Source organism: Mobula hypostoma, chromosome 11 (genome assembly GCF_963921235.1).
Source record: "Mobula hypostoma chromosome 11, sMobHyp1.1, whole genome shotgun sequence".
In the NCBI taxonomy this organism is placed as follows: Eukaryota; Metazoa; Chordata; class Chondrichthyes; order Myliobatiformes; family Myliobatidae; genus Mobula; species Mobula hypostoma.
The window spans coordinates 52,614,323-52,673,726 of NC_086107.1; the positions used below are offsets into that span (position 1 = coordinate 52,614,323).

Below are 59,404 nucleotides of genomic sequence, written 5' to 3' on the forward strand. Positions count from 1 at the left end.
AAAAAAAAGTCTCAAGTCCCGATAGCCCCATCATCTCATGCAGACGGAAGCACCGCAAACTTGCTGATGCATTGGAAGCACCCGTCCGAAAACTTCGAGCTTCCGACCAGCCCTCCAACACCGAGCACCGAGCACCATCTCTGCCGAGCACTTCGACCCTGCCCCGGCCGCCAAGCAACAAGCAAAGCCGAGGGCTGGAGGCCTTCCCCTCTGGAGATTCTGGATCACACAGAAGCAGCGGCAGCAAAACAGGCATTTCAGAACTTTCACCAGATGTTCCTCCATGCTCTCACGTCTGTCTCCATCAAATCAGGATTGTGCACGGCACCCTACTTGACAGATTACAGATATCATTCACCGGAGTGGCCGCGTAAACTGCGTCGCGCCGCCATCTTCTCCTCCTCCTCCATTAAGAGCAAACTTAATCTCATATTTCTTCTAACAGACAACACAAGTGACAATGCAGCATTCTGTTCTACACTGCACCTAGCTGTGCATTCCTGAAAGAAAGCTACAACGTGATTTTCTGATCAAGTACAAATTGTAGGAGTGGAGAATGTTGACAAGAATTATGCAGAGTTACGTTTTATAACATATTGTGTTTTATGGTTCATGTGATTAATATCTAAAATTTGTTTGATTTCCCATCATTATATTTGATTTTCTATCACCCCCACACCACCTTAACAGCATTTTACAGGAGAGTGTCCTGACAAGTTGCATCTCCAGCTGCTATGGGAGTAACAAAGCACCGGACTGTAAGTTATTACAAAGGACTGTGAGAACTGCTGGAGAATCATAGGGATCTCCCTACCATCCATCGGGGACATTTATCAGGATTGCTGCGTGTGCAGAGCCCTCAAGAATAGTCAGGATGAGAAACAGTTTCTTCCCCCAGGCCATTAAGCCTCTGAACTCCCAGCAGCATCATATTCAAAGTGTCACTGCTTAATCTGCTCCGTACCTTACAATATTTAAAATGAATGCACTTTAGTTTGTTATTTATGTGTGATTCATCTGTAGATTTTATCCTTACCTTCATAAGTTATCGTATGTTACAGTATGTGTGCTTTACATCTTGGTTTGGAGAAACATTGTCACGTTTCTATATACATTATATGGTTATATGTTATATATCAAGTTACAATAAACTTGACTTGACTTAATGTGTTTCTTTCCACTATTTCTATATAGACTTTAGTATGCACACATTTAAATTAGTGTGTTTTTGACTAAGTATCTTAATTTTATATTTCCCAGGTTTTTATCCTGAACTAAAGGGTAGTTATGTTAATTATGTTCTCTGCTTGCTATATTCCTATAGATTTTATAATGTCATAAACGGTAATAATAAATAAAATGTTTTAAAATGGTCTCAATTATATCTGCACACCCTGATTAAATTGTTCTCCCTTAACTCTACAGCACAGACAATGGCAGGTCACGTCTCACAAATTTGATAGAGTGTTTGAAGATAGGGCACGGTAAAAAAAAGTCTCAAGTCCCGATAGCCCCATCATCTCATGCAGACGGAAGCACCGCAAACTTGCTGATGCATTGGAAGCACCCGTCCGAAAACTTCGAGCTTCCGACCAGCCCTCCAACACCGAGCACCGAGCACCATCTCTGCCGAGCACTTCGACCCTGCCCCGGCCGCCAAGCAACAAGCAAAGCCGAGGGCTGGAGGCCTTCCCCTCTGGAGATTCTGGATCACACAGAAGCAGCGGCAGCAAAACAGGCATTTCAGAACTTTCACCAGATGTTCCTCCATGCTCTCACGTCTGTCTCCATCAAATCAGGATTGTGCACGGCACCCTACTTGACAGATTACAGATATCATTCACCGGAGTGGCCGCGTAAACTGCGTCGCGCCGCCATCTTCTCCTCCTCCTCCATTAAGAGCAAACTTAATCTGGGTATAAGAATGATTGAAGGGACAACTCAAGGTATAACTAAATATGGGAAGGATAGCGTAGGAGACAGAACGTTCGAGAGAAAGGGGCAGGTGTCAATATAAGGAACTGATGTTGTATCCAGGCTAGCTTTGGAGAATGTTGACAAGAATTATGCAGAGTTACGTTTTATAACATATTGTGTTTTATGGTTCATGTGATTAATAGTATATTAACATGTGATCGAAACTATTCTAAAGCTGTCTTAACTCCCATAATTGTAAGAGTTCCTGTGGACGTAATGATCAACATTATAAATTGTGAAGAATTGTGATTTGAGGGAGGGCAGTGTCCGGACTGGCTCTTTGGGAGATCAGTCTGTAACTTCCCCCATGGCATGCTATGAATAAAGAGTAAAGTTTGAGAAAATATTGCTTGTATTACTGTGTTTGTGGTATCTGCGCTCCTGCATCGGGTCGATCCGCCTTGACAGGCTGATTTAGAAGACAGAGACACTTGGGATCCGCAGTGACTTGATAGACTAGATTGAAAAATTGGCTTGGCTATAGAAAACAGAAGGTAGTGGTGGAGGGGTGTTTTTCTGACTGGAGGTCTGAGACTAGTGGCGTTCTGCAGGGCTGGGAACAGTATTGTGTGTGTTTGGACAAAAATATAGATGGAATTATTTGTAAGTTTGCAGATGGCACAAAAAATTGTTGGAGTTGTGTGATAGCAAAGAAGGTTGTTAAAGAATACAGTAGGCCGGATGTGTGGGGTTGAGTGGGATTTGGGATCAGCCTTGTTGGGATAGTGGAGCAGACTCAATGGGCTAGATAGCATAATTCTGCTCCTATGTCTAATGGTCTTACGTGATATGGATCAATTCGAGATATGGGTGGAGAAATGACAAGTGGAGTTTAATCCAGTCAAATTTGAGGTGTTGCACTTTGGGAGACTAAATATAAGGGGAGAGTATACAGTAAATGGCGAGACCTTTAGGAGCATCGCTGTACAGATGGATCTTGTGGTGCGTCCATATCTCATTAAAGTGGCAACACATGTAGATAGAGCAGTAGAGAAGACATTCAGCAGGCTTGCCTTCACTGGTTCGGTCACTGAATATTGTGATGGATATTCACTATCCAGGGGCTTTTACATTATTGTCAACCGCAGCTTTCTAAACACTAGTAGCTGACACTTCTAAAGACCAAAGTGAAATTAAACTTCCAACCAATATTCTTTGTTTAGCTTAAACACATGGAATTCTTCAGATGTTGGAAATCCAAATCAACACACACAAAATGCTGGAGGGACACAGTAGGTCAGGCGGCATCAATGGAAGTGAATAAACAGTCGATGTTTCGGGCTGAGACTCTTCTTCAGCACTGTAAACGAAGCGAGAAGATGACAGAATAAAAAGGTTGGGGGACAAGAGGGACCTAGTTGTAATCCCACCCAACCTCAGTGGAAAAAGCCTGCTTGCATTTATTTTATCTATACCCCTCATAATTATACCTTATCTATACCACTCTATCAAATCTCCTCTCAATCTTCTACGTTCCAAGGAATAAAATCCTAACCTATTCAATCTTTCCTTGTAACTCAGGTCCTCCAGTCCTGGCAACATCCTTGTAAATTTTCTCTGTACTCTTTCAACCTCATTTACATCTTTCCTGTAGGTAGGTGACCAAACTGCACACAATACTCCAAAATAGGCTAACATCCCATCTTCAGCACTCCTCAATGCCCCACCATTCACTGTGCAAGATTTACCCTGGTTGGTCCTACCAAAGTGCAACACTTCATATTTACCTGCAGTAAATTTCATCTGCCATTTTTTAGCCCATTCTTCCAGCTAGTCCAGATCCTGTTGCAAGTTCTGATAGTCTTTGTCACTGTCCACTACACACCCAACCTTGGTGTTATCCATAAGTTTGCCGATCCAGTTAACCACAGTATAATCCAGATCATTGGTATAGATGGCAGACAACAACGGACCCAACACCAATCCCTGTGCCACAGTCACAGGCCTCCAGTCAGTGAGACAACCATCTACTACCACTCTCTGGTTTCTCCCATAAAGACAATGAGTAATCCAATTTACTACCTAATCTAGAATGCCAAGTGACTGAACCTTCTTGGCCAGCCTCCCATGCGGGACCATGTCAAATGCCTTGCTAAAATCCATGTAGACAACATTCACTGCCTTGCCTTCCCAGTAACTTCCTTGAAAAAGTTTGGTTAGGCACGAATTACCACGCACAAAACCCAGATAACTATCCATAATCAGTCCATGTCTATCCAAATACACATATATACAGTCCTTTAGAATATCTTCCAATAACTTTCCCACTTCTGATGTCAGGCTCACTGGCATATAATTTTCTAGTTTATTTTTAGAGCCTTTCTTAAAAAGTGGATCAACATTAGCTATGCTCCAATCCCCCGGTACCTCTCCTGTCACTAAGGATGATTTGAATATTCCTGCTAGGGCCCCGGCAATTTCTGCCCTTGCCTCCTACAGGGTCCAGGGGAACACCTTGTCAGGCCATGGGGATTTGACCATGCTAGTTTGCCTCAAGACAGCAAACACGTCCTCCTCTGCTGCTTTGCCTCACTTCTACATACTGTGTCTGTCTCCCGAGTAAATGCAGGTGCAAAAAATCCATTTGAGATCTCCTCCATCTCTTTTAGCTCCACGCATAGATTCCCATTCTGATCTTCCGGAGGACCAATGTTGTCCCTTGCAATCCTTTTGCTTGTAACATATCTGTAGAATCCCTTGGGATTCTCCTTCACCTTGTCTGTTAGGGCAACCTCATGCGCTCCTGATTTCTTTCTCAAGAAAGAAATGCAAGTGAAGAGGAAACAAGTGTTCTCTTGCATTTCTTTTACTCCATAAGTACTTCATGTGTTCCTACATGCTATACACCTTTTTTTTTAACCAGAGCCTCAATATCTTTAGAGAACCAAGGTTCCCCAAACCTGTTATCTTTACCTTTTATTCTGAACTTCACTGACCTCAACATTGAACTGATTCCATAACCTATGCATTCACTTTCAAGGACTCAACAACTCATGTTCTCTATTTACCTATTTTTTGAATTTGCAGTTTTTCTTCTTTTGCACATTGGTTATTTGTCAGTATTTGTTTGTGTGTATTTTTATTTTCATTGGCTCTATATATTTCTTTGTTCTGCTGTGAATTTCAACCTCCCCCTTGGTGAAAAGCACTTTCTCAGTTCCTCTCTAGATCTCATACATCAACGCCCTCTGGTCAAAAGCACTTCTACTGAGGGAAAATGTTTATCACTATCTCCCTACATGCCTTTCATAATTTTGTATATTTCAATCAGATGAGTCCCCTCCCCCCTACCTCCCACTCCAGCCTTCTCTGCTCCAAAGCAAACAAAGTTTCCTGACTGTCATCAAAAATTATGCACTCCATCCTGGGCAACCTTCTGGTAAATCTCCTCATCTCCTCCAGTTTGGTCACATTCTTCCTATCATGTGGCAATCAGAAATGGAGAAAGTACTCAGCTGTGTTATTAATGTTTCACAGCATTGTACCATAACCTCTTAAAGTCCATGCTCTTCTATCCTATGTCAGGCTAATGAGAGCAAAAATCCAACTTTCCTTCTGAGCAATGTTATTAACCTGTGCTGCTGCCTTTAGGAATCCTTGGACATGTTCTCCAAGGTACTTCTTTCCCTCAGTACTTCCTAGGAACTTACCAATGCCTTACTTGTCCTCACAGTACTATAACACTTCCGATTTCTTCATCTACCATTTCTCTGACCACCTTACCAAGTAATCAATATCATATTGCACCTTCCCTTCCTCCCTATCAACAACATCACCAATCTTATTGTTCTCTGCAGACTTACTAATTATACCTCTTCTAAATTGTTACTGTTAGTAGCAAACTGCAAGGGTCCCAGCATTCATTTCTACAGCACGACACTGGTCACAGGCTTCCAATTGCTAAAACAACCCTCAACTATCACCATGATCTAAGCCTCCAATATAATCAATAAATGAACATTATAATTATCAACAACAGGAATTCTGCAGATGCTGGAAATTCAAGCAACACACATAAAAGTTGCTGGTGAACGCAGCAGGCCAGGCAGCCCGTCGACTGCACCTCTTCCTAGAGATGCTGCCTGGCCTGCTGCGTTCACGAGCAACTTTTATGTGTGTTATTATAATTATCAATATTGGTGAAATTACTCATCTATTTATCTGCTGCCAATTTATTAATTCCTCTTCCCAAAAAGATTTTAAATGTTGCTCTTGGTAACAAGGTGTATTGGAAACATACAGTGTATTATTATATGATACCAACAACATAAAAAAGTGATGAAGCCCTGAAGAGCAATTACAGGGAGGTTGGAAGGAAACGAAAAAGCAGGACCTCAAGATAGTAAACTCTGGATTGCTGCCTGTGCAACATGCCAGTGAGGGTAAACGTAGAATGATATGGCAGAATGTATAGATGAAGAATTGGTGTGTGTGGGGGGAGGGTTTTAGATTTGTGGATCATTGGGATCTTTTCTGGGGAGGTACGACCTATACAAAAGGGACAGGTTACACCTGAACCTGACAGGGACCAATGTCCTTGCAGGCAGGTTGCTAGAGTGGTTGGGGAGGGTTTAAACTAGTTTGGCAGGGGGATGGGAATCAGAGTGTTAGGTCAGATGATGTGAAGGTAAAGGCATTGTGCAGAGAAACTATGAGGAAGGATAGGCAATTGAAAGGGCATATATGGAGTCAAAATGGGATAGGTTGAAATGAGTTTACTTCAAAACACATTTTAAATATGTGAAGTATTTAGAATAAGGGTGATGAACTCAGGGCATAGAACAGGACATGCAGTAGAATTACAATGCTGTGACCATTACCATGACTTGGCTGTTGCTAGGGCAGGATTAGCTGCTTGAAGTTCTGGGGTTTCAATGTTTCAAAAGGGATAGGGAGTGGAGCTGTCAATTAGGGATAAAATTGTACCTGCAGAAAGGGAGGGGGTCATGTAGGGATTGTCCACTGAGTCAGTGTAGGAGGAACTCAGAAACAAGAAGGAAGCAATAACCTATTTTGTGTATTCTATAGGCCTCCAAAAGCTACAGGGACACTGAGGAACAGATCAGGAGGCAGATTTTGGAAAGATGCAAAAATAGCAGGGTTGTTGTCATGGGTAACTTTAACTTCCCTAATGTAGACTGGCACCTTCTTTGTGCAAAGGTTTAGATGGACTGAATTGGTTTAATGTGTCCAGCAAAGATTCCTTACACAATGTATAGACAAGCCAATTAGAGGAGAGGCCATTCTGAATCAAGTAATAAACAATGAACATGGTCATATGACAGATCTCTCAATGGGTGAACATTTCAAAGACAATGACCACAACTCTCCAACAATTACAATAGCTATGGACAAAGATAAGAGCAGATGGTATGGGAAAATATTTATTTATGGGAGGGCTAATTGCAAGAGTATTAGACAAGAACTTGGGCGTGTAAATTGGCAGCAGATGTTTTCGGGGAAATGCAAAAAGAAATGTGGAGGTTGTTTAGAGAGCACTTGTATGGGGTTCTGGATAAGTTTGTCCCATTGAGACATGGAAAGAAAGGTAGGGTGAAGGAATCATGGTTAACAAGAGAAGTAGAACATTTAGTCAAGAGGAAGAAGGAAGTATACTTAAGGATGAGGCAGTAAAAGCCAGACAAGGTTTTTGAGGTAGCCAGAAAGGAACTTAAGAAGGGATTTATGAGTGCTAGGGGGAACATGAAAAGGCCTTGGCAAGTAGGATTAAGGAAAACCTCAAGGTACTCTACACATACATGAAGAAAATGAGGATGACTAGAATGAGCTTAGGGATATAGGGGGAAATATGTGTCTGCATCAGAAAAGGTAGGAGAGGGCCTAATAGATACTTTGCTTCAGTGTTCACCAGTGAGAGAAATTTGATGAATGTAAAGTCAACGTAGAACAGACTAATGTGCTGGAACATGTCGAAGTTAAGAAAGAAGCAATGCTGGAGACGTGAAAAACATTAGGATAGATAATTTATTGGGGCCCATAACCTTTGATATACCCCAGATTACTACAGGAAACGATAGAGGTTATTGCTGTGGCATTGAAGATGATCTTTGCGTCCTCACTGGATAATGACTAGTACCAGAGGACTGGAAAATGGCAAATGGTTTTCCTTTGTTCAATAAGAATAATAGGGATAATCCTGAGAATTATAAACGAGTAAGTCTTATGTCAGTGCTGAGCAAACTAATGGAGACAGAACTTATAAGCATTTGGGGAAGTATAGTATTATGGATAGTCATCATGGCTTTGTGAGAGGTAATTCATGCCTCATGAGCTTGATTGACATTTGTGAGGAAGTGACAAGATAAATTATTGAAGGTAGAGTGATGGATGTGGTGTATATGGATTTTAGAAAGGCATTTGAGAAGTTTCCCCATGGAAAGCTCATTTAAAAAGTCATGAGGCATGGAAACCTGGTTCGAAATTGGCTATCCCACAGCGGCAGAGGGTGGTAGTAGATGGAGTGTATTCTGCTCGGAGGCTTGCGACCGCTCTGGGACTCCTGACCTTTGTGGTTTTTTATAAATGACTGCGATGAGGAAGTGGAAACATGGGTTAGTAAACTTGCAATTGACTGAAAGGTGTTGGTGCTGTGGATAGTGTAAAAGATTACACTATCCACAGGTTACAATGGGACATTGACAGGACGGAGAGCTAGGCTGAGAAGTGGCAAATGGAGTTCAGTCCAGAAGAGAGTGAAGTAACACAAGGTCAAACTTGAAGGCAGAGTACGAAGTTGTTGACATGATTCTTAACAGTATGGATGAACAAGGAGATCTTGGGGTCCAAGTCCAAAGATCCCTCAAAGACGCTGTACGCTGATAAGGGTGGTTAAAAAGGTGTATGGTGCGTTGCTTTTATTTGTTGGAGAATTAAATTCAGAACCATACAGTAATATTACAGCTCGATGAAACTCTGGTTAGATATACTTAGAATATTGTGTTCAGTCCTGGTCACTTCATTTTAAGAAGGATGAGGAAGCTTTAGAGAGGGTGCAGAGAAGATTTGTCAGGATGCTACCTGAACAAGAATATGTCTTACGTGGAAAGGTTGAGTGAGCTAAGGATTTTCTCTTTTCACTTGGTATAGGTTTATAAGAGGCGTAGAGTGAACAGCCAGCACCTTTTCCCAGGACAGCAAAGGCTAGTGTCAGAGGACATCCTTTTAAGGTCAGTGGAGGACAGTTTAAGGGGGATGTCAGAGGTAGGTTTGTTTACTATGCAGAGAGTGGAAGTGCTTGGAATACACTGCCAGGGTTTGACTTAGAGGCTGGTACATTAGGGACATATAAGATACTCTTAGGTAATTACATTGGTAATTAAAGAAATATGGAGGGTTATGGCCATGGAGGAGGAAATATTTTAATTTATCATGGAGTTGTTTAAAAAGTTGGCATGACATAGTGTGCTAAAGGGAGTGAACTGTATTGTACTGCTCTATGTTCGATGAAATGTGGCATCTGCAACATGTAATGATATATAAGTAGGCAGAGAGACAGGTAGATAAATGAATGGATCTCCAAACAAAACAGAGTAGTGTAAGTCTCAGAACTGCAGATGTTGTGTTTGACAGCTAAGCCTTTGCTAATGTCTCTGTACAAATTTCAGTTGGTTTGCCTGTGTTCATTAACCCTACTTGTTTAATCAATTCTCAATCTTCAGTCAAGTGACAAAAACTTGAATGCATACACTAGTAAATCAATGATTTGAACAATTTAAATAATGATTGCAAAGCAGGGCATGTTTCTCTGTTCTACATAGTTCATTTCAAGCACATACTTTAATGTGCCTCGGCTTTGCACCTCATGCATCTGGTATTCCAAGTGGCAAATTGCTATGGAACCATTCAGTATTGCTAAAGACCAACCACATTAGTAGAAGTCAAAGCTGTTTCTTTTAAGACTCATTAGCACTGCTTATTCCTAAACAAGCAAACATGAAGGGTCTGAGCCTGAAACACTGACAGTTTATTCCCCTCCATTAATGCTGCCTGACTTGCTGAGTTCCTTAAGTATTTTACATAAGAACATGAAAACATAAGGAATAGGAGCAGGAGTAGGGCATCCAGCCCATCGAGCCTGCCCCATCATTCAATAAGATCATGGCTGATCTGTTCGTAAACTCAGCTCCATCTACCTGCCTTTTCCCCATAACCCTTAATTCCCTTACTATGTAAAAACCTATCTAACTGTTTCTTAAATATATTTAGTGAAGAAGCTTCAACTGCATCGCTGGGCAGAGAATTCCACAGATTCACCACTCTCTGGGAAAAACAGTTTCTCCTCATCTCCGTCCTAAATCTTCTCCCCTGAATCTTGAGGCAATGTCCCCTAGTTCTAGTCTCACCTACCAATGGAAACAACTTTCCTACTATCTTATCTATCCCTTTCAACATTTTGTATGTTTCTATAAGATCCCCTCTCATTCTTCTGAACTCCAGAGAGTATAGTCCCAGGTGACTCAATCTCTCCTCATAGGTTAACCCCCTCATCTCTGGAATCAACCTGGTGAACCTCCTCTACACTGCCTCCAAAGCCAGTATATCCTTCCTCAAGTATGGAGACCAGAACTGCACACAGTACTCCAGGTGTGGCCTCACCAGTACCCTGTATAGTTGCAGCATGACCTCCTTGCTCTTCAATTCAATCCCTCTAGCAACGAAGGCCAACATTCCATTTGCCTTCTTAATAACCTGTTGTACCTGTAAGCCAAATTTTTGCAATTCATGCACAAGCACTCCCAAGTCCCTCTGCACAACAGCATGCTGCAATCTTTCACCATTTAAACAATAATCTGCTCTTCTATTATTCCTTCCGAAGTGCATGATCTCGCATTTACCAACGTTGAATTCTATCTGGCAGACCTTGGTCCTCTCACTTAACTTATCTATATCCCTCTGCAGACTCTCCACATCCTCTTGTTTGTGTTGCTCAGGTAATAACATAACTAAGCACTAAATGACTGGGTACAAGTCAATTTTCTTATAATACACATGCTGAAGTCGTAGATGTGAATCATGTTTTCTGAAACTACAAGGAAATTGAGAAAAGATATCTAATGCTTTTATGAGTAACTTCCCCATTACATCGCTGGTTGGTGGCGTAGTGGCATCAGCGGCGGACTTCGAAGCGAAGGCTCTCGAGTTCAAATCCAGCTGGCTCCCTTGCATGTTTTCCATCCGTGCTGGGTTGAGCGTCGAGCTAGCAACTCGGCCTAATAAAAGTAAGAAAGCCTGCTAAAGAAATACCGTCATGACAGTCCACTCGGAGTTAAGGGCTTTCTTTTTCTTCTTCTTCCCCATTACATGGACTGAGGATATTGCTTTGCCTCGACAGGGGGCATCCCTGACCTCAATGACTGATGTTATCCATTTATTTTAATGGACAGATCCTGGACAACTAGGGCTGAAACTACCTACAGCCTCCTCACTCAAGCTGTCTTTTCCTCTTGATGCTGGGTCCATTTGTGTAAGGTTTCCCACTGCATGTGACCCCTGAACATAACATAACTTTATATCTACAATGAGGACCCAGGAGTTGTACTGGTGGATGGGAATAGCAGATATGTATCTTCTGCACCTCATCTGGCAGTTCCTGCCCAGCTAGGATTCCCCATTAGTCCAGATGTGAAAATTACAAATGCGTAGTTTCGGCGAGGTGAAGGTGTGGGTACGAGTGACGTTGGAAGTTCACAGGCAGAAGATACTGCAGCAAGAAGGTAAGTGAGATGTAAGAGCGTGAACAGGGTAGGACATCAGCCATGATCCTCTTGTATGTGTGATGTGATCACACAGATCTTTGTCTTCAAACGATGACTTTAGAAGTTGACCCATCTAGTTATGGCATTATTCACCTCCTGTGCAAATCTTCCGACAACAGACATAGAAAACATGATTTAATATGTGTGAATGAAATGGCTACCATGGTTGAATAATTGGAAGTTTTAAGATGAGTCTGTGATTGTTGGAATCATAGTAAGTGGTTGCATGTTATAGAGCCTGTGCAGACACAATGCATTTGTGGCTCGCAACAGCAACCTTGATTAGCCAAGTGAAAACATTAAACTTCTTTCAGCACTGCAATCTGTGCAGTATCATTCTTGGGTTTGACTCTTCCTTCCATATTCCAGGAAGTGATCTGGGTGACCTCCTGTGCCCCTTGCACAACGGATCTCTTTTGGTTGTCATTTGTTCAAAAAGTCTTTAAGGGTTCACATCATTGTGTTGGAAGTACCCCTCCCGTATGTGTGCAAAGTCCTACGCAGTCATAGTTCTCTGCAGTGACCGAGACACTATGTGCTAACTTCCAGTGATGATTGAGTTAAATGGTCAGCTCTTCTTAAGAATGGGGACTCTGATGTCAGTTAGCAAGATTGATTACAACAGATGCACTGTGCTCATAAAACTAAACACACTTAACCTTCAATAATCGGAGAAGCAATTTGATTTATGAGACAAATATATAGATGCTAATACAGGATGTACCAGTTCAAAAAACAAGTACTAATAGCAGCAGGACCAATAAGCAGGGGTACCTGTCTCATATTATTAAATGTTTCTAGAAGTAGTAGTATACAGACTAGCTCCTTAAATTTTACCAGTTGGTTCATTGCCACTATTTATAACCTATACAAAGATAGGAGTATAATAATAGTAGCCTATTTAGCTCAACCCTATTCTGGTACTTAATAAGACTGTAGCTGAATTGTAACTTAACTCCAGTTACTCATCTTGTCATTATATTTCCACATATACTTCGTTACCACAAGATTTGGATTTAAATTGACTGAGTATAATTTTTCGTTTCTGGAAGAATATTCAGAACAATTTCTGCATGTGAAATTCTTCATTGCTGAAATACTTGGATCCTATTTTCAGACATCCCTACACCGACGCTCTCCCAAATCTAGAAACTCTTGAACAAAAACAGAAAATACTGTAAATACTCACAGGTCAGGCAACATCTGTTGAAAGAGAAACAGACTTTCAGGTCAAAGACCTTTTGTCTGAATGTATACCAATTTCATGTCCCGAAACGTTTACTCTGTTTCTCTTTCCACAGATGTTGCCTGACCTGATGAGGGTGTACAATATTTTTTTGTTTTTATTGCTTGACCTGCTGAGTGTTTTCCAGGATTTTGTTTCAGATTTTCAGCATCTGCATGTTTTTGAACTCCTCTTTGCACACTTCCCATGTGGCATACATTTATGTTTGTCTGCAAAAAGAGTGCCTCCAAGAGGTCCACAACCTTGTCACGGGGGTTTGGAGGCTTGCGTGCCTCAATGACCCGGAGTGCTATGTTGGCTGGAGTCAGGGCCTAGCGTTTTGATTCTTGGTGGGGTCACTCCTGCCAAACAGGTCAAAAGGTGGAAGCCAGACTAAGAGTGGTCCACTGGTCCTCCAGATTCTGGAGTTCAGCTCAGGGCTAACAACCCTGACTGGTCAAATAAAAAAGTGTTACGGAAACAGCAATAAGGATGGAGGACCTTCTTTTCTGCCCTAAGAGCCAGCAGTAAGCAAAAGGAATGGGAGGTTTGGTTTTTTTCCCCTTATTTCTCACTCTACTTTGCACTAATCACCATTTGTAGAGTTTAAAGAAATCCCTAAACATGATCAAAAAAAAATTCTTTCTTCCACTAAATTATGATTCAGACCATGGAGGATGTGAACAAGCCAAATGAGGTTAAAAAATCTTCTTTAATCACAAGATAAAAACATTCAAGGAAGGCCTTTTTACCCATTTCAGTTTGGAAAAAAGGGCACTACTTTAGTGTTTTCTCCCAATTATTCCATTAGGCTACAAGGTGCAAATAACAATTCAGGTATTCATCGTGGCAATTTAAAGCTTGACCCAACCGGCTAGTGAAAAAAAATGAGCATTCATCTATTTTTTCTTCAATAAGCAGCTGAAAAGTGAGCTAAAGTTGAGATTTAAATATAATACAGTGTCAGCTACAGGAAATCACGGCTGCAGAGAAAAGCTACTGTTTCAGGAAATGAAATCCCTGCAGTCCAACTAATAATCTGCAGTTTCTGATTGTCTAAGTACCACAAGACAGCAGCTTGATAGTCCATATGTTTTTTATAGTTCAGAATCAAGAAAAATAAACATTACTTCCATGTGAGATAACAAGGAAACATTTAAATTCACAAACGGCACAATACTGCCTCCTAGTAATTGCAAATGTTATTGCAATTCGCAACTCGGCTTCCAGCATCAAGTGTTCTAAGTTGCATTTTGGGAAATGGGTTTGTGTTTGGACATGTAACGATCACCATCAGATGTAGAGTAGATAGTCTATGATGCCACTCAATGTGGAATGTCATGCAACATCCTACATCCTCTTGACTTTGTTCACTGCAAAGGTAGTTTATCTAGCCAACACATCTGCTTCTCCATGATCGGTTGAGCATCACACAGATGGACACTAAATCCCAAGAATATTCCTTGCACGTTGGCACTCAGACCGCAAGGCATGCACTCCGATATTTCCCTGTAGTATTCCTTCTGAACTTTTAACATAGGCCATCAGAGGCTGTATCATGGTTACTACTAAAGGTTGCTGATGTAATTATTGCCTGTTCACATTGGGAAAAGATGAGCTCCAGGCTCTGCCAGCTTTGAACCAGATGCTCACCAACCCCATTTTATCATTGAGGGCAAGCTTCATGCACACAAAGTTTGATTTTTTAAATCAATCACCTGTAATCTGTCCCATCAATATCCCATCTGGATTCTTTGAGTACCAGTACATGAAAAAACCCTCCAGTGAGGCGATATCAACTCTATCCTTTCCCACCACATTGCTTCTGTACCTGAGTCCAGTGCCTCACCATATCCAGATTTGATACTTTAATTATTAATTACCGTAGCATTGTCAGAGGCCTTTTCCTTGGTGACTATTCCTCTTCCGTGGGAAGTCAAAACATTCAGAAGTGTTTGTCCGTGAGTTAATATGTCAAAAGGATTTTTTGGTTTAGAAACAAGAGTGGAAAAACATAGATAAAAGCAGCTGAAGACTAAGGTCCAATAAAACTTGTGGCCTAAAGAACAAATCGTGGGCGGAAAAGGTGCAGGAGTTCCATCAATTAGCTGAAAGCCATGACATATACTGTCCAGATGGAATAAAATCAGTGATCTGCCATGGTGTCGTAAATAGTGGTACGAACTGAAACAAATCGGGTTTAAACCCCATAATCAGTGCATTGGTCAGGTTCGCTCCTGAAATATCTGTGGATTGTTTAAGTTGGGGATAATTCTTTAATGTCTTTCCATATATTAAGTTAGGGATGACCTTGTAATATCCTAAGAGGATCACAACCTTGTTGTAGGATTTGGAGTCTTGCGTGCCTCAATGACCCGGAGAGCTATGTTGACTGGAGTCAGGGCTTTGTGCTTTGGCTCTTGGTAGGGTCACCCATGCCAAGCAGGTCACAGAGGGTAGAGACCAGAGTAAGAGTGGTCCACCAGTCCTCCAGGTCTGACAGTTCCACTCAGGCCTAACAACCCTGACTTGTCAAAAAAAGATCATTACTGAAACAGCAAAGAAGAATCCTTCTCTGCCTGTGTGCGACAGTATTCCACCCAGGACTTACTTAGCTGACAGCAGTAAAAACTGAGAGGAAGCTACAGGCTGAAGGAAGCCCTGAACACCTCCAAGACCAAGACCAAAATTGGTTTTTAGAATGTACGAACCATGTACAACACTGGCAAGCTAGCACAAATAACTGCAGAAATGCGTCATTACAACCTACATATATCAGGTGTCAGTGAAAGCAGATGGACAGGGTCTGGCAGACTAAAGATGGCAACTGGCAAAACAGGAAGAGGAGACAGTCAGTGTCATGATGGTGTAGCTGTCATTTTGAAGAAAGGCATTGAGAAGTGCTTGCTGGGGTGCAAACCAATCGACAGTTGGCTAATGAGTCAGACTGGAAGGAAAGCAGGTGAACTTGACTGTGATTCAGTGCTATGCCCCCACTAACGATAGTGACGTTGAAGGAAAGGACGTCGTTTATGAACGGCTGCAATCAGAGCTAGAACTAACATCCTGTCATGACATAATGATTGTCGTGGGAGATGTAAACGCCAACTCACACCACGAGGGTCATGGGCACCCAAGGATGTGGAATGATGAATAGCAATAGTGGAAATCTGTGCCATAAACAATCTAGTCATAGATTGAAACTGGCGTCTGGCGAATTTTCAGATCAGATCCCTTCTAAAATTGTCCAGCGTATCCAAAGTTTCTATGCTAATTTCACCTGCACAGTTGGGGACTGCAATTTGAGCTTTTAAGTCAAGCCAGGAGTCAGCTAAGGCTGTGTGATGTCGGCGACATTGTTTAGCCTGGTGAATGACTGGGTTATGAGGCAAACCACAAAAGATAAGCAGGGGGCATTTAGTGGACTCCATTCCCTACCTTAGAAGTCCTTGACCTCGTATTACTATCACATACATAGCAGTACACGCAAGAGAAAACTCTGTGTCTGTGTACCTTTGCTGGACAAGTTGGACTCAGAGTCAATCAGAGAAAGACTAAGACCATAACTCTCAATGTAGGGTCTCCTCTCCCGTCAAGGCAAATGGCATCCACTCACCCAGCACTGGCATTCACCTACCTGGGCAGCATCATTCGACAGGATGGTGGAACCAAGGACGACACCCAGCGCAGACTCAGCAAGGCTGGAAACATCTACAGATCAATGAGTAACATATGGGGATCCACAGCAAGGTGAAGCAGTACCAGAGCTGTGTTCTGTCCACACTCTTGTACAGGTCAGAATGCTGGCACATGACAGAAAGCGACCTTGCCGAGCTGTCGTCAGTCAACACCACGAGCTTCCAGATGACTCTCCGTATTCTCTGGCCAAGAAAGAGCTCCATCCATGCCCTGCTCCTTCAGTATCATCAAGAGGAAATGGCCACAATCATCACGAGGAAGCACTGGGGTTGAATTGGGCTGTGATGAGGAGAGAGGCTGACTTCATCATCAGGACAGCACTTCACTGGACTCCTGAAGGGCGGAGGAAACGCAGGAGACCAAAGATAACTTGGCACCACAGTACGGAGGCAGGAATGAGGGCCCTCAGCCACAACCAGGGCACAATAGAAAACATGGCCAGGGACAGAGATGGAGGACCTTCATTGCTGCCCTCATGCCAGTGGTGTAACGGGCACTGTATAAGTAATTTACAATGTTATGAACCTCCAAGTCCACTGGAGGCTGGAGCCTAAGGTGGTCTTTCCCGAGTTTAAAGGACTGTGTGCATACATGAGTGGAAGAGAGGAAGGTGCTTGTTTTGCAGTTGTTTTGTTGCTGGGCTTTGTGGGCTTGCTAAACTGGTGCCAGAATGTGCAGTAACATTTAGAGGCTTCCCCCATTATACCCTTGGTCGTTAATGCAAATGACACACTTCACTGTATATTTTGATGTACACTTAATAAATAAACTTGAATCTTGAAATCATGAAATAATGCATTTGCATTAGTTAACTTAGGAATACCTTTTTATGTCGTTGTATTGTTTGTTATTGTTATTAATCCAGGGATACACCTGCAAATTCCAAACACCTAGTTCCTGACAAAGGGCCTCAACCTGAAACATAATTGTTTATTCCTCTCCATAGATGGTGCTTGACTTGCTGAGTTCCTCTAGCACTGTGTACACGTTGATCTGGAATTCCAGTATCTGCAGAATTTCTTGTGTTTGTACTTAAATCTGTGATAGTTCTGTAACATCTCTGCACTGGTTAAGATCAAGATACTTCATTAATGGCTTAGCACTTGTCACATTAGGGTTATTAATATACTGTGCATGTATTGGTCAAGGACACTGCTATAATGTGTGCAAAAATGAAGGATATCCTTGGAATGTGCATGCATTGACTAAATTATGGAAATCCCTGTAAATTAGTTAAATTAGGGATACCTCAGCAATGACAGTTAACAATATCCCTCTAATGTGAGGTTGGTGTTATCCCTATAATGTGGGTGAATTGGTTATGTTATGGATAGCCTTGTAATGTGCATGAAGTGGTTAAGTTCAGCAAACTCTCTTGATATAGGAGTCCAGGCAATCCCTATAATATGTGAACAGATTAAGATCGCGATGTCCCTTTAACCTATGAGAACAGGTTAAGTTCAGGATGTATCTGCAATGTGTATGACTAAGTTAAGTTCAGCAAACTTCCTTAATGTATGAGGTTATTAAATTGAGGCAATGCAAACAGGTTACGAATTTCCTTTCAATGTGTGTGGGTAGATTAAGTTCAGGATGTCCTTATAATACGTTTCAATGGGTTAAATCTGTCCGCAGATTGTGTGTGAACAGGTTAAGTACAACAAAACCCTTTCAATGTACAAGTTAGGTTCATGATGTCCTAATAGCATGTGTGGACAAGCTGAGGATGTGTAAACTAATTAAGTTCAAGGTTAACTGTAACGCGTGTGAACAGGTTAAATGGAGGGTGTATCTGTACCGTGAGCGAACAGGTTGTTGAGGATGTTCTGTAAAGTGTGCGAACTGACCAAGTTCAGGATCCACGTACCCGTACAAGCACAGCCATCTCCCGGTCAAAGGGCCTGGCCGTGACGTCACAGCGTTCGTGTTTCTGTGCCACGTGACAGCGAGAACAGCCGGATTTGAGACTCGGGTTTTACGGAAGTGACGACTTTTTCGCATGAAAGCTGAGTTGGAGAAGGTGTTGTGAGGTTTTGCTGCAACTGGTGCGTACAGTTTCAGCAGCTGGGTCTGGTGAGGCTGCGATACCATGGATTTCGGTAGCGTTCTCAGTAGGGCATCCGAGAACAAAGTCGATGCCCAGATCCAGGTAAGTGACAGTCTGGAAACTCTCCTGACATCCCAACACCCTGACATAGGCCTAGGGAGAATTGCATTGCGCTATGTAAACACTCTGACTCCCTGAGTGAGGCCTAGTTGGGATTGCATTATATCCTTTAAACGATGCAGTCCACTGACAAGCCAGGGGAAAGTTGTTTTGCAGCCTTTAAACACTTCATTTCATTGGGAATCGGGGAGAGTTGTATTGCATCTTTAAATGCCCCAGTGAGTGAGAACCCAGGGGGAATCACTGCACCTTTTGACAAATCAGGCACTGACATGATTACATGATTAGAGGGTTTCATTGCACCCTTTAAACTCCATGCACTCTGACTTGGATTCAAGGAGACTGCTTTAATCATTTATCACCTTTAATCTCAGCAGGAAAAATAAGATTGTATCCTGTAAGTCACTGTCACTGGGAATTTCAAGTTCCTGGGTGTCAATATCTCTGAGGATCTAACCTGGACCCAACATATCAATGTACTACAAAGAAGGCATGACCGTGGCTATATTTCATTAGGAATGTGAGGAGATTTAGTATATCACCAATAACATTTGCAAATTTCCGCAGATGTACCATGGTGAGCATTCTAACTGCCTACATCACTGTCTGGTATTGGGAGGCGGGGGTACGACTGTAGAGGATCAAAATAAGCTGCAGAGAGTTGTAAACTTAGTCAGCTAAATCATGGGCACTAGCCTCTGTAGTATGCAGGACACCTTCAAGGAGTGATGTCTCAAAAAGTGATGCATCCATCAATAAGGTCCCCATTCACCCAGGTCGTGCCTTGTTCTCATTGCTACCATCAGGAAGGAGGTACAGAAGACTGAAGGCACACACAATTCAGGAACAGCTTCTTCCCTTCTGCCATCTTTTTTCTGAATGGACACTGAATCCATGAACACTGCCTTACTACTTTTTTATTTCTATTTTTGCACCACTTATTCAAGTTAACTCTTTTATATATTTTTATTGTAATTCGCATTTTTCTGTTACGTATTGCATTGTACTGCTGCTGCAAAAAAACCTAATTTTACGACATATGCCAGTGATACTACACCTGATTCTGATGCTGTGCTCAGGCAAAGGTGAATGTATTGCGTCCCTCGACCACCAAACCTTTCAAAGTAATGTCGGGACTTAAACTACACTCAGTAGTTACCCCAGAACTCATTGTCATGCCAGTTCAAGTTTAACTGAACCCTTTTAAACTGTAGTACCCAGTAAGTGTCTGAAGAACAATTGAACTTGATGTGAAACATTTGATAAAGCAATTATAGTGGTGACAAGTTCTCGTTATTCTGTGGATTTCTAGAATTTGTTTGATAACTATCACCACCCTGATTTTGAATAAATAAAGAAAGTTGAATGCTGTCTAAATAGTAGACCACGAGAAACAGGAGCAGTCCAAAAGCACTAATGGATCCACGTTTAATAAAGGTGTCCTTCCACAGTAATGATAGCGGTGGTGGTAGGGTGATTTAGTGAGTGGAGATGTTGATAAGCCTTACTACTAGGAGGGAAAGTAACTGTTTTTGAGTATGGTGGTCCTAAAATAGTTAAATAATTTTGTGTTTTATTCTTTACCCAGTTCTTTACAATAACCGGAATGTTTTGCTAAAAATCTAACTCTGACCGAAGATAGTTTAAACAATAGTAAAGCTGATGAAGGTTTATAACCATATAACAATTACAGCACGGAAACAGGCCATCTTGTCTCTTCTAGTCCGTGCCGAACTCTTACTCTCACCTAGTCCCACTGACCTGCACTCGGCCCATAACCCTCCATTCCTTCAGTTAATACATATCTGATGAGTAGAGATTGATATGGAGAACATCTTTCAGCCCATCATGTCTCTGCCAGTTGGAAAAGAACCACTTGGCTCCTAGCCCTGCGGGTTGCAACTTTTCAAGCGCTTCTTCAAATACGTAATAAATCTGATCATGGCTTTGCTATCCTCCTCCTTTTTTATTAGTGAGTTTCAGATCCCTTTCACCCTCTGGATGGGGAATAGATAATTCCTCATCTCTCCATTTCATCCTTCTACAACTTACTTTAAGTGCATGGTAGAAGTTAATGATTTAGTTCATGGTAAAGCCCTGATTATAGTAGACCACTAGATTTTGAAAGATCCTTTGTTTTAAGAAGACAACCTCAACCTATCCACTCTTTCCTTGTATCGGAAAATTTACTTTTGGGCAATATTTTGTAAGTTTCCACTGTATCCCCTTTGGTACAATCGTACCTTCCCTCCACTGTGAGACTGGAAGTGTATGCCCAAGCTGTAGTATTAAGTATTGTCTACATTTCTAGATTAACCATATTGCTGCTATATTCTTTGCCTTAACTTGTAAAGGAAACCATCTTGTGTGCCTTTTTACAGAATCAGAATCAGGTTTAATCTCGCTGGCATATGTCATGAAATCTGTTAACTTTGCAGTAGCAATACAATGCAATACATGATAATATAGAAAAAAACTGAATTAGTATATCTGTATATCAAATAGTTCAAGTAAATTAGTAATGCAAAAACAGAAATAAGAATGTAGTGAGGTAATGTTCATGGTTTCAATATCCATTCAGTAATCGTAATCAAATGGCCAAGGGAAAGAAGCTGTTCCTGAATCACTGAGTATGTGTCTTCAGGCTTTTGTAGCTCTTTCCTGATGGTAACAATGAGAAGAGGGCGTGCCCTGGGTGGTTGGATCCTTAATGATTGACGCTGCCTTTTTGAGGCACTGCTCCTTAAAAATATCCTGGATACTACAGAGGCTAGTAGTGCCCATGATGGAACTGACTAATTTTACAACTCTCTGCAGCTTACTACGATTCTGTGCAGTAGCCCCTCCCCCGCATACCTGACAGTGATGCAGCCAGGCAGAATGTTCTCCACTGTATATCTGTAGAAATTTCTGAGTGTTTTTGGTGACATTCCAAATCTCCTCAAACTCCTAATGAAATATACCTCAGGTCTTGCCTTCTTTATAGCTGCATCGATATGTTGGGACCAGGTCTGGTCTTCAGAGATATTAACGCTCAGTAATTTGAAAATTGCTCATTCTCTCCACTTCTGACCCCCCCCCCTCCATAAAGGCTGGTGTGTGTTCTCTCGTCTAACCCTCTCTGAAGTCCACAATCAGCTCTTTGGTCGTACTGACATTGAGTGCCAGGTTGTTGCTGCAACACAGATATTTAACAAAAATAACAAATATTTAAAGGTACCAGTGTAGGTGAATAAGTGGTTAAAAAAGATATAAAAGAATGTAATCTCCCACTATTTCTCCATATCTAAGACTATCCTTTCATTTATTGTGTATTTTCTTAGTTGGAAGGAGCACTTTCACAGTCATAGCACCCTCTATTCCTATTTCTATATTTACTGTCTGGAATTGTTTGTGTAGGGAGAGAGTGGTTTTGGATAGTGAGGACAGAAACTTGAAATGACTTTGATTTTGTACATTTGGCTGCTTGATAGTGTTAATGAGCTGTAGTTAATTATAATAGGACTGGAATTTGCAGCTGATGCTTTGAGCCTGTTGGTGTGTAGCTGTGATGTCTTTGAAAGGAAAGATTAAAAAATAATCACATGTGCAGCACATTTTTCTTTAGTGGTAGATTTTGAACACTAGTTGCACAAATATTCAGTTGTTCTTTTTTGGGGTAGCGCAGGTGGTGACTCCAAGTAGGATCTGACGTAATTTTGAAAGTGACTACAAGGAACCAGTAATTCTGTAACTGTAATATTAAATATGAATTTTGCTGATACTTTCATGGAACAAAAATAGCCATTATATGGGGGCATCTGCCTGTTATGAAGGATGGTCTTTGTTATGCTTGTAGACTATTTGATAAATTTCAAGTAGCATTATTGGTAAGCTAATTCAGCACAGTTTTTCCATTAATTGGCATGGGAATTTTTCGATGAACTACTCAGTAAATATGCTTCCTAAGTCTCATTCATCTATGCAAATTTGGTGTATTAAAATGTATTGGCAAGTAGATTTCTCTTCAAGTTGTATAAATACAACTATGATATGTCTTAAGACAACAAATGTTGCATATATCCTTGCATTTAAACTGTAGTACAATGATATATTTTGGATGAAATATTGAACCAAGCTACTTGACAGCTCCCTTAATGTTTTCTTTGAACAGTGGAAGTGTTTCATCAAAGGCCCCTGACAAATAGTACCCTTCAATATGTGTAGAAAGGACTGTCTGGTCACCACTTCTTGTAAGAGCCGTGTGACTTGACTTCACCCTATCACGGATATTCCCTTTGTTCTATCCATTCCTCCTACCAGCTTCTCTGAAATTAAAAATTGCTGTTAACTCTCTCTTTGAGTTCTGATGAAGAGGCTGCTAATGAAACGTTAACTCTGTTTTTTGTACCACACATGCTGCAGGACCTGCTGAATGTTCCCACTATTTTTTTCATATTTCCAGCATTTGCAATTGTATTGATTTTAATTTGCCATAGGTATAATGTCTGTTGCATAAAGCACGAAATGCTGTTCAGGAATATTCGGACTATAAATCCCATAAGTTTTTTTAAGTGTGCTATATAGACATATCCATTGTGCCAATGTATAAAATATTCATTTTAGTAATACCAATAACTGATATTTAGCTCTTTTTCATTTCTCCACATAACAAAATCATTTGTTCTTCCATATTTCACCATGTATTATAAATGCAGGTTGAGTCAGTTGAAAGGAAGGCAAATGCAATGTTTGCACTCATTTTTAGAGGACTAGAAAACAAAAGCAAGGAAGTAATGCAGAGGCTTTATAAGGCATTGGTCACACCACTCTTGGAGTGTTGTGAGCAGTTTTGGGCCCCTTATCTAAGAAAAGATGTGCTGATATTGGAGAGAGTTTAGAGGGGGTTTACAATAATTATTCTGGGAACAAAAGGGTTAACATCTGAGGAGCGTTTGATGGCTCTGGGTCTTTACTCACTTTTTAGAAGAATGGGGGGGGGAATCTTACTGAAATATATTGGAAGGCCTACTGTAAATAGAATGGATGTGGAGAGCATGTTTCCAATAGTGGGGGAGTCTGGGACCAGAGGGCACAGCCTCAGAATAGAGGGACATCTATTTAGAACAGAGATGACGAAGAATTTCTTTAGCCAGATGGTGGTGAATCTGTGGAATTCATTGCCTCAGAAGGCTGTGCAGCCAACTTACTGAGTATATTTAAAACAGAGGTTGATAGTCCTTGATTTAATTAGGGTGTCAAAGGTTACAGGGAGAAGGCAAGAGAATGGGGTTGAGAGGCATAAAAATAGCCATGATGGAATGGCACAGCAGACTTGATGGGCCAAATGGCTTATTTCTGCTCGTGTCTTATGGTCTTGTCAAACAGAAGACTGGAGTGGATGGCAAGGACAATATAGAAGTTGCTTCCCATGTATGATGCTTTGAACTGGTGTTCGTGTGGTTTTGTGAATTGACTGCTTTATTCGCCTGAAATGCAGCTACATCATTTTAAGTGCAAGTACTGTGTGTGTTCAGTACATTCATGCCTCTATAAAATTTTGTGTTTTCTATCAATAAAATTTTGCTTCTGATGATTCCTTGTTAATTTTGAACATGGGTTCATAGATTGGTTCTAAATTTAGGATCATTTTGCACTACAGACTCCTAATCACTGGAAACTTTTGAGATGTTCTAAATTCACCTCATGCTTTCTGTGGTTGCAGAGGATCTATCTGGTCTCATAATTGCAAGACACACCCAAGTGCTTATGAATGTTGCTTACTGCCACTGGTCTTGTCATTAAATTTTTAAGTCAAGTCACTTTTTATTGTCATTTCGACCATAACTGCTGGTACAGTACACAGTGAAAATGAGACGACGTTTTTCAGGACCATGGTGCTACATGAACAATACAAAAACTACACTGAACTGAAAACAACACAAAACTACACTAGACTACAGAAACACAAGGAAAGAGGAAATCTGCAGATGCTGGAATTTCAAGCAACACACATAAAAGTTGCTGGTGAACGCAGCAAGCCAGGCAGCATCCCTAGGAAGAGGTACCGTCGACGTTTCGGGCCGAGACCTGAGTCCTGACGAAGGGTCTCGGCCCGAAACGGCGACTGTACCTCTTCCGAGAGATGCTGCCTGGCCTCCTGCGTTCACCAGACTACAGACCTACCCAGAACTGCATACAGTGCACAAAACAGTGCAGGCATTGTTGAATGGAGTAATCTATCTAAGCTATTCATCTGCCTTGGATTTGCAATAGATCTATTTCCTTTAACTAGGTACTTGTATTTTACATAGAGAAAGCAAAATAAACTTCTGTATTTTCAGATGGAATCAGTTTAGTGCCAATGAATTCTGAAAACAGCAAAACTGCTGTAACTTACTGTAGATCTTAATGATATTTTGACCTAGATCTTTGTCCCATTTAACATTTCTTAAGAGTTGAAGATAATGAGATCAGAGCTGAACTCAAGGCTAGAATGTACTTTTGTATATTTTGTTCATGGTGAGGAAATAGTTGATACCTGCAGTTTGGTCAGCAAGCCGTAATCCCATAGGCAGCCTGCTGAGCTCAGGAAAATTAAATAAAAATAAAAACCTTCTCAGCTATCAACCAAGATAAACCTGGCAAATTCATTCTGGTGTTATTAGATGCATGGACTCAGCCTAGAACCTCCAACCATAAATGTAAGTATCGTGTTGGTTAGATGGCATTAGGAAAGAGGTATTATTAGATAGCAGATAACATCATCACTAATTACAGATAAAATTGCAAGTTCTACACATCTGCAGGGCACACTAAAGTCGAAAAAAGAACATTATTTCTGTCTGATTGGATCATTCAAAAATGCAAATTTTTTTCATTACAAAGCCAGTTTCTGAAAGCAGGGTCTATTTGTATGACCATATAAATGCACAGATATCTTTTTTAAACTCAGGTGAAATCCCTTGGACAGTATGAAGGATCCTTATTCGGATTTTAAAGTTAGCAACTTAAAATTTCCAAATACTTGCATTAAATCAGTGGTTTTATTCTGAGGTAAGAAGTCAAATATTAACGGCACAATTAAAAATTACCATAAAAGAGAAAGGTGAATCTTTTTGTTGCAAAAAGTGGATATTATAAATTTAAGATAATTTTATAATTTATCTGGAGAGATGGTCTTGAAAAGGGTAGTTTGTTAACTGTTAAAATTCTTCCACTAAGTGCTATTTTCATTATCAGCATTGAATCTGTTCTGAAACTGGACTTCAAAAATGCATATTTTAATTTACCGAACTGCATATTTTGGGATGTGAGAGGAAAACGAAGCATAGTCAGTGTGGTATAACACTGAAATAAGCCCTTCAGCCTTCTATAATCATGCTGTTTGTCCATCTATACCAACCCTGTTTGTGTGAATTAGATCCGTATTGTTCTGTAACCCTCTCACTGGGGCTTGTATACAAACATGGCTTGTTAGCCATGAGAAGACCACCTTTCATAAACGATGTACATCTAGAGTCGGGAGAGAGAGAGGAAAAAAAAACATAAAAGGGTCCATTACAGTTGAACCTGTCTAGATGTGCACATAAACGTTGGAGGTCATTTCAGGAGTAGTCCAGATTGCATTGCTTTACTTGTCTGCAGGACCCATGGCCTGCGTGAAAGCACCTGCCACAGTCTGAATTTCATTTGAGAAGGTCTTCAAGGGAACTGGCTCTCTCGGGAGTATTGGCCCTTTCTCCTTGGAGCCATTCATCTGCACAAAGCACTTCTTGCAATGGGGACCGTCCTTACTGTAGCATTCTGCAGCATCTTCCCTTGTGCTTCACTCCGCAGCTTGTACCAAAAAGGCTCCAAACCAGACTATTGTCCTTCAATAATCTGATCCTGCCCAGCTGTCCCGAATCTTCCACTAGACAGAAAGTTACAACTGGCTGATGCAACATTCCTAAGTTGGGCAACATGGCTCCTTATCTTTAGCTGAAGACAAAACACTCTTACCAGCAGGACACACTGCTTTTTCAGAAAACTGCTAAAACAAAACGCCTCACAGCATAGCAGTAGAAATCTTAACCAGGTCATTACAATTCTATGCCTTGCCTATTTAAGTGTATGAGTAAATATCCCTTAAATATAATGATTGTATTTGACTTTGTCGCTTTCTTAAGCTCTGCCTCTGGATTCGCTCAATTCATTCTCTCACATTGGAGTCAATCTCTGCACTGCTGTTATGCTTTCCAAACCCCTACCAAATTCGTTTAAAAACCACCAACTAATACCCCTCTTTCCACCCCACCACCTTGGATAACTTGAGCAAACTTCCTTGTAAGGAAGCTGATCTCCCTCCAATTTAGTTTCAACCTGAAACTCAAGAGATTCTGCAGTTGCTGGAAATCCAGAGCAGTACGCACAAAATGCTGGAGGAACCCAGCAGGTTAGGAGCCATCCATAGAAAGGGTTAAACCTATCCTTCTCTAGGTTCTACCTAGCTCAGATGTGATCCTAATGATTCAAGTACCCAAAACCCTCTCTCCTGCACCAGTTCTTTAGAAAAAGCGTTTGTCCTAAACTCATATTTCTACCCTCAGTAGTGTGTTTCACAAGATAATCTGGTCCTATGTGTCCTGGTTTTTAAGGTTTTGCTAAACCCTTAAGGCCTCATCCCTTAGTACCAATATGTTCTTCCCCCTTCAGAATGTTCTGTACTTGATCTGTGAGATCTTTGATCATGACACCATTGATTGAGACACCATCCCTCTCAGTTACATGTTTGTTTCCCCCAGTAACAAATCTCCACCATTACTTCTTACCTAGATTTTTCCTTCCTCTGCTATGTATCAGAGACAACCAGTGTGCCATAAATTCAGCAGCTGCTTCTTTCCTGTGAGAGGCCATCCCCACAACACTATCCAGAATAGTATACGTACTTAGTTTGAGGTGCGTGGCCAGAGCAGACTCGTGCAAAACCTGCCTGCATTTATTGCCTTTCCCAGTGGTTACCTATCCTATTTCTTTCTGTACTTGTGCTGTGGAAAAGTTAACCAAATATCCATTTAATATGACATTTCCCAGGTGCTCCTTTGACCATTTGCTGTATGCAGTTGATGGGAGATACTGCTGGCCACATTTCCCACAAGTATGGTGACCAGGAACAGTGGAAACGTTTCTGATCTCCCACATCCTGTAGGAGGAGCATAACCACCACCTTGGCTTCCATGCCCTTTATCCCAAGTCCCTTTTATCAAGAAGAAGGCGGGGTGGGGGGACCAACGTGATCACAAGAGGAACATGCAAACTCTACACTGCAGGCCAGGATTGAACCTGGGTCATTGGAGCTGCACGGGGGCAGCTCTAGTGTTTCCTTACTGCTTAGTTTGCAATCTAGTTCCATAATTCAAGGTTAGTGTCATTTAATACCACTTTATATTTCCCTTTTGTATGCTTTCTCAGGTGTAGCATGGCCTATTACTCAGCAAACCAATCAGAATCCATGTGGATGGCATGCTTGATTTCTGTTCACCAACTACGTTCACTAACTTGTATGCAGACGATGTCCAACAAAGATGATTTGGTTAAGCATGTCACAACTAGTTGTGAGTTGTATGGGATTATTTATCAACAGTAAGCCTTTTAGTACAAACCTGCTGCACAAAGTACAAATGTTTGATGAGAGCTCCTTATTCTAGGGACATCCTGCATGTAAGAACATGAGAACATAAGAAATAGGAGCAGGAGTAGGCCATCCGGCCCATCGAGCCTGCCCCGCTATTCAATAAAATCATGTCTGATCTGTCCGTAAGCTCGGCTCCCTCTACACCCTGTCCTCGTTATATGCGTCTTCAGACTATGGGGATCCACAGTTATGCGAGGAGCCTATTTCTACCAACATCTTGTTATATGCGTCCAAAACTCTCAGTTATGCGAGGAGCACTGCCTTTCCGCTAATACGAGTCACGTGCGCACGCGTCACAGTCTCACTGTTGGGATGAGAAGCACCGCTTTCCTGCCAATACAAGTCAGGTGCGCGCGCCTCACAATTTCACTCCCGCCACTCTCGCATTGGTTTTGGCAAGGTGTGGATGTGCGATCTTAAACTTTTGTTGGTTTTACCTACGATGCAGTGATTTTTGTGCTTGAAATATTTAATTATGCCTCCTAAGCGTCCGATGTCATGTCCTGGGCCATCAGCCGAGCGGCAGAGAACCGCTTTAACTCTTGAAAAAAGTTGGAAATTATAAACAGCGCGGCATCAGCTGAAGGTAACACAGCTTTGGGACGCTGCTGCCAGGAACAGAGTCTTGCCTCTAAAGTTTTTTTGTTGCTTGACAATGCGCCAGCCCATCCTAAACATTTGGACAGCATTCATCCTAACATAACAGTGCATTTCCTGCCGCCTAACACAACATCGCTGATTCAACCACTCGACCGGTGTGATCCACATTCAAGGCATACGTATTTTTTTTTACGGCGAACTATCTCTCAGATGCTGCAAGCAACAGACGATTTTGAAAATCCCGGGAGTTTACCAATGGTGAGGGAATGATGGAAGTCGGAACACTTGGCACAAATGGCGATAGACATGAACCCAAGTTTAGAACGGAGTCAGCATTTCAGTCGTTCCCTGCCGTCAATCCTTCTTCCCTACAAGCAAATTTATGCTGAAAAACAAAATGCTGCCAAGCAAACAACCCTCACCACTTTATGCAAATCACTGTAATCTTCTGCTGCTGGCAGTTCAAAGAGTTCTGTGAGTCTTCCTTCACCCTTTGCTGTGCTTGATATTACGCTGACGACCACAACCATCCACCTTATCCATGTAAAGCTGCCTGACACCACAACCACCACTCATCTCCCAGAGCGAACACACCTGCCACTGTTGGTGAGTACTGTACACCAGAGGATGTTAACTTTCTATGATTTATTACATTGAATATTAACTTAATTTGATTAAATATAATACAAATGTTGTCTTGTACTGCTTTTGTGTACTATCGGTATAAAATGTGAATAAGTTACAGATAAAACGTATTTAGGAAGCCCTCTGGAACGCATCCCTATTTTCTCCATTTAAATAATTATTCACATTATGCAATTTCACATTATGCATCAACTTCAAGGAACATATCCCTCGTATATAACGAGGATAGGGTGTACCTGTCTTTTCCCCCATAACCCTTATTTCCCTTAATATGTAAAAACCTATCCAACTGTTTTTTAAAAATATTTTAGTGAGGAAGCCTCAACTGCTTCCCTGGGCAGAAAATTTCACAGATTCACCACTCTCTGGGAAAAACAATTTCTCCTTATCTCCGTCCTAAATCTTCTCCCCTGAATCTTGAGGCATTGTTCCCTAGTTCTCATCTCACTTACCAATGGAAACAACTTTCCTACTTGTATCTGATTTATCCCTTTCAAAATTTTGTATGTTTCTTTAAGATCCCCTCTCATTCTTCTGGAGTTAACAATCTTGATTCATTGTCTTCAATTGTGGAAGTTTTCAGCATGGTAGTGTGATTGGGGGCTGATGGGCAAATTGTATTATAATCAGCTCATCTTTATGAAAGACAAACTGAGCCAATCACAGGCTGAGATCTTTGAAGGGGCTGAAGTAGTTGTTTCGGTTTCTAGATTTAGCCTGACTAAGGCTCTAATTACAAACCTCCTTGGTTGTCATGGTGACAATACTGCCATCTAATTATAGTTCAATTTTCTAGATTTTATGCATTACACATTGAGTATGATGTGTTTATTATCTCCAGTTACAGGCAGAAAGAGTGTACTGGGGCACTTTGTGCTTAGAGTAATGTAAGTAGTTTTGTTTTAAGCCGATTTCCTAGAGGTAATAATGTCAATGCTGGTTTATAAAGTATATGATTCACAGATAAAGGAAAACCTGAGTTTTCTTGTGCTTTGCACATTTGCCTATTTATCTTTGTTACTGAAAATCTTCAATTTCTTTCTCTTAAACCTCTTGAACAAAATTTCCTTTGCATTCTTATTTTTCAAAGAGCTGCCTTTTGTTGCATTGCCAAGGACACTGGCAGTTTGCCACTACCTTATCCAGATACAGTACTTGTTCTTTGTGCAAACTAAATGGCCCTGGTATAAATGTCTTCTCATTGAGGGTGTTGCAGCCAAACTCAACCTAATTCACGCACACAGTTTCTGCCAATAATCACTGGGTAACCTCTCTTTTCTCAAACCTCTCATCAGCTTAAAATGAGACTAATCACATCATCCTAAATAACACTCTGATCTAAAGTCTGCAATTTTTCCCATGACTATTTCAGAATCAGAATCAGGTTTATTATCACCGGTATGTGACATGACATTTGTTAACTTGGTGGCAGCAGCAGGTCAATGCAATGCATAATCTAGCAAAGAAAATAATAATAAATAAAATAAAAACAATAATCATAAACAAGTAAATCAATTACATGTTGAATAGATTTTTATAAAAAGTGCAAAAACAGAAGTACTGTATACTTAAAAAAGTGAGTTAGTGTTCCCGGGTTCAATGTCCATTTAGGAATCGGATGGCAGAGGGGAAGAAGCTGTTCCTGAATCGCTGGGAGTGTGCCTTCAAGCTTCTGTACCTCCTACCTGATTGCAACAGTGAGAAAAGGGCATGCCCTGGGTGCTGGAGGTCCTTAATAATCAACACTTCCTTTCTGAGACACCGCTCCCTAAAGATGTCCTGGGTACCCAGGATGGAGCTGACTAGATTTACAACCTTCTGCAGCTTCTTTCAGTCCTGTGCAGTAGCCCAGTGGTCCCTAACCTCCGGGCCGCAGACCGATACATTGCCGCGAAGAATGCAGTGGTGCAGCGATAGTTGGAACACACCCAGCACATCTTTAAGAAAAAAGCCGAAATAAACAAACTAATTTAATTGCCGATTGCGTCACCTCTGATCTGGGCCAATGTTTACGTACGGGGCAGCACCTAATTAATTAGCTTGTTTATTTCAGCTTTTTTCTTAAAGGTGTGCTGGGTCCGTCCTGGCTACCGCTGTACCGCTGCATTCTTCGCGGCAATGTATCGGTCCGCAGCCCGGAGGTTGGGAACCACTGTAGTGTCCCCTCCATACCAGACAGTGATGCAGCCTGTCAGAATGCTCTCCACGGTACAACTATAGATGTTTTTGAATGTATTTGTTAATGCACATTGTCCATCTCATTTATACTAAATGTATTGATTCAGATTCTGTTGGTAAAAGCAGGCAATTCTGCTTGCTGTACCTACATTTCCAAGTGGTGACTCTGTGTGGAGTCTATTAGCGAAGTAGTTACTTGCAGAAATTCTGCAACATTTACACTGGAACCTGCTCTCAGATATAGCTCTATTGGAATTAATTTATTGTAGTACTTAAAATATTTTGGGCATCGAGGGAGAGAGGAAGAGGAGAGCCATCCGCAGTACCACCGATGCGGCAGAGAGGGCCTCAAGATGGCTGTGGCTGAAAAGAGGGGAGCCATGGAGTCATTCGTAGCTAGCCATCTGGACACAAGCTGGGGTCTGATCAGCCCCGGCTGGGTCACTTGGAGGAGGTTGTATGATGTTGAAAGACCTGAAACACCCGATGATTCCAGGAACATCACTGAAGATGTGTCCAGAAGCATCAATAGATGTGTGTACACAGCAGAAATTCTGCAACGTTTACACTGGAACCTGCTCTCATGTCCAATCCCCACTAGCAAACATCTGGGTCATAAATTTAATTGCGTGTATACTTTGGGCTTATTACTCATCCTTGGGCTGCTGCTGGAGATCTGTTATTCCCTTTTAGAACAGCCCAAAGTGTGTGTTTTTTTTTGCAACTAATGAAGCACTTTTAAGTATAGTCAGTCCTTATAATGAGAGAGTGCAGCAACCAGTTTGCATGCAAACAGCAATACAGCAATCCCACTTCATTCAGCACCAAAGGAGGCCAATTGGCCCTCATATCCACATCTATTATCAGAACAGGCTCAACAGTCCAACTCTCCCATCTTATTGTTCTGTAACCTCTCTTGCATACCTTTCAAGCCCTTTTGATTCATCTGTGACCCGCTGACACTAGGGGTAATTTACAGCTGCCAGTTAACCCAGCAGCATGCTTTCTGGATGTGGAAGGAAACAGAGCACCATGATCATAAGGAGAACATGAAAACCTTGCATGTAGCACCCAAGGTCAGGATTTAAACCAAGTAGCTGGAGCTGTACAACATTGCCGTTGTGCTGCCCAGCATGACTGTATCTTTGGTAATGTTGAGTGAGGGATAAATAGGGCAATTACTGAAATTCAGGTTTTTTTCCTCAAATCTGACAGCATGGGTGCAGGGATGATCTAATGTCTTGCATAAAAAATACACTCCCAACAGTGCAAAACTCCTTTGCAGGGTACTGAAGAATCAACCTAGAATTTTGTGCTTGGGTGTCCAGAATATTTTATTTCTTATTTTTAAAAAGCTATTTTGAATCATTTAAAGTAGTAACAATTCTCTCAACTTTTTTTTAGGTCTAGGATTGTTGAGCAGTAACAAAGGCCTTTTGTATCTTTTAAAACTGTTACATCACAAAACAGTATAACATTTCAAATACCATTTACAATAAAAATAGTTCATAAACGGTTACCACCAGTTCTTTGACTCCTGGAGATCGGAAACATCGGACCATTTTGCCTTATGGAAGAGCATGGAGCTACTTGATTTTGTTTCTGTTTATGTAGATGTATCATTGAAGGTGCCATCAGATTTCCTCCATTATAAATACTGAAACCCTTACTAATAATTTGCTCTTCCAATTCAGTGTAAGAGTCAATAATGTCAGTTTCTATCTTGAATGTCATTGTGTGAAAGGAATATAGTGGAAGAATAACCTTCTCTACTGCCACAATGAGACCACTCTCAGGTTGAAGGAGCAACATCTCGTATTCTGTCTGGGTAGCCTATAGTATGATGGCATGAATGTCAATTTCTTTAACTTCTGGTAATATTTCACACCCCCCCCCCCCCTTTGCCTCTGCTCTTCGTCTCCCCTGGTTCCTCTCCTCATTCCATTTCTCCCATTATCCACTCTCCTATCAGATTTCTGCAGCCCTTTACCCTTTTCACCTGTCAACTTCCAGCTTCTTACTTCATCCCCACCTCTCCCACACACCTGGCTTCATCTATCACCTTCCAGCTTGTACTCTTTCCCTTCCCTCCCATATTTATATTTTAGCTTCTTCCCCCTACTTTTCCAGTCCTGATGAAGGGTCTTTGCCCGATACACCCAATTGTTTATTCGTTTCTCATAGATGCTTCTTGACCTGCTGAGTTCCTCCAGCATATTGTGTGTGTTACATAGCAAAGGAATGAATACTCGAATTTGTTTCTTATTCTCATACAAAGTATGTTAGCACATCATTGTAGTTAGTGATATTGAACTATTGCAGTTATTTGCTTTTCATCTTTTATTAATATATGCAAAAGTTTATCGCAGTTTGTTTTTATTTTTAACTCTTTTCATTTCCTAGTTCAAAGTTGCATCTGTTTTCCACAATCTGTAATTATGGATATTAACAACTGTTTAACTGCTTACCCATGGGTCTTAGTTGATGAATTAATACAGTGGGACATGTAAAATTATTTGACTGTAGAGGACATTATAACTAAAGCTATTTCTTTCCTAACTGATAACTAATATCACACTTTGCATTTATCAGTAGGGCATCACTGAAGGGCAATCAGGATTGAAAACCAAAGCTGTGTTGCTTGTTTTGTTCATCACTTTTTTTTTGTCTACTGATGCCAGTTGTAAGATTGCATTTAAGGAGTGTCTTGTGTTTGAAAGCTCATTGCAAGTGGTCAATTGTTTTTGAAGGGCAGTCACCAGTGTTGCTTAGTGAAATCCTGTGGAGAACATTGTACAGCTAAGTTTCACAATCAGTAAATTAAAAGAAAAACATGGCAATTTAATCTATTTAGGATTGTGGAGTTTGTAAACTGATTTATGTTGTTAAATGTGAAAAATGGAGTAATTTGTTATTAATCTCACCAAATTTGAATAGTCATTTTAGATGGAGCATTAGAAGAATTTTGCCCCGATTCTTTGAATAGCTTCAGAGTATTACTGCTTCAACATTTCTCTGACTAATATTTACAAACTCAACAGAAAATGGGCAAATGAATTCTGGTGTCTGCATGTTTCTGTCTCTTGGAATATAGACTATAGTCATGAGCAATTAGAACGCCAGTTCTGGTTGTGTTTTAATTGATGTTAATTTTAAAGGGTATTTTTTCCCTCCTGGGCAAATTGGATATGATACTTATGTTTATTCTTGTTCTTTCCTTAACAGAAGCGTTATAGCTTGTCAGTGAAACCACCAAAGAAGCAGCAACAAGTGAAACAGGTTCAGTCTGCAGCAGTGCAAGCATTCCTCAAACGCAAGCAGGAAGAGCTGAGGAAAAAAGGTACAATACTTAAGAGATGTTGGTTGGTACAATATCGTCATTTTGCCTCGTTTTCTGATGGAGATTTGCTCTGCATGAACTTCTGAACTTCTAAACTTCAAATGTGTGATACATTAGAATTCAGAAGTGGCAAATCTGGAATGGTTGACTAGCTATCAGAATTGGGCCCTTAAACTGCAAAGCTGTTGATATAAATTTTCTTTCTCCTCTGAATATCAGTTCTTTTGCATGCACCCTACGTATTTAGTTACTGCTTGCAGGTGGGCATGATCTCCTACAGGCGACATGCTACCAGCCGTGTAAATACACAAAATTTGGGGAGATCTTGAAGGAACCAACAATTCTTCTCCATAAGTTTTAATTGGAGGATAGATGGACTTTTTTGTGGGGGAGAGGGTGTCCTCAACTACTTCTATGATTTTTCTGTATTTTATTGCTAGGTGAAGAAGACAAATTTCAGAGATGTATTCTACGTACATACTTTGATAATAAAATGTACTTTTGAATCTTTGAACATAGGCATGAGATATTGGTGAACATGAACTATTCAGATGTTCTGGATGTCGGAATGCTGAGTAACCCAGGTAGTAAAACCAGTGTAACAGATTTGAAATTAAAAATAAAAGATGCAGTCAATAGAACAGGAAGTCTCTGGAAAAAGATTGAATGGATATAGAAATAGTGGGATAGCTATTTCTGCTCATTAAAGTATTAATGAAGCCTCTTAGAGACATTAAGCATTTATGTACATTTAGGTTCCCTGAATTTGAATCCAGCAAATCCAGTAATAATATCCATTATTTAAGAGGAGTGGAAAATGATAAAGAAATTAAACTATTAATTTCTTATTAGGCTTATAATAAGGGGCTTATTAGGGAGAGTCAACATGGCTTTGTGCATGGTAGGTCATGTTTGACCAATCTGTTGGAGTTTTTCGAGGAGGTTACCAGGAAAGTGGATGAAGGGAAGGCAGTGGATATTGTCTACATGGACTTCAGTAAGGCCTTTGACAAGGTCCCGCATGGGAGGTTAGTTAGGAAAATTCAGTCGCTAGGTATACATGGAGAGGTGGTAAATTGGATTAGACATTGGCTCGATGGAAGAAGCCAGAGAGTGGTGGTAGAGAATTGCTTCTCTGAGTGGAGGCCTGTGATTAGTGGTGTGCCACAGGGATCAATGCTGGGTCCATTGTTATTTGTCATCTATATCAATGATCTGGATGATAATGTGGTAAATTGGATCAGCAAGTTTGCTGATGATACAAAGATTGGAAGTGTAGTAGACAGTGAGGAAGGTTTTCAGAGCCTGCAGAGGGACTTGGACCAGCTGGAAAAATGGGCTGAAAAATGGCAGATGGAGATTAATACTGACAAGTGTGAGGTATTGCACATTGGAAGGACAAACCAACGTAGAACATACAGGGTTAATGGTAAGGCACTGAGGAGTGCAGTGGAAGAGGGATCTGGGAATACAGATACAAAATTCCCTAAAAGTGTCGGCACAGGTAGATAGGGTCGTAAAGAGAGCTTTTGGTACATTGGCCTTTATTAATCGAAGTATTGAGTATAAGAGCTGGAATGTTATGATGATGTTGTATAAGGCATTGGTGAGGCCGAATCTGGAGTATTGTGTTCAGTTTTGGTCACCAAATTACAGGAAGGATATAAATAAGGTTGAAAGAGTGCAGAGAAGGTTTACAAGGATGTTGCTGGGACTTGAGAAACTCAGTTACAGAGAAAGGTTGAATAGGTTAGGACTTTATTCCCTGGAGCGTAGAAGAATGAGGGGAGATTTGATAGAGGTATATAAAATTATGATGGGTATAGATAGAGTGAATGCAAGCAGGCTTTTTCCACTGAGGCAAGGGGAGAAAAAAACCAGAGGACATGGGTTAAGGGTGAGGGGGGAAAAGTTTAAAGGGAACATTAGGGAGGGCTTCTTCACACAGAGAGTGGTGGGAGTATGGAATGAGCTGCCAGACGAGGTGGTAAATGCGGGTTCTTTTGTAACATTTAAGAATAAATTGGACAGATACACGGATGGTCGGTGTATGGAGGGATATGGTCCGTGTGCAGGTCAGTGGGACTAGGCAGAAAATGGTTCGGCACAGCCAAGAAGGGCCAAAAGGCCTGTTTCTGTGCTGTAGTTTCTATGGTTTCTATGGTTTCTATTAATCGAATGCATATAGGGAAGTTACTAAAGCATGTTATTAGGAACTGAGTAAGTGCTTAAGTATGTACAGATTCAACGATAAATAATGTTCCTTTTTGAAGGGTTTTGAAGGGTTTATAAAGTGACCTTCTTCCCAAGTGACCAGAAAAATAAGATGTAATTGTAGAAATGAACATGGGTTATTCTAGGTTACATTTAGAAGAACTTCCTCGGGGTGGGTTTACGAAATCTGAAATATTCTCTGCAAGCCGTTTCCAAATGCAGGCTAGTGGGTGGCTTGGGTGACCATTTCAGACCTGAGATAGATTGTGGGTATGTGAATTAAAATTGTTTACTCCATTATATAAGTAGTAAATTTAGCACACTATTTTTGGTGTGCAAAAAGTCTGCCTGAAAATATGTGTACTAAATAATTTAATTTATCAAAATCTTGAGTAGTATCAATATATGGTCCATATGTGAAAGCATAAAATATCTTTTGCTTTCTACAAGCAATCAGTCGTAGAAATGAGAGACAATGGAAGGCATTTGACCTGTAAATAGTTCTAAAGTCCTCAGTAGATGATGCATTTCTTCTTCCTTTTGAGATCACTATCACAGAAACCAGTTGTCAACCAACTTTATTAACTTCAAGTGATAACAAAAAATGGCGGAGACCATTGTATACACAAAAGGTTATGAGACCTGCTATATTACTGAAACCCTTCACATCAGAACTAACTAACTTTAGCAAGTTTTGATACTCTTATAGGTAAGGAAAAGTGCAAGATGAATTCAGTTTGATTAGCTATACCTAGTGGGTCTACTCTCGATCATTAGAAACATGATAGAAGATTTTATAAATAGTGCACAGTTGAAGTCCCTTTGGGAGCTAGTTTGCTCTAGACCTCTTCACAGACGTGGCTCAAATATAAACCAGGAAAGTTGAGTTCCAGAGGTGTAGTGAGTGTGACTGTTCTCTGTCAAATCAGCATTTAATGGAGTTTGTGGCACCAAGGGGCCCTGGTAAAACTGTTATCAGGTAGGCATCAGCAAAAATCAGCTGATGCTTGAAGCCAAACTATGGACAAAGGAAAATGGTTTTGGTTGTTGAAATTCAATTATCCCAGCTCTAGAAAATTATTCCAAGCGTTTCTCTTAACCTGACATCTTCAGTACTAACCTTAAGCACAGAAGTAGAGATATTCACAAATTCCATTTGCAAAGTCTTTGGTAAGTCTTTGATGGCAGCCTATGCTGCATTCCTTTTTCAGGTTTGATCTAATAATTGGCTAATATTTGACTGGTAATAAATGTTTCGGTTTGCTATTGATTGGCTAAACTTTGGCTGGACACACGAGCTTCCGTACAATTCCTCTTAAAAAGTTGAGAAGAAAATGCATGTGCTTGGTTAGATAGACTAACCCTGCTTCCTTGTTATTGCATTTAGGATCTAACATGTTTCCTTAATCTCTTTTTAAATGTAGATTTGGAAGACCGGCGGCGGAAAGAGGAGCTATTTGCAAAACGAGTTGCACTAAAGCATGACCGTAAGGCTAGAGCAATGGCTACTCGGACAAAGGACAATTTCAGAGGTTATAATGGTATTCCTGTGGATCAGAAAGGCAAAAAGAGGACTTGTGATGATGAGGGGAAAGAACAAAGAATGGATGACAACAATGAGGATTACTATGAAGGGGAACAGGCTGAATATGAAATGTCAGAAGCAGAATATTCTGAAGGTTCTGAGGAGTTTGTAGAGCATTGGGATGAGAGAGCAAGTAAACAGCATTACAGACAGCCTGAGGTAGCAGTTAAACAGCTGAAACATCAACACAGAGAGCCAGAGAGACCAGCTAGGGAACCCAAAAAACTGTATAGAAAACCTGATGAGGTGGCAAAAGTACCTGAACAAGCTCATAACAAGGCTAAAGTATCCCAGGTTCCAAAGAAGCCACCAATGAACTTCACAGATCTCCTGAAGCTGGCTGAGAAGAAACAGTTTGAGCCGGTGGAGCTTAAGCCACTTAAAAAGGTGGAGGAGAAGCTATATACAGCAGAAGAACTAAAAGAACTTGAATTTTTAGAGCGCAAACGACAAAAACAGAATGACAAAATGAAATCTGAGAAAGTGGTCCCGTTTTCACATCCAACCAGCTCATCAAAGAAAGAACCTTCAATTAAAGGTAACAAAAGCATAAACATAGCACAAGGCTCAGGAGAGAAAAATACCTTATCCAGAGAGAATAGCTCAAAGTCTGTCCCTAGATTTAGCAAAAAACCAAAAATGTCATCTAGTGAAAGATTACCTCCTACACCATCTCACAAGGCACCAGCTCAAGAAAAGTCCAAGTCTTCATTAGGGACTGGCTATTCTACCTCTAAAGCACCTGGTAGTGGTAGTAGTGTGAAAACTTCAATAAATGTTTCAGCAAAATCAGGAAGTAGCTTTCAAACACCAAGCAAAGCTTTGAAACCTGGATCCAATGGAAGCCATTCTGCGTTGTCTTCAAAACACACCCAAAAGAAAATTAATAGACCTATGTCTTCTGGGAAAGTTGATAATGTTTCCACAAGACATGAAAGGACAGAATCTTCAAGTCTGAACTCCAAAAGTGCGAGTAGTTCAGCTCCTGAGCGACCCAAAGCTTCCTCTGGCTCTAGCCAAAAGCAAACAAGTAGTGCAAACAAATTGGGCCAGTCGAGGCCCAGTAGTGCGAGTAATTCTAGGCCGCCTTGTGCAGGTGCTTCAAACTCCACACAATCAAAAGAGAGAATTTCAGGTACTCTAAGGCCTAACTCTGGGTCTCTGCAATCAAAAACCACAAATGCCTCTGGATCAATGAGACCTGGAAATACTTTGGCTGTGCCTGGCCGACATGGGAATGCTCCAAGTCCTGGAACTGGACGACCTGGAAGTGGAGCTGCAGAATCAAAACCCAAATGTACTGTGGTATCAGAAACAATATCATCAAAGAACTTTCCTTCAAGGCCCAGCAATGGACAGATGATCAACAGGAGACCACCGCCAACAGGGCATAGACCAATGATGCACCCGCCAGGTACTACATGAAAATATGAAATAACTTTAAATTACTTGTACATTATTTGTTATCTAGTGGTATAGAATTTAGCAGAAGAAAAACAAGAGCCTTAGGAACTCCATTTCTAGTTCCATCAAAGGGTTTTAGTCTTGAAGGATTTATATCTTTAGATACACAAGAGACGATCTCTCACTCAAAGCATTAGTTAAGTAAAAAACTGATTAAAGTCTCAGACCTGGAACATTAACTCTGTTTTTCTTTCCACCAAGGCTGCCTGATCTGCTATTTCCAGCATTTCCTCTTCTTTTGTTTCATGTTTTCATACTGTTTATGTTTCCCCTTTAAGAATTGTTCTGAGTCTCAGCATGAATTCATCCATTCTGGATTTATGCCTTTCGCATCCACTTAGATTTGCACACAGTAAATTGATTTTGCTGTTAAGGAATATGGATATGCTGGGAGAGTGTAAGTGTTCCGTTTGGTAAATGTTTTTAAGTTTTGATGTATTAGTGGTGTTCAAGTTTGCAATTTGGTTCTTGCAGACTTGTGAACTTGGGCAAATGTATAAAATGATTTTAAAATGTATTTCAAATCGTAAAGTGTGAATATTTCTGTGATCACTTGCTAACAGACATGGGGACAGTCATTTAAAATTAGGTCATTGGAGTTTTGTTCAGAGAGTGGTCAATCTCTGGAATTCTCTATCCCAGATCATTGTAGTGGCTAGGCCACTGGAGTTGGTTAAAGTGGAAATAGTGGCCTGTGGCCCTTCTATTTTGTCATGTTCATGCCAGCAAAATAATTTGTGCACACAGGAATAAAATTAAAAAAATGCTTTTGAACTATCCTTGAGTTACTGTACTATTTAAAGGGTTCTATTGTATCATGTGGAGTAACATGCCTTGATTTAACCTAGTCTCTAGGCTCACCTTAGCAATTTGCTTTATGGAACCTCTCCTAAAGTATATATGCTGCACTTTAGGACATGTACGTACATACATAGTATATGGGTCTTGGTTGTAAAGCCAATTAGATTCGGTCTGAATATCATCCACTATCAAATAATCTGTCAGAATTGTGGAATAAGTGAGATGGAAATATACATAACCTGGATGATTGTGAGAGTGAACTGATGGAATCTGAGCCTGGAATGTGAAAGGCAGATTTTTTTCCCCCGATTCTAAATTTTGTCACCACTGAAATGTTATAATAAGACCTAAGGAATGGTAATTATTTCTCTGTTATAAGATGGTACTGGGAACCCATGGTCTGTACTTGTTAATCACTGCTGAACGTCTTACAAGGTATCATTGGTTGTTTCTGTGCCTCAGGAAATCCTATAAGGTCAGCTGGTCCTATATCATATAAACGACGACTGGATGATGATGAAGATGATGAGTATGACTCAGAAATGGACGATTTTATTGACGATGCTGGGGAACCACAAGATGAAATCTCAAAGCACATCAGGGAAATCTTTGGATATGATCGCACCAAGTAAGACAGCTCCTTCCAGTCTTTGTCTCTGTTTATTTATGTATTGAGAAATAACCTTGCCTGTCTTGTAGGAGAATCCAGAACATTGATTGATTTCTAACTTCTAAAGTTTTAGATCGATCAGAGTTAATAGGAAGAGGTTCTTCACATAAGCTGTGAAACTGGAGCTCTTTTAAATGAAACACCAATGGAAATTCTAAAATTGGGCTTCATTTTAAGGAAATGGAAATAAGGTATATTGAGGATTTGGGGTAAAGACAAATTAGCACTTTCACAGTAACGTTTCTGAACAAGAAGAACTGCGTAGTTTGGCTTAAATCTGTGAAGTTGTATGGAAACAATGAGAATGCTGCCATTGATATTCCTGGGGGAGAAAGGGTTTTTTGAGGGCAAGGAAGAAGAGAGTAAATGGTGGCATCTGCATTTTTGGTACAGAAAGCAGGAAAAATAAATGACAAAATAGGTTGTGGTGCAGGCACAGGAAGTGTATTATTTAGCTGTTTTACCACATTTCTCATTCTGCAAGGTACTAAGTATTCTTCCAGGTAAGCAGTGATTTGCTTGAACTCTCTTCGGGTGAACATACTATATTCATTTTTCACTATTTGGTTTCTATTATGCAGATCTCATCATTGCTTTGTGTATTACTTTAATTTGTCTGAAAATAATCCCCCAAGCTTTCAGTCACCTTTTAGTTAACTGACCCAACTCACTTTGACCTCTTCTTAGCCTCTGATATTATCTCAGCATAGCCTGGTGTAAACATAAAGAACAGCTCCACATCTTGCAACGTTCTTTCTTATTTTCGTGACATGGGCAGGCTTGGGAAGTCCACTTTTAATATCAGCATCTTTAATTGATCTTGAGAAGGTGGTGGTGGGCTGCCTCCTTAAGCCATTGCATTGATGAGACCAGGGTTGCTAGGTTGTAGTTTGATTCAGTGAGACTGAAGAACTATGACTAAGTACTTCAGTCTTTATTAGATTCAGGATTTTCAGATCACGGACACTGCACCCTAATTTTAAATATGATGGTTGTTGGTAACAATTCCTTCTGTATTTACTTGTGCTTTATTTATTAGCTCACCCAATTATGGCCCTTTTTCCCTTTATTATAATAGTTCAAGTTCCACTTTACTTGTCATTCAACCATACACATCAATACAGTCAAACGAATCGGTGTTCCTCCGGGGCCATGGTGCAAAGCACAGTGCCAACAATCTCACACAGCACATATAATTATGATAGCAGAAAAACAGTTACAAAAAAATTTTTTAAATAATATAGTGCAAGTTCCTGAGTGTCATGGCCTGTAGATTGATGGTGAGTGGATGTTGTCCTGGAACCAAGTTTCTGCAAGAACAATCCTACAGATAAATGCAACCAGGTTGTCTTCCACCAAATGAACACTGGAGGGCTGCATTGATGGGACAAGCCAGCCCCCTGCCCCCAGCCCCCAGCCGAGCTCTGAATCCAGCTGCACACAGCCAGTTCTGGTATCTTGTTCCCTGGCAGTTGCACCAGGCGACCCCAAAGTATGAGGCCCTGATCCAATCCACAACTGAAGTGACACAACTCCCCTGCTGTTGGTCTCACCAATGAACCAGTGAATCAGACTCTCAGTATTCTATATTACCAATGTCCAACAGGGTCTTGCGAACACAGTCCAAGCCAGTCATTTCCACCATTTGTTGGACTGCACACCGCCTCTAGGTGGCTAAAGCAGGCTGCAGCACAGTCTGTCTCCACCACTATCAACTCGCTGGTGGGGTAGTCCTGCAGGACTTTACATTTTTGATAACCAGCATTGCCCTGCGATTATGTTTAAAAAAAAAGACATAAAGGATGAACAATTGCACCTTTGTTTGGAGACAGTGGGGCCACTGCAACAGTGTGCTGTCATCCTTTGTTTGAATATAAAATGATATGAAGTGAAAAACAACTTGATCAGGGAAAGCCTCAGAATCAGTTTATTCAATTATCAAGGTTGTTTCCTCATTTGCATTAAACAAAGCAGAAGGCATGATCTGGGTCTTTAATGCTTTAATCAGACTAGATCCAACCAGGTGACTGATTCTTTGCAGCTTCTCTTTATTCCATGATCTATTCATGCTGAGAGGGTCTATACTGTTTAGCAGTGATATGTTTTCTTTCTGAATAATGTGTGTGCCTTAAAGCTGTTGTTCTCCCATATACAGCCCTTAATTCATCCATTTACTTTCTCTTTTAATCTTTGAACTACATGTCACTCAACCATCCAATGCCCCAAAATTCATGCTTGGCTGAATAATATTATCAATTCACGTGGGCATGTGGCCACATGGTTAAGGCATTGGACTAGCAATCTGAAGATCGTGAGTTCGAGCCCCAGCCTAGGCAGCGTGTTGTGTCCTTGAGCAAGGCACTTAACCACACAGTGCTCTGCGACGACACTGGTGCCAAGCTGTATCGGCCCTTGCCCTTCCCTTGGACAACATCGGTGTTGTGGAGAGGGGAGACCTGCAGCATGGGCAACTGCCAGTCTTCCATACAACCTTGCCCAGGCCTGTGTCCTTGGAGAGTGAAGACTTTCCGGGCACAGATCCATGGTCTCGTAAGACTAACGGATGCCGTAATTATCAATTCAATGTCTTCACTACATTTTAGTTGTTATTGTGACCTTACTGTAAATCTTTTGAATTTCTTGAAGATCTGTCTTAAAATTTCTTTTGAAGATATAAATATACTCTTCTGATGTCTCTTCCTGCTTCTTTCAGGATTCCCTAGTTTGAATGTTCTGTTAAGGTATTTCAAATTTAGTCCAACTGATGACTTTTATTAATTCTGTTTGATTTGCATATTGGATTATTTACCTTTTCTTTCTGCCATATGTACATAATTGATTTATGGCAAGGGAGGAAATGTACACTTTTATGTCTTCCTATTTTGAACAGAGCTGCTTTCCCAAGCTGGGATATCATATAAAAATGTTAATAATTTAAAAGCCTAGGAACTTAAACTGTGTATTTTATGAAATCTCCATTCCTTCATTTTTCTTCTCAACACCTGTTTCACGGTCGAAGTTTGTGTAATCTTGAGTTTTCAGCTGTTTTACTAAATGTGAAACACTGGAGATTTTGGAAATAAGATGCAACACCCAGTTTTGGAAATACTCAGCAGGTTAGACTTATTTTTTTCAAAGTTCAACGTACATTTATGATAATAATAGGTACTTTATTGATCCCAAGTGGGAAATTCTTTCAATACAGTAGCAACATTTAAAAACACACTTAGCAGTGTGCAGACTTAACTAATACTAATGTATGGAATAATAATATACATGATAATACACCAGTGTGCAATAATGTACAAAATAATAAAGCAGAGGTTATTGTACTATGATGTGTGCTTCTGTTGCATAGAGATGAACTGTTGTATATGCTTATTGAATTTAGTAGGAAAGATTTTCTGTAACCATCCTTATGACGGTGCACCTGAATGAGCCTGTTCGAAAAGGTGCTCTGCTGCTTATTCAGTAGGACATTATCAAAGTATGTATAAATTATACAACCTTGAGTTTCGTCTGCTTACAGGCAGCCACGAAGCAAGAAACATGAAAGAACCTAATTTACAAATCATGCAAACAAAAGCAAGCATCAGCATTCAGAACCAAATTGAGTTCATAGACCCGGAGCCCAGAGCAGCTGGAGAAGACCCATAGCCTCAGTCTCAGTTTATCATACAGTGGGGCAAATTGTCATGAAGCTCACAGACATGAAGCCTGGAGCAACCTCACAGTCTCAGCGCCACAGAGAGGGGAGTTAATGTTGCAGAAGAGCAAGTGAAATCGGCACCTCTAGTCTCAACACCCTGCTTTATCGGTCTGTTGGGGCCGGCTGGCATTTAAAACGTCCAAACATTGGGCCGGGCTCTGTTGCAGTGATATGCTCTGGGCCTGTACTCTGCTATCAAGCCTGTACTTGACCTTTCTAAATTGGCTATGCACTTAGATCAATCCAACCTTGCTGCCCGTTAAGGTGGACGGGCTCTGAAACCCCTCTGCACTGACTCCTCTCCGACTCGCCCTCGCCAACTCTATTTCTGATTCAGTCTCTGTCTCGACCTTGCTCTGACCACTTCTCCTCAACATATCACGCTCCAAATTTGAATCACACCTGCATGCTCAACCCTCATGTCACCCTGGCCTTCGCTCACCTCTTCACTGTTTGCGGTGATAGCTTACTACAATTTACCACAGGAAAAAGTGTTATTAATAAAGTATTTAGTCATATTTCTTGCCTTATAAACCACCAGTAAGCTGTCACCCAACTTCAGTAGCGTCATTGATTTTAAACTTTCTTGCTGCAGTGCTACTCATTTTATTGTTACCAGCTCTGTTTCATCATGATGTAGTTGCAACTGCTAATTGCATCTCTAATTTGGAAGTAATTCTGAATCACCACTTCATACCTAGTGTTGTTGATTTCAAACTCAACATGTACAGTGCCTCTTGTTCTGAGTGTTTCTAGTATTTTTTTTAAACTTTGGCTTCCTAGTTATACAATATTTCACTTTTGTAGAGTAAGAACTAAACATCCTCAAGGGATATTTCATGTTTGGATACAATGACTTTTTCTTTATTTTTCTGAGAAGTTTCAGAATATTCCTTTTTTTTTGAGGCAGCATGACAGTTGAGAAGGAAGAGGAAATATCCATGTTTTTTATTCTGGTTTTTTATTCTTTGTTCATAGCTCTTTATCTCCATTATTGGTATCTATAGAAGAACTGTGATTATTGCTGTTTGTTTAGTCTGTTGTACAGCAAGGTATTAGTGAATTGTGTAAATGCAGGATAGTTTTAATTTCCGAATTGTGTTTCTTGATTTAATATTTATATTTGATATTAGATTATGTGCTAAGTGAGCACAATTACTTTTTAAAGCCAAGGAGACCAAAGTCTTGCTGGTGATGTTGCTGTCATGCATGAAGTGACTGTAAGAATGATAACGTTTGCAAAAATCAAGATTGCACTGCAAGAGATGTATGTGTAAGCAGGAAATCAAGGTCTTTACTCAGCTAACTCATTTTGTTATCAGATCATTTGGTGGAGCACATGGAGAATTTGGTCTTGAAGTATTTTGCTTTCATGTCTCAGCATTGACTTTTAACAGTATTTCAGGATCATAAATTTATTTACTGAATAGATTTTATAAAAGGTATGCTTTCTAATTCTGTACCATCTGGGTCATTATTCATGATATTCAACACATTGTTTACAGATAAGGCTTTGAAATAAGTGTTACGTTATTTCTGAGCGATGCAGCTCCCCTCACAGTTCTGGCAGCTTGGACCTTATTTATAGAGTCACACAGCATGGAAATGGGTCCTTTGGACCAGCTGGTCCATGTCATCCAAAGTTCCCACCTAAGCTGGTTCAATTTGCCAGCATCCTTCTAAACCTTTCCTATCCAAGTAGCTAAGTGCCGTTCAAATATTGTTAATATACTTGTGTCAACCACATTCTCTGGCATTTCGTTCCATATACTGACCACCCTCTGGCTGAAAAATGCCCTTCAGGTTACTATTAAATCTCTCGCCTTAACCTATAAGGATTGTCTGGCAACATGAGAGTCCACTGTGTAAAACTTACTTGCAACACAGTGCTGGGCAACCACATGTTTACCAAGTCAAGAATTTGCTAAACTGTTTGTATACTCTAATGAAAGTTATTAGCAAGACAAAAAAAGTCAGCATGATTCCTTCCTATTATTCATTTTCATTTCCTTGTTTCCACCATTACTACTGATGGTCAGTTTCACACTATGCTGCATTTCTTTTTATTCTTAGTGCCTCTGAAATGGGAATGATGCATAATGTGTGATTTAAATGATTTCACTTTGGCAAGGTTGTGCTTCCATTGTGAAAACATTCCATGTTTTTCTCAACTCTGTTGCTGCACTGTTGTAATGATAATGATTGTCTGGCCCAATACATTCAATTCATAGGGGAGAGAGAAGAGAATACAGCCCAAGTAGAATATTCTAAGGTAACCTCTTAACACGTGTGTTGTTTCATTGAGGTTAAAATCACTGCAAAGTTTACAAGTTCTGTAAATATATTAAGACTAATAATGTTAGAAGAGAGCACTTCATCAATAGCATTCTGTCATACCGCTGAGGGTGGCTTGTACTCACAGTAGAGTCATAGCGTATATTCTCAGGATGGGTAGGATGGATTATGTGAGGTGTGCCTTAGGTGGGAAAAATGGTTTGAAATAAAATGTTTCCTACTTAGTTGTGATGAAAAGTGTTCCGTTCCCCAGCATGTAATAAAAATATGTTAAACATGTGCAGGAAAGCACTAAAAACATGATCCATGCTTGCTCATTTTCCTTGGCTCACTTTGAAAAGTACTAGTTAAAAAGCAGCTATTTTGTGTTTCAGATACAAGGATGAAAGTGACTATGCTTTGCGATTTATTGAAAGCAGCTGGAAAGAACAGCAGAAAGAGGAAGCCAAAAGGTAAAGGTCAGACTGGAGCACTTGTCAATATTACCTGGAGTTTGTATTGAAAGTGATTTTTGTATACTCAGCAAATAGTTTTTGTGTATTTGTAAATTTTTGCACGATCAGATGATCTGGTGTGTCACTTGTAACACAGTCCTTACAATTTGGTTTGGCATGAGTAAGAACACATCTGTCAAGACAATTTCATCCTTTGGCCCCAAGATGTAATGCTTTGTGTCAACAGATCTCAGTTTCTAGTTAACCTTCAGTCATTTGCTTTATTGGCTTATTGATCTGCACTTGTAGCAGATTTCTGGATGGCAGTTCAATGCATTGTCAACCTGCCCCTGACTAATCTCCAGCCATGCTTTGGTACTTGTACTGTAAACACAACTGCGGACATCATTGCAAAAGGGAGAAAAGACATCATTTAGGCTCAGTCTTTAGGTTTCTCCTGGGGAAGATTTGGAAGATTTGCTTTCAATGTGTAAGAAGTAAGCTGAACAGATATCTGGTGCAAATTTGATCCTTAAGCTTCTGATTAATTCATGTTAGTGGTACCATGAACGGGTTACACTTCATAGTTTGCTTAGTCTTTGTTCCATTTTAGATGAGGGTTATGTATATTGTTGGCATTGTTTGAGGTTTATTGTCGAACGGGTATTTGGGGAATAACAACTTTCTCCATTGACCATTTGATTTAATGTGTAATTTAACATCCAAGAGCTGTAAACTGATTTGACTCATTTGCTATTTATTATCATTTCCCTTTAAATGTGGATAGTGGGGACTCTAGAAGACGAGCAATAGAAGAACTCTTAAGAAATAATGTGTTCTGTCTTTTGTAAAGCATGAATTGTTTTCTTCTGCAGCTTGCGATTGGGTTTGATGGAGGATGCAGAAGAGATGAGGAAAGAGGAAGAACTAAAAAAGAGGGCAAGAGCTAAGAAACAGAAACTTTAGTTCATTGAAGATGTTTCAGCAAACTTATTTATTATATTTATATAAAAAGATCTGGTTATATTTGAGGTAATATGCACTAAAGTAAGCAAATTATACACTGTGGTACTCACTAGCTGATCGACCAATTCAAGTGAAAAGTTAAATTAGCATTAAAGAAAGCAGTGTTGATAGTGGAAGTAATTTTACATAATTTTGTGGTGCATTGGCAAATACATCTTTTCTCTTTCTAGTTCTAATGCAATTAGATAAGTGTTCTTTTAGTTCACACTGTATGTGCCATGAATTTTAACTGTGGCCCAGGTTTTGATGGCTCCAGAATATTAATTTGTGTACTACTGATGTTTAAGAGCTTAAACTCTTGCACATCTTAAAATGCACCAAATAACATCCAACTTTTGCTGCCTGGTTAGTCTACATTTTATAATTTTTATTTTGCTTCCAGGAGAGGGCAATGCAGTAGATTGGATTTGGTCTTTTTATCTCTGGCATCTCCAATTCAACCTGGCTTCTATGTAAAACCAATTTGTTTATGTTGCCCATGGGCTGATAGTCCAAATCTCTGATTATGTGTTAAATTTGCAGTTGCACTTGGTGAAATCCCAAAGTGCCTCAAGTTGGGGGGGGAGGGGGGGAATATTAAAAGAATCCAAGACTGTCATTCAATGCACTAACTCTTCCATTTATGGCAACAAAATAGATTTTGAATACTCTGAGTTTTGTTTTATTTTCTCTGCTATACCATTTGTCAGATTATTACCTCTGTCATAATTTTCAGAAAGGAAGTTGTCTCTCATTGCTTTTTCACACTTAATTTAACTAATTCAGTATTTATGTCCTCTGGTCCTAGTCCCCTGTTTTTTCTTTGTGTGCGGTATGGAGGGGTGGAGTTGAAGTAAAAGCATAAGACACTTTGTTGGAGCTGTGAAAATTGTTTGCTCTTTACCCAAGTGAATCACACCTTCCTTGGGAGTGCTAGAAGCTGATATTGGGTGCCTAAAATTGAAAACATTTCAATTTGCCTTGATTAGGACAGTATTTTTTCAAGAAAATAATGTACTCAGTAATGTCTGTGCAATTTATTTGAACGTGCATCTTGTGTTAGTGGAAAAAGTTAAAAGATCAGTTTAAAAAAACGGATATAGATTTTGTAAGCTTTTTGATGAGAAAAATGCAAGTACAGATGCATTAAATATAATTGATATTCTGTACAATAAATTTTTATTACATAGTTTATCATATCAAGTTGTATGAATTCTTTTAGACTTTTACAGTAATAAGTGCAGCTCAATTCGGCAATTGAGATGGTCCAGAAAAACACACCACCTACTTGTTTAAATGACTGGAACCAAATAATTGTTATTGGAATTATTAAATTACTTACCAAGTATTAGCAGTTTACCCACTAATGTATCATTGACTTGGGGTTCACCTTGTGTTTTTTGCTGTGCCTATCACACTAAGAAGGTTTATTCTGTTTAAAATTGCATTGACATGGAGAAATTAGAGGAAGTTTATCACCATTTTTGCAACAGGCAGATGTATTTGATTTCACATTGTATAGCCTATACTATTTGGCCTAGATCAGGATCATTGTATAATATTATGCTAGTGACTTTTATTAGATGAGGGGGTTGGGTGTAAGCTCTGTCAATTATGGATCATCATATTAAACAATAACATGGGGGGGAAATTGGTAAAGGAAAAGTTTGGATACATTTGTCAGTTATGTTTTGGGTAATATGAGAAGGCTTTAAGAAGAAAGAAGTAGAGGGATTAGGGGAGTTTACATCAAAAGTGAATCAATGGAGAGATTTGAAAATGAGAACAAGAATTTTGATTCAAACCACTGTAGGTCTTTGTGCCAATGCGGGTGAATGAGCATGGATGATGAGTGAATGGGACCTGATAGAGGAGAAGAAATGTGTAATGTAGTTATGGATGCACACAGTTATGGATATCATAGTTGAAGATTGGCCGGAAAAGCATTGGAATAGTCTTAAGGCTTAAGGTGAATCTCTCAAATGATTCACGGCATTGTTTTGTCCACATGGGAAAATGTTTTCAAGTCAAATAAAATTATTTTCACCAGTCCACACACATAAAAGTTGCTGGTGAACGCAGCAGGCCAGGCAACATCTCTAGGAAGAGGTACAGTTGATGTTTCGGGCTGAGACCCTTTGTCAGGACTAACTGACAGAAGAGATAGTAAGAGATTTGAAAGTGGGAGGGGGAGGAGGAGATCTGAAATGATAGGAGAAGACAGGAGGGGGAGGGATGGAGCCGAGAGCTGGACAGGTGATTGGCAAAAGGGATATGAGAGGATCATGGGACAGGAGGCCCAGAGAGAAAGAGTGGGGGGGGGGGAGAACCCAGAGGATGGGCAAGGGGTATAGTGAGAGGGACAGAGGGAGAAAAAGGAGAGAGAGAAAAAGAATGTGTGTATATAAATAAATAACGGATGGGGTATGAGGGGGAGGTGGGGCATTAGTGGAAGCTTGAGAAGTCAATGTTCATGCCATCAGGTTGGAGGCTACCCAGACGGAATATAAGGTGTTGTTCCTCCAACCTGAGTGTGGCTTCATCTTGAATGTAGAGGAGGCAGTGGATAGACATAACAGAATGGGACATGGAATTAAAATGTGTGGCCACTGGGAGATCCTGCTTTCTCTGGTGGACAGAGTATAGGTGTTCAGCGAAACGATCTCCCAGTCTGCATCGGGTCTTGCCAATATATAGAAGACCACATCGGGAGCACCGGACGCAGTATATCACCCCAGCCGACTCACAGGTGAAGTGTCGCCTCACCTGGAAGGACTGTCTGGGGCCCTGAGTGTTGGTAAGGGAGGAAGTGTAAGGGCATGTGTAGCATTTGTTCCACTTACAAGGATAAGTGCCAGGAGGGAGATCGGTGGGGAGGGATGGGGGGGATGAATGGACAAGGGAGTCGCGTAGGGCGGAAAGCGGGGGGGGGGAGGGAAAGATGTGCTTAGTGGTGGGATCCCATTGGAGGTAGTGGAAGTTACGGAGAATAATATGTTGGACCTGGAGGCTGGTGGGGTGGTAGGTGAGGACATGGGGAACCCTATTCCTAATGGGGTGGCGGGAGGATGGAGTGAGAGCAGATGTGCATGAAATGGGGGAGATGCGTTTGAGAGCAGAGTTGATGGTGGAGGAAGGGAAGCCCCTTTCCTTAAAAAAGGAGGACATCTCCCTCATCCTGGAATGAAAAGCCTCATCCTGAGAGCAGATGCGGCGGAGACGGAGGAATTGCGAGAAGGGGCTGGCATTTTTGCAAGAGACAGGGTGAGAAGAGAAATAGTCCAGAGATTTTCAAATCTCTTACTAGCTCTTCTTTCAGTTAGTCCCAACGAAGGGTCTCGGTCCGAAACGTCGACTGTACCTCTTCCTAGAGATGCTGCCTGGCCTGCTGCGTTCACCAGCAACTTTGATGTGTGTTGCTTGAATTTCCAGCCTCTGCAGAATTCCTCATGTTTGCGTATTTTCCCCACGCTTAGTTTCAATCAAAGGAAAAACTGACATTCCCCTAAATGAACCATAAGTTGGTGGTTTTGGTTAGGTTTTATCTTCCAGTTGTCAGAGGTCTCTGATTACTATTCATAGGGCAGTTGTATAGGTGTCAGACTACCTCATTCTTGATGGGAGAATCCATTGCCTAAAGACTCTGTACCTGTTCTATTTTTCAGAAAAATGTGTTCCCACCACTGTTTTCTTTGAGCTAGCCCATCTCTTGAACATAATTAATTCAAATAGAGGGCTGTGTTAATTTTCATAGAATCATAGGCCCTGCTTGCCTATATTAGACCTTCCACACCTTTCCCAAAAAGTATCTATCCAAATGCCTTTTTAATACTAATTCTATCTGTGTCTTGTCACAGTTTGTACCAAATGACCACTGTCCTCTGTGTGCAAGATAATCCTACCCCTTGAATCTCCCTTTAAATTTCTCTTTTCGATCATAAACTTACATTCTCTTGTCTATGGTCCCTGCCTTTGGGGGGCGGGGGAGACTTTATTGTTCATTTTATCTCTGCCCCTCACAATGTTATAATCCACTTTAGTCATTTCTTGGATTCCTGTGTTCCAATGAGAACAACCTAGCTTATCCACTGTCACTGGTATTGTCCTGTGGATTTATAGCGTGTATAGAGAAAATTTCAGTTTTAGATTTTCAGAGAAAATCTAAGTCTTCAGTATCAGAGCTTGAGAATCCACTTGCCAGGCTATGAAGCAACAATGATATATTTATGATGAAATGAAGCATGCTGCTGAAAAAACTTCGTATTTATTGAACCAGCTTAATATAGCATATTGTGATGTGATTTGCTTCACGATTAATATAATGTAGGAACATTTCACAGGCTTGCTAATTTGTGCATCCTACTACACCAACTATCTGTTAACTGCCAATTAGCCCTCAATATTAAGCTTTAATATTTGGAGTGCCTGCAGTTGAAAGTGGCAAAATTTCATTTTATGGTATTGCTGGTAGTGATGCTGCGATTAATTAAGAGCAAGCTTCTGTACTCATTTTGCTCTGAGGGTTGATAACTTTCCCCGTGTGGTACTGATGGCTTGCATAACGAGAACAAAGGTCCACTACCATCCCAAAACAGTGCAGTCAGCCACTGAGTTTTTCCAGCATTCTGTTTGTTGAACAGTAAAGTGGTTAGATTAGGTTTAGTCACGGAGATTCATGCATTAAAATCAGTAGCCAGAGGATATTGTTCTCGCCCTGAGTGAATCTGTAGTCACGGAAAATGTAGGGTATATTGACCAAGCTCTATACTTTAAACTCTGGGAAGATCACTGCTTTTGATCCATCTTGATTGCTACATGCTGGGATATGAGTTTTAAATCTTAGATAAAATATCAAAATTGTGCTTCAAACTGGAACATCAAATAATTCTTAAGTTTCTATCGAAAAGAAAAATATTTTTATAGATTGTTTTATGGGCTTCCAGGTAAGAATTATTTTCCAAAAATTTTGTAAGAAAAATAAAGAAACCAAATACTTCAGCACTATTTGACAGATTTTATTAATTGTGCATCTGAGATGTGACAATGTTTAAAACATCAAACTTTCCCCATACATCAGAATATTGAATGAAAAAAGTTAAAAAATAAATACATTTCAAGGCAGTTGATCAAGAATCACTTGTCATTTTGGAAACTAAAAAGTTTTAGTCTACTGGTGATTTTGGACAATACTGATTTAAGAAGCAACCAATATATTTACCCGCCTACTAAGCTATGATCTACATTGTCAATTAAGGCTAGGACAACTTGTTAAAATTTTTTTGTAGGAATGAAATGTTTTGCAAGTGAGAAGGATGTACATCCTGAGACATCGTGAGTCTATCCCGTTAAACCAGGTCTCATGATAATCAACCAATTAAAAAGCGATTAATTATTACCTCGTGACAATGTGTGAACTGGCAGAATTCTGATCCTGCTCAATCTGGTTGTGTTGGTAGAGCCAAGCTGTGCTTCTATGCTAGTTCTTCAGTGCATCCATTATTATTGTTTGCAGCGGAGACTGCTTTCTATGGAAAGAGGTTCTAATTTTTTCTCATATCTGTAATTCATAATAATACACTTCAAGCAACTCAGGTGACCTCTTCCACAAAGCAGGTAACTTGGAAGCCAAGAGAAGGTACAGGGTACAGAGTTTCAGGTAAGAAAGGGAAAGCTGGGTAGTGATACTTTCATCACTTACAGTAGAATGCACTTCATTTATATTTCTGCATCCCAGTCACTTCATGAGAGTTTCTAAATGCAGTAAGTTACAGAAATATTAAGTATATTCTTTTGGCCACATTACTGTCAATACTGTTGTCAGTAAGACCAAAGAGCTGATTTTGAACTTCAGGAAGGGCAAGATGAGGGAACATGAACCTATCCTCATAGAGGGATGAGAAGTGGAGAGAGTGAGCAATTCAAGTTCCTGAGTGTCAATATCTCTGAGGATCAAACCTGGTCCCAACATATCAACGCAGCTATAAAGAAGGCAAGACAGCGAGTTTGAGGTCAAGATTGGGTTTGTCACCTGAAGGTGCACAGTCAGCAATTCATGAACAGCTTCTTCCCCCTCTGCCATCCAATTTTTAAATGGACATTAAACCCATGAACACTACCTCACTTTGTCTGTTTTTGCACTATTTTTAATTTAACTATTTAATATACATATGAGTGTGTGTATGTATACATATTTTAATTTATTTTTGTTCTGTATTTATCATGTGTTGCATTGTAGTGCTGCTGCTAAGTTAACAGACTTCATGACATATACCGGTGATATTAAACTTAATTCTGATTCGGATCTCGGGAGCAGCAGGATATAGAGGTTCCTAAATGGTGTACCAGACCATCTGGGAAATTCATGTCCTTCAACATTGCTTTGCCTCCGTTAAATGTACTTGCAACTTGACACAGTGAGTGTTGATATAACTTGTGTCTCAAAGCTAATGTAAAACTATTTTAAAGCGGTATGGTTCATTTAACTTGTAGGTCAGTGTATAATAATAACTTGAGTGATGAAATTTAAAGTATTTAAATGTTTTCTATGCAGGGAAGAATCATGGAATCGTACTGCACAGAAACAAACCTATGGTCAATCAAATCCATGCAGCCCACCAAGTAGCAATTTTACATTAATCCCTTTTTATTCTTCCCACATTGCCATTCACTCATCCCCAGAGACCCTGATTCTAGCACGTGCACACACTTATGCACTAGATGTTTTTCAATGTCCAGTTAACCTACTAGCCTGCTTGCTTTTAGGGTGCTGGGTAAATCACAGCACCCAGAGGAAACCCACATGCTCACAGGAGGAACATGCAGATTTCATACAGACTCCAGCTAAGGTCAGGATTGAACTTGGGTGTTTGGACCACTTCAGTTGGAAAATCAAGTAAAGTTCTTGGCTGATGATTGCAGGGTGTCTGTGATTTCCCCAATGCTTGAGGAAATAGACAATTTCTCATCTTAAGTATCTTGCTACAAATCTCCGTACAAGGTGGATAACAACAATATCCAGCATCCCCACTCTCATCTATATGGTCACAGCAATGGCTTCTTATCACTCACTATTAACTCTGTATACCAGCAACATCCAGCCTTACTTCACCTCCATGTTCAATCCCTCTTTTGCGATTTTGTTGCCAGGTTGAGCCAAACTATCTTCAATTACAGATTGGGAGGATAAAGCCAACGTCTTTCTCCCCAGACATTCTCATGCCATAGATTCCATTCCATGGCCTGAATAAAACTGGTTGCGAGTCATCAGATTTTCCCTTGAGCCAAGCTTCCAACATCGTATTTTCAATACAAAACTACCACTGCTACTCACCTACATAGTATGACCTGCCCTTACCCCAATCTCTGCTGCTGAAAACTTCAACTATGCATTGTTATTTCCAGGTACAACTTTTCCAATTTCTTCCTGACTGCACCAAATTTTCATACTCACTAGGTTTGAGCTCATCCAAGTCTTGTGCCTACATTCCAAGTCTCGCCATCTTGCTCTTTTGCTACCTAACGTTAGTCCATTGTCGTCGATGAAGACCTCGACACCATTAGATGGTGTCGAGACTAGCGCTTGATTTGGATTTAAGTGAGGGAGAGTTGCGCAGTGTCAGCCTCACTCTTTCTTCCCAATTCCCATCTGGATCCAGTGGCAAGATGAGTCAAGACGGCTGGAGATGGGACTAGGTGCAGTGGATGACCAGGACATCTTCTGTGTCATCGTGCTGTAAGCGTTCCACGATGCTTGCAGAGACCGCCTTCTTGACCGTTGGACCTTCCATTGGTCTCATCCACTCAATCTGCCGGAGTCTGTCTTCACATGCTGGGATTTTGTTACATCTTCGCTCATTGGCTCCTGAGGTATCAATGACTTAATTCATTAAATCCTCTCTCTAGGTTGCAAATCTCTCTGACATCACCTCTCTCTAATATTAGAAACTTCTCCACTTTATCTCACTAGGCATTGATATTCACCAGTATTGTGTGTCTAGTCATTCCAAGGCACTAGAACTTTGAAATTGTTCTTGACACACTCTTAAAACTCTTACCTCTTTGATCAAGCTTTTAGGCATTTTAGGGATATTTCCTTTGGTTCAGTCTGTCTGTTTGTGTTCCTGATCTTGTGGTATTTCACTACATAAAAGACCTGTCAATAGATAATTATCTTGTCATAATTATCTTATTTTCTTAAAATATTTTGCAAGTGCTGACCAGAATACTCAGCAATGCAAAAAATGCAGTGTTTATGAAAGGCAAATAATGATGAAAGTATTTCTGCACAGGTCCTCCAAGAGTCATGATGTGAAATCACACCAATAAGTTTAATTCCTTTCATAATCACCAGTCAAGATAGCTTGAATTATTACTGTTTCTTTAAAAAAAATACAGAAACCCAATCATCGTAAGCTTCCATTTTGCACATTTCCACATGAAAATCTGGTTCGTGGCCAGAAAATAGTGAAACAATGACTGAAGATGAAAACTCATGTCAGTCTAACAACAACTTTTGGTTAAGTATGACACTGCTGTCTGAGATATTCAATGAAGAATGAATTGCTCAGAACCTCTTTCCCCAATTGCATGATGACTTCCACCATCACCCCATGAAGCCTGGTCACCTCAAAGTTCTGAACGTTTCATAGCTATTCATGCTCAAGATGTAAATTGTTCGCATGTCCTAATTTTATTATCCATCCTATTTGTCTTTGAGAAGATAGTGATGTGTTGTAGTTTGTGTATTGAGGATGCTTCCACGCTCATACCTGTTTTGAAGTTCCTGAATCTGAACCAAGTGATAATGAAGAAATGTCAGGGTGAAGAGTAGTTTGCAAATGACACTGGAGTTGCTAATGTTCCCATGCACATATTGATCACTGGTCCTTCTAGTTAGATATCCCAAATGATTGGGGTTGGAGGGCCATTTTGACCTTGAAGGTAAAATCCTACAAGAAGTAGAGGATATGGCCCAGTCCATCATGAGTAAAGCCTTCCTCACCATTGAGCACATGTACATCGAGTGTTGTCACAGGAAAGCAGCATCCATTATCAGGGATCCTCACCGGCCAGATCATGCTCTCTTCTCGCTGCTGCCATCAGGAAGGTGATACCGGAGCCTCAGGATGCTCTTCACCAGGTTCGGGAACAGTTATTACCCAACCATCAGGCTCTTGAACCTTCACTTACCCTATTACTAAACTGTTCCCATAACCGATGGACTAACTTTCAAGGACACTTTATCTCATGTTCTTAATATTTATTGCTTATTTATTATTTTATTTTGTACTTGCCTCAGTTTGAAGTCTCTTGCACGCTGGTTGTCTGCCCTGTTGGAGCGGTCTTTCAATGATCCTATTATGGTCATTGGATTTATTATGTCCACAAAGAAATGAATCTCAAGGTTGTATATGCTGACATATGTACTTGGATAATAAATTTACTTTGAACTTTGATATATGGATTGTACTGGAGGCCACATGCTGAAATTGTTGTCAGGAATTCTGCACATCCAACAAGTAGGTACAAAATGGCTGCTAGGCATATGCAAGGATATTGAGTGAATTACAACATTTGTTTGAATATCCTTACCATAAAATGCTTCCATGTGAACAGGGAGTCGAGGTTTGCTTGTGCATTAGTTAAGGGCTTTACCCAATTAGAACCACTGTTGGAAAGTCCCAGGTATTCCAGTGGAAGGCCAAAATGTTGACTGTTTATTCCTCTCTGAAGATGCTGAGTTCCTTCAGCATTTTGTGTGTGTTGCTCTGGGTTTCCAGCATCTGCAGGATCTTGTATCCTATTGAAAGTGTTTGAAGACCAATAGCTCAAACCTGGCACAGAGCAGCACTGATCCTTGCCCTCTAGTATGTCCCTGAGTCAGGCACTACTTCCAGAAGATACCGCAAAGAACTTGAGTAGTACCAGCAACACTGCCTCTGCAAAGTCATCCTAGTTTACTGGCA

General features: G+C 40.4%; 1 protein-coding gene and 1 long non-coding RNA gene across 3 annotated transcripts; one reads left to right on the forward strand and one right to left on the reverse strand.

Annotated features, from left to right (window-relative positions):
• Positions 1 to 2,058: 2,058 nt before the first annotated feature.
• LOC134353733 (uncharacterized) lies at positions 2,059 to 17,340 on the reverse strand. Its single transcript, XR_010019669.1, has 3 exons — positions 16,616 to 17,340; positions 11,080 to 11,207; positions 2,059 to 3,277 (listed from the first exon to the last, which is right to left on the reverse strand). It is a non-coding gene; the product is annotated as an uncharacterized LOC134353733 (long non-coding RNA).
• Positions 17,341 to 18,668: 1,328 nt separating this feature from the next.
• spty2d1 (SPT2 chromatin protein domain containing 1) lies at positions 18,669 to 51,511 on the forward strand. 2 transcript variants are annotated; one of them, XM_063062035.1, is made up of 6 exons: positions 18,669 to 18,826; positions 35,148 to 35,262; positions 38,901 to 40,475; positions 41,789 to 41,954; positions 48,375 to 48,452; positions 49,310 to 51,511. In XM_063062035.1, exons 1-6 carry the CDS (start codon positions 18,767 to 18,769, stop codon positions 49,398 to 49,400), a joined length of 2,085 nt encoding a protein of 694 aa, XP_062918105.1. In that variant the 5' UTR covers positions 18,669 to 18,766; the 3' UTR covers positions 49,401 to 51,511. The 2 variants fall into 2 exon arrangements, with proteins under 2 accessions (XP_062918105.1, XP_062918106.1); XM_063062036.1 differs by lacking the exon at positions 18,669 to 18,826 and adding an exon at positions 35,782 to 35,846.
• Positions 51,512 to 59,404: the final 7,893 nt, after the last annotated feature.

What these genes read in the sequence shown, in the direction of transcription:
- spty2d1 (XM_063062035.1), top strand. Translation starts at nt 18,767, where the DNA reads ATGGATTTCGGTAGCGTTCTCAGTAGGGCATCCGAGAACAAAGTCGAT. An exon ending in TTTGGATATGATCGCACCAA is followed by an intron (nt 41,955 to 48,374) that starts GTAAGACAGCTC and finishes TTTGTGTTTCAG; the next exon opens with ATACAAGGATGAAAGTGACT. An exon ending in CAGAAAGAGGAAGCCAAAAG is followed by an intron (nt 48,453 to 49,309) that starts GTAAAGGTCAGA and finishes TTTCTTCTGCAG; the next exon opens with CTTGCGATTGGGTTTGATGG.